At 40.9% G+C, this 72,089-nt stretch overlaps 1 protein-coding gene across 2 annotated transcripts; it reads left to right on the top strand.

Moving 5' to 3' along the window:
* The first annotated feature begins 14,000 nt into the window (after positions 1–14,000).
* LOC139447556 (methionine--tRNA ligase, mitochondrial-like) lies at positions 14,001–46,345 on the top strand. 2 transcript variants are annotated; one of them, XM_071228959.1, is made up of 12 exons: positions 14,001–14,339; positions 17,205–17,320; positions 21,855–21,926; positions 23,375–23,461; positions 33,776–33,904; positions 36,165–36,270; positions 38,367–38,494; positions 40,369–40,478; positions 41,471–41,570; positions 42,169–42,280; positions 43,621–43,812; positions 45,365–46,345. In XM_071228959.1, exons 1-12 carry the CDS (start codon positions 14,192–14,194, stop codon positions 45,715–45,717), a joined length of 1,653 nt encoding a protein of 550 aa, XP_071085060.1. In that variant the 5' UTR covers positions 14,001–14,191; the 3' UTR covers positions 45,718–46,345. The 2 variants fall into 2 exon arrangements, with proteins under 2 accessions (XP_071085060.1, XP_071085061.1); XM_071228960.1 differs by lacking the exons at positions 36,165–36,270; positions 38,367–38,494.
* The last annotated feature ends 25,744 nt before the right edge of the window (positions 46,346–72,089 follow it).

Below are 72,089 nucleotides of genomic sequence, written 5' to 3'. Positions count from 1 at the left end.
GATCAATATAGTAAGATGACGATGTTGTTTGAGATCAACATAGTGAGATGACGATGTTGTTTGAGATCAACATAGGGAGATGACGATGTTGTTTGAGATCAACACAGGTAGATGTCGATGTTGTTTGAGATCAACATAGTGAGATTACGATGTTGTTTGAGATCAACATAGTGAGGTGACGATGTTGTTTGAGATCAACATAGGGAGATGACGATGTTGTTTGAGATCAATATAGCTATAGTGAGATGACGACGTTGTTTGATATCAACATAGCTATAGTGAGATGACGATGTTGTTTGAGATCAACATAGTGAAATGACGATGTTGGGTTAGATCAACATAGGTAGATAACGATGCTGTTTGAAAACCTCGGAGTGAGATGACGATGTTGTTTGAGAACCTCGGAGTGAGGTCACAATGTTGTTTGAGAACCTCGGAGTGAGATGACGATTTTGTTTGAGATCAACAGAGGTAGATGACGATGTTGTTTGAAAACATCGGAGAGGGGTCACGATGTTGTTTAATGACCGAAGAATGATTGCGGTCATGAAGACAGAACATGATGGTTGTTCAAGTGCCATATATAGTCATATCATAACGCTGATGTAGAGTCGTACAAAGACAGAACACGGTGTTACTTGACAGCAATGATTGGAGAACAAAATGACTACCTTGGTTCATGAGTATGCGAAGCCTTCACGCCCAAATGAACTCTATCGCAAAAAAACAGCATAAAGTGCATCTATCATGAAAAAAAATAATAATGTTTTCTTAATCATTATGTAGCCAGTATAATGTACTTCATAACAGTGTGAAAATGCGAACTGTGCGCTGTTGCTCGTAACTGAAAGTAATCAAAAGTATTTTGAGGTCTGTTGTTGTGGAGAAAAAATAATAAAAACAAAACAAACATTGTTTCGGTTCATGTAACATGATCATTTAGCATAAACGCCACATCAGATCGTGGCATTCGTTTCACGTGCAGAAAATGAATGGTGACACGTTGCTATCGTCAGTGCAGGATTTTCGTTCGTTGGAGCAAGACACACTTTACGGTCGTTGACCAATATTCATGGTCTTAATAGGAACTAGTTGTCGTTGGACCAATATTCGTGGCCTTGGTATAAACTAGATGGGACAATATTCGTGGCCTTGGTATAAACTAGATGGGACAATATTCGTGGTCTTGGTATAAACTAGATTGGACAATATCCGTGGCCTTGGTATAAACTAGATGGGACAATATTCGTAGCCTTGGTATAAACTAGATGGGACAATATTCGTGGCCTTGGTATAAACTAGATGGGACAATATTCGTGGCCTTGGTATAAACTAGATGGGACAATATTCATGGCCTTGGTATAAACTAGATGGGACAATATTCGTGGCCTTGGTATAAACTAGATGGAACAATATTCGTGGCCTTGGTATAAACTAGATGGGACAATATTCGTAGCCTTGGTATAAACTAGATGGGACAATATTCGTGGCCTTGGTATAAACTAAATGGGACAATATTCGTGGCCTTGGTATAAACTAGATGGGACAATACGCGTGGTCTTGGTATAAACTAGATGGGACAATATTCGTAGCCTTGGTATAAACTAGATGGGACAATATTCGTGGCCTTGGTATAAACTAGATGGAACAATATTCGTGGCCTTGGTATAAACTAGATGGGACAATATTCGTAGCCTTGGTATAAACTAGATGGGACAATATTCGTGGCCTTGGTATAAACTAGATGGGACAATACGCGTGGTCTTGGTATAAACTAGATGGGACAATATTCGTAGCCTTGGTATAAACTAGATGGGACAATATTCGTGGCCTTGGTATAAACTAGATGGGACAATATTCGTGGCCTTGGTATAAACTAGATGGGACAATATTCGTGGCCTTGGTATAAACTAGATGGGACAATATTCGTGGCCTTGGTATAAACTAGATGGGACAATATTCGTGGCCTTGGTATAAACTAGATGGGACAATATTCGTGGCCTTGGTATAAACTAGATGGGACAATATACGTGGCCATGGTATAAACTAGATGGAACAATATACGTGGCCCTTAGAAACGTAAAGTGTGTACTTGCTCCTATAATCAATTATTCATTCCTGCATTCGTGGTCATGGACCTTGCATAGTTTCTTTATTTTTTCATTATGTCATAAAAAGAGAATCACGTTTAGTTCCCTACATGTCATATAAAGAGAATCACGTTTAGTTCCCCATTATGTCATAGGAAGAGAATCATGTTTAGTTCCCCATTATGTCATAGGAAGAGAATCATGTTTAGTTCCCCATTATGTCATAGGAAGAGAATCACGTTTAGTTCCCCATTATGTCATAGGAAGAGAATCATGTTTAGTTCCCCATTATGTCATAGGAGAGAAACATGTTTAGTTCCCCATTATGTCATAGGAAGAGAATCACGTTTAGTTCCCCATTATGTCATAGGAAGAGAATCATGTTTAGTTCCCCACGTGTCATATAAAGAGAATCATGTTTAGTTCCCCACGTGTCATATAAAGAGAATCATGTTTAGTTCCCCATTAATCGTATAATTACCAGTGGAGTAGAAAAGACGAAAGGTAGACACGTGAACGTCGCCGCCTTCCACTGCGCAACATCTGTGTTTGTAACAACCTACACGAATCATAAAAGCGCTAACGAGGACGCGTGGGTTTATTCCATGCCTGCAAACTGATTGGGTATTACGACCAGCCGAGCACAGAAGGTACGCGATTTCATTACTTGTGTGTTGTATAGATGTAACCGGCATGTATTTAATGTTTGTCAAGAGTATTGCTAGTGGAGCGTGTCAAGTAATCTTGATTTAAAATAAATTATTTAAGTTTAACATCGTAAAATATTTTCTTTTTCAATTTTAGGGTATTGTGATTTGGAGAAAATAAAATAAACAAACTAACCAATCTATATTTGTAATCACGCGTGATCCATGCATCCAAGATGAGGATCATCCTGTACATTTTCCCCACTATTGTCGGTCACAGGGTCAGTGAGTATGGTTTTGCGACGCTTTTAGCAATATTCCAGCAATATCACGGCGTTGGGGGTTTCACTTGGAATTCTTTCTCAGAAATCACCAATTCATCTCATGAGACACCGTCACTTTCCATGATGTCAGTTTTGTTCGTCTGTTTGTTGTTTACCGCCGCACTGAGCAATATTCAAGCTATAAATTATCTAGTCGGGACCAGACCATCCAGTGATTGACATCAGAGCATCGACCCACGCAATTGGGATACGATGACATGCATCAAACCAAGTCAGCGAGCCTGACCACCCGATCCCGTTAGTCGCCTCTTACAACAAGCATAGTAACCTTTTACGGCAAGCATGGGTTGCTGAAGACCTATCCTACCCCGGATCTTCACGGGTCCATGATGTCAGGGTCAGAGCTGGACCACAAACAGGAACGAAGAAAGTACGATAACAACAAAATAAATGAAAGTACCGAAACACGAATAGACACAATTGAAGAAATAGCATGTTTCGCACAGTGTTTTCTCACCGAACGGTGAACACAATTTGTGATATAAATGGCCGTTGTCACATTTCCACTGTTGAAAGTAAGATGAGTATATTTTAATCCTTTAACCCAGTCATACGAAGGAAAGCGAGTGCAGTGTATATATGGTCGTATTCAATTGTGGATAGGGAAATGTCTAGTGGTTAAAAAAGTGACGAAAAGGCTTGCTTTTCCGAAAATGTATACAACAGGACATGTCTGTGAACGGAAGTTTGCTTGCAAGGATGTGAACGGGGGTGAGGGCTTGTGCAATCAAGCTTATAAATGTTCGACAAGACCATATATGGAGCCTCTATATATAAAGGCTCCGCCTCCGCTGTATTATCGTTTAAGCCTATTAAATCGGTAGACAGGACCAACGTGCAAATAAACCTTATTTACGCGCCGCTTTCGGTGTTTTGAAAACGATTTTTGCATTATCGATGTTAGGAGCTATCCAGTTATGCACAGTTATATATAAATCCATGAGACTTGTACTTAAAGGAAAGAAGTAAAGCCTGATGTATGTTGCTTTGTGCCAGACTCTGCAGTATTCCAACTTTGACAGTGGTCTGTAAATAATCGAATCTTGACCTGGCAATCTAGTGATTGACATCATGAGCATCGATCTACGAAATTTGGATACAATGTAAATTTGGTTGATGCATATCATCGTATCCCAATTGGGTGGATCGATGCTCATGCCAATTACTGGATTGTCTGGTCCAGACTCGATTATTTACAGACCGCCGTCATATAGCTGGAATATTCTTGAGTGCGGCGTTAAACAACAAACAAACAAATTCTTATGTTAAATATGGTTTGTTGCTGAAAAACAATTCTAACCAGGGTCTTCATGATGGAGGAAAGCCTGAAGTGACGCAGTACGTAACCAATGAGCCGACAGAACACGACTCTTCACTGGAGCGAATCCTTGCATAGCTAAGGGGTGTAACTCTGCACAGCGAATTGTCAGCATAAATTCACCACTGGGCTTCGAGGTTATTTACTTATATTTTTTAGAAAAAGAAAAAAATAACTGAAACACAATCTTTTCAAAATATACACTTAACATGCTTAAGGCACAAAAATAGTTGAGCTGCAAGATAAACCATTATACAGTTAAGAGCTGAAGGAAAAACAAATAGAAATCATGCTAACACTTAACACCGCAACTTCACGCCAATATAGACACTTCGACTACACCCCACAATATGACACCTCGACTAAACCCCACGATATGACACCTCGACTACACCCCACCATATATGACACCTCGACTATACGTCAAGTTAGACACCTCGACTACACCCCACAATATGACACCTCGACTACACCCCCAATATGACACCTCGACGACACCCACAATATGACACCTCGACTACAACCCCAATATGACACCTCGATTACATCACACGATATGACACCTCGACTACACCCCACGATATGACACCTCGGCTTCACGCCAAGATATGACACCTCGACTACACTCGCAATATGACACCTCGACTACACCCCACGATATGACACCTCGGCTTCACGCCAAGATATGACACCTCGACTACACGCTAAGATATGACACCTCGACTACACCCCAATAAATGACACCTCGACTACACCCCAATAAATGACACCTCGACTACACCCCAGAATAAAACGATCGATATTTAGGGTCGAATATATATATATATATATATATATATATATATATATATATATATATATATATATATATATACATATATATATATATATTGCTTTTATTCAAACCTTTATTCACAATTATACTTAATGAAAGCAATGATATAAACGAGTAGATATCACTTCTTTATTTTTTTAAATAGTATCGAAAGCAACTGAGGTACTCGTGGCTAGCAGCATCAAAAAGAACACCTTCAGAATGGAAAATTCTTCAAAATGCGGAATCCCAGCCTACAATTTCTCTGCCCCATTACTGTTCAGCGGTTTCCCCCACTTGGCTGATTACCGAATAAGAACATAACCCTGCTTCCACGTACAACAATGGAGCCAAAATAATGTTCAATAACCCCCCATCAATACAAAGACATAAAACCAGATTGTTGTTTGAACCATGTTTGGCGTTTCCATAAAAACCTGAACAATGCCCTAAACCCCCACCCCCCCCCCCCCCCCCCCCCCCCTGTGTTCTATTGGGTCATGGCGCGCGATCTGTGTTGTGACAAGCGTTGCAAAACAAAAGAAAAAGGAGTAAAAATTGTATCTGGTATGCATGAGCGCACAGCGGAATGATGAGTTAAATCGACCTGACTTTCACGCTTGAGTGGCCAGCTATACAGTTCGATGTCTGGGTTTGAGGGGAGCGCTCAACTTCTCATTTACCTCCTCGTGGTTTTCCAGGTCACGGCTTTGAACGCAAGCTTCCTAAATTAAAGATAAACACTCTGTTCACGATGAATTTCATCCACTTTGGAGAAATCATTTCTCACAATAACTATACTGTATTCAACACGTTTTTGCATCTTTGCAGGTTGGGCTATTGATTTTCCATTGATCTTATGAAACATGTCTGTAATTCTGAAAATGTGTCATTAACCAATTTATAAGGTAGCAAAGAAAAATGAAGAACGAGGCGTGGTTTAATCATTGTTCTATCGTGACGTGATTTCTTCAAATACGAAAATACGCTCGCAACCTGATGACATCATAAATTGGAGGTGACTATTTTTTACAGGGTAGTGTTTTCCCCCTTAGATGTATCGGGACAACGCAAAAAAACACAATGGCCAAACAATCGCATCCAAAGATGGGGGAGATAAGGCCATCTGTAATGGGTACAAAGATACAGATGATGACAGTCAATTGTTTTGATGCTTGTTAGAAATATTCAGCTAATACCAAACTTGACCCCTGTTCATAAACTGGACCTGTCCGACATTGCCGAGAACGGGCTGTATTAAGAGAATCGTCGTTATTTAAATACGGGTAAATACTTTTAAAACTTGAAATCTTATTAACATCCTTCAAAGGCTATAAATACACACTCATAAATACGGGTAAATATTTATGAGAATATGCGATAAGCCCATGTTTATGTGAATCTTGGTTACAAAACTTGCTCCAGCGGGAGATATCGCTTTAGTGAGCTCCTTTAAGATGCATCTTTAATGAAATTACATCACAATGCTTGTAGACCATGTGACGTCATCGGTTACCATGACATCACAAGCAGATGCCATCACTTATCTCTCTGACAGTATAGTTTATTTCTCCGAAAATGTATATACACCATACAATATTTATTTATAAAAGATCAAGATGGCAACTTACCTAAGTGATTTAGACACTTTTGCGCAATAATATATTCAAATGTAGAATGAATCTGAGATTTTGGGAAATTGATGGAACATTTTCAAATGTTGGCAATTCTTTAAAGTGTTGTTAATAGAAACCTTTTTAACTTGATAAAATATTTTCCCGCCACTATTGAACAAATTGATTTATAAGAACTTTTACTCGTTACTTCGAGTTTTTTTCTCGTTGCTTAGATTATTTCCCCGTTATTTCAAATACTTTTTTTTACGTTATAAAAAGTTTATCTATCGAAGTAACGATTAATAAACTTAAAATATCAACAAAATTATCGAAACTACGAGAAAATAATAGAAGTAAAGAGAACATATTTGAAATTACGAAAATATAATCGAAATAACGAGAATTTCGACTGAAAATATAAATGTACTACCAAAGTGGCACTATTAGGCTTTCATATGAAAAAAAAATTTTGCTACAGATTGCCGAAAAAATGTATTGTCTTCCACAAAAAGTACATTGTTTCAACGTGTTTTTTTTGTAAAACACATTCAGGCTAATAGTTTTCATTTTTAAAAACTGGTTTTGCAGATCTAGCTCAAAACAATATCTAGTCTTCGAATAAAATCCCAGGTTCACACCTGGTTTATTGCATATAGCGACGTTTCGATATAGATTCTTACACCGTTATAAACCTTGAGTGTTATGCAATAAACAAAGTGTTGTTATCCATAAAGTTGTACGTTTTTTGACTAATTTGCCAACTTCGAGAATGCCAATTAAACAGTTAACATTTGTAGCTATTGAAATATGCTGTGCTCAACTAATGTTTTGGTTGGCTAGTGACAATTAAATGCGATCACAGTCGCCACCCGCATTTGCAAAGTGGTGTACAAATCGTATGCTAATTGGTGGATCGATGCTCATGATATCAATCACTGGATTGTCTGGTCCGGATTTACAGACCGCCGTCAAATAGCTGGAATATTGCTGAGTGCGGCGTTAAAAACACAACAACAAAAACAACAACAAAATCGACTGTGCCATTTACACCTTACACCCATCTCAGATTTAAACTGCATCTCAGAAACGCTTGGCATGACTTCAAAGAGCTCCATACGACTCTTGCTCAAAGGTTGTTTCATCAAAGTCACAACATTCAAGGCCTCAGTAAATCTTTCAAAAGGTTTTATGGTAGACACGTGGAGGACATATCCAAATTTGACGCATCAGTGACAAACATGATGCCCGATGCAATTCACCGTTTTGACTTGAACCATATGTTCCCGTGTTTCTTTCAGGTGAACAATTGACTTGCCTTTGCGTGTGTGTTTTTTGTCAGGTGCCACCAGTGGGACAGGATACGATCCCCTTTTCTCAAACACCTGGTATCATCACTATTTGATAGTGATTCATAAAGGCGGATTTAGTCGGAATTGGAAATCGACAATCTCGGCAGACGTTTCCTATAAATAAGGAAAGCGTTTTGTCACTTTTATTTAGAAGCTTGTGGTAGTGTATTCCACAATGTTTCATAGCCATTTGCTACTGATCTTACCCATCCCTTGGCCACGCCAGAAACCTATGATTGTGGGATCGAATCCCGGTTCGCCCCGATTATGTTTCTAGGTTTGTCAGCACCATACCCGTGCTTCACTGGGTTTCACTGAAGTGATAAACGTCTGAGACCTGTATCACTTCGGGCGGGCTTTCCTCCCACATTAAGCTGACACGCCGTGATATAACTGTCATACTGTTAAAAGCGGCGTTAAACCCAACTCACTCACTCATATTTAGAATGATTTGCTTCAAAATCCTCCTTGGGGTGTGGATGTTCTTGCTAAAGTTTGTTGATAAGTTGGGCGTGAGACTGAATCTTTAAATGACTTGATGACTTTCTCCGTTTTAGCTTCATAGTCTCTCAATTCATCAAACCCAGAGCTCGCATAGTTTGAGTCTTCGTCTTGGCTGTTTACTTCTTCTTTCAATTGATCAATTTCCAGCACTTCAGAGCCACAAGCTCTGGTCCAAAGACTTCTTCAGTTCACGCCGAGACGATGTAGAAGCGTTTTGGAGGTACACGAAGGACACATTAGGTACGAAGAACAACTCCCACTTATGAACTGACGTCATCACCAATTGAATTTTTATTGACTTTTTATAATAACTAACATTCCGAGTTTCTTATTGTATAATTTGGCTGCACGTGACATTGTATTAAATTGGTTATCCTACTTGATCACAGTAGCTTAATGATGCAACAATGCACCTATTCGTTACTTTAAGGGAGAGTACACATCGACACTCATCGATAGAAATTCCCTTTCCCTCACTCCGAAGGTACCCTGGTAAAAACATCCGCTTGTTAAATGACGCCATGATTTTGAACATTGCCTAATGATACTCCAAAGTCTTTGGATAATTAAATACAGAAAACTACGGTTATAACGAACTCAACGGGACTATTTTTTAGTTCGTTATAACCCTAGTTCGTTATAAGCATATATACAGCATAATTACAGCAAATAGTCGGGACTAAAGAGTAAGTTCGTTATATCCGTATGTTCGATATAAGCGTGTTCGTTACAACCGTAGTTTACTGTAGTGTCATTTGTCCTTTTTCCCTCTCGATAATGCCGTTATTTTGAGTCAACGTTTGGAAGAAAAAATCACATCACCAATTAAAGATGAATTGGGTGTATTTCTGGAGCCAGTTAATCAAGAACGAGATTGGCACCATAAAATACCACTGTTATCTCCTCCATCAAATGTCACCAGGTTCCTGTTCGTGTCGCTCATCAGTCGGGTAGAGTGCCCATGGAATCATTTGTATCGAATTAACACAGTTCGTGACGGGAAAGTGCGCTCTTTAGATAACACGCGTTTGTGTTTGGAAACAAATGACACGTTTCCTTCTCCAAACGATTAATCCCAACATTTCGAACTTCTGCACCATGCAACTCGTTTTGCTTCGTTTCCGAAACGATATGAGGGACGTGACATTTTACAGGAAGTTCAACTTCGCAAATGTATGGAAGCGTATTAGTGCCACATTCTATATAAAAAAATCTATGTAGATGATGCTATCAGCTACGTAGAAGATAATGTACTGTTTAAAGTCTCTTAAATCTCCTTGACAACTTATACTTCAACTAAAAGTCATATAAAGATGCAGTTCGATTTTATTTACAATTGGATTGTCAAATTTAGAAATTTTGATGTGCCTAGTAAATCTTAATGGAATCGTAATCAGTCTACGGACCCTCAAAAGGGTACATAAAAGATGCAACTTCTTTCGCCGATCAAGACATAGCAATATACTTGACGCTGCTTTATTTTCTGTGGCTTTAATACGCTTCCATACAATAGCGAATCGACATCGACAACATTCTTCTGATTCGCTGGTTTTGCGGGTTTTGCCCGTCGAGAACTGAGTTTTCTATTACTGAAAATAGTGAGTGAGTGAGTTAAATTTTAGCTTCGCATCGGCATTACTTCAGCCATATAAGGACATGACTGAAAATAGCCTGTTAAAAATACGTTTAATTTTGAAATATATATTGTGTGTTCACTGTTTTACATATGACGCAGTTGGATATATTGTTTGACTTTTGATATATGCTATTATTATTAAAACATGACATGTAGAACAGTAGACTGGTCTTTTCTTTATATATTTTAAATTTTAAATATACTTTTCTCACATTTTTATTGGGTAGCATTGGGTTGTCTTTTTTATTTTTTTGCATCATTTTTTGCAGTTGCCTTTGGCTATGTATTATTCTTTACAAATAACTTCAGAAAGATCCATGTTGACTGATAATATACAGTGTTACATATATTACATGCCGGAGGCCTACATTCTTCATAAATATAGATCTATCTATTTACAAATAGTTTCAGTACCTGTGAGCGAAATGACAGTGCTTTAGACCGCAATCTCATTAAAATCAGATCTTAGTTCTCGCTACCGCTAAACAAAGATCTGAGGACATCCCATTACGGGTCACGTCAGACTGACCTTGCGCGAACTTTGACGGACCAATGGAATGACCAATCAGAAGGCAGCTTTCTCTTGTTTTACGGCACTAATTTCAAATTGACGACTTCGATTCGAAACATATTTTGACAAATTCTCGATTACAAATTTGAAACCTGAACAAAAGAATATTCTGGGATGGCTAATAGATGGTCTAGATTGTATGGATTCAGTCGTTAAACCCGTAACTATCGTTCGGAGTTAAAGTTTTCGAGGTTGCATGATTAGACATCACATCCCGACTGTCACTTTCACAATCTGGTAAGCGATGCTCTGATTGGTCGGATGAAAGGTCGTTCTGACATGACCCCTATTGGGATGTCCTCAGATCTTTGTTTAGCGGTAGCGAGAACTGAGGTCTGATTTTAATGAGATTGTTTAGACCGAGGACTGCATGGCGTGAACTGGCTACACAATATTATTTTTCGTAGTCTAGTGTGTATTCTCTATTTCATGTTGGTATCGGGGGCACGGGTGGCCCAGTCGTCTAAGGCGCCTCGATTCGCTGTGCACAGTTGCGTCCCTTGGGCACGCCAGAAACCTATGATTGTGGGTTCGAATTCCGGTTCGCCCCGATTATGTTTCTAGGTTTGTCAGCACCATACCCGTGCTCGTGGGTTTCACCGACGTGGTAAACGTCTGAGACCTGCATCACTTCGGGCTTTCCTCCCACATTAAGCTGACACGCCGTGATATGACTGGAATACTGTTAAAAGCGGCGTTAAACCCAACACACTTACTCACTCACTCATGTTGGTATCGCTCTTGGGTCTCACCTATTTCATACGCTTCCCACTTCCACTGAAACTTAAAGTGGGGCATTCGAATCTAAGGGTCCTGAGGGGGCACGGGAGGCCCAGTCGTCTAAGGCCGTCCGATTCGCTGTGCAGAGTTGCGTCCTTTTGGCACGCCAGAAACCTGTGTTTGTGGGTTCGAATCCTGTCTCGTCCAGACTATGTTACTAGGCTTGTCAGCACCATACCCTTGCTTGTTGGTTTGACCGAAGTGGTAAACGTCTGAGACCTGTATCACTTCGGCCTTTCCTCCCACATGAAGCTAACTCGCCGTGATAGAACTGGAATGATGCCCAAAGCTGCGTTAAACCCAACTCACTCACTCAATGATAGTCCTGATGGGGTGTATACTGTTTAGCGCACAGCAACTTAAAAAACTTATAGCTAAAACGGCACCTCAGCAAAAAATAACATGCCGTATTATGTGACGAATGCTGGACGATGTGTTGAAATATGGTGGAAATAGAGTGACAAAAATATATTTAAAAAATGAACATATTTTTATATTTTGACTGAAAATTGTGATCGGTAAACAAGCCAACGTTTATTTTACTACCTCTGCCATTGTACAAATCGACGTGTACATTATAATTACGCAAGATAATCCCTTGGTGGTCACCGATTTTGATAGAATGATTGGATCATACGTTATGTTAGTTTTTACATAATATGCACAAGATACGTGTATTGTATATATGTGAGTGTTTAGAGTATTAGTTAAGCTAAAATATACCAGAATGTGTGTTTAAGTATGGACAGATAAAAGAATGTCTTGATTAATTCAGATGATAGGCCTTCACATCCGCAGAGTACAGTATTAATATCATATTCCTTTATGTAATATAATAAATTGCTTCTAATTTGATCATAATTGAAACAAACAAAGAAGTAGTGTTTCGGGTCTTTATAGTAGTGACCAAAGGGATAACTCAGGCTATCAGTTATAAATCTGTCGAATTTAATCCGATTAGGTCATTACATCCGGGTCTGAGGCGGCGGTGGGTAATTTGACAGAATCAGGTTGCAAATTAAAGTTTGTGCAAATTTTTTGTAATTGTAATTGTATGATGATACATTTCTAAATTGTGAATATGAGCCAGTTGATTTAATAGATAGAGTATTCCATAATTTTGTAGAATTAGGGATGAAGGAATTCATAAAGGCCCTAGGTAGAAAAGAGAATTACCGTATTCGACGTAATAAGCGCCCCGCTCTAATAAGCGCCGACGGTGATATTTGCTAATATATTGGCAAGTGAACAATCGAAATGAGACACCCCTTCTGATTGATCAATGTACACAAGACTTATTTATTCGTGTATAAAACGCACTCGTGTGTTATTTGTACCCTTAATTATGGGCAATTAAATTCTGGAAAACATATCTGTCGTATATAAACAGTTTAGGCCGTCAGTATTAACCACGAAATTTATCTTTCAACTCTGTTTGTTCCACCAAAATAAATATTCTAATAAGAGTCTCCCATTTCTAATTTTGAGAACGCCCTGAGCGCTTATTACATCGAATACGGTGTCATATGATAATGATATTTATAGTGTTATGTGCAAGAATGGTCATAAAAGTAGAATTAATGTTACTCCTGAAAAAAGCATAAATACCTCAACGTGAATCGCAATAAACCTAAAATAAACATAAGGTGCCGTTTTCGCTTGACATTCAGTAGCCGTTTTCGTAAGATAAAATCGGTGACGTTTTGCTGCATAAGATGATGTTTTAGCCTGCACTAAAACGTCACATTGTGTCGTAAAAGATCAACGTAAAATGTTCATAAAAACTGCTGAGCCTTAGTTAAACCATGATTGTTTATCGTAATCACGCTAAAATCTTGTATAAGTCGTATACCACTAAAAAATCCCTGTTTCACGAGCATCAGCATATAATTATATGTATAATTCATGCCTTGTTTGATATTCATTATTTAGAAGTTGACGGATGACAAGGTCGACACAATTTTATGGATAACAACTTCTGTAAAACTGTAAAAAGCTTTATAGTGGATAACAACTTCTTTAAGCTTTTTACAGTATAAAGAAGTTGTTATCCATAAAACAGTCTACCTTGTAATTCTTTCCTCTTTGCAATATGTTTTGCATTTATATTGATTGCTTTACTGTTTAATATATATGACGCAGTTGGCTATATTGGTATTCAATGTACAATATTATTACGAAAAAGTCGTATTAAATATATTTTATAGTTCACATTTTGAGGAGAGTGGATCATGTGGATCTGTAGGGTCCGATCCGTACGCTGACAGTAATCGTTAACCGAGCGAATCTTTTAGAGTTATCTTCCCAAAATGGCCGCGCCCATGGCGATGCATGAAAACAGAGAGGGGTCATGTGTTTGAAGCACTGCCTTCAATTTACTCGTTTATAATTTATTTTGATGCACTGAATGTGTTCTACGATATCGATTGCATCAAGGATATGTACATGTTGTTGACTGGCCTATAGACTGTCATTCTTAATTTCATCGATAATAAGGGCCATGCTCCCGTGAACAGCTGATCATGAGTACGACTTTAGTGAACATACTGGTCCGGCGTCGACCGGGGAAGTCGCTGACAAGGCTGTGTTTGCCATGTTTTCGGAAGCTCGTCAGCTATAAACATACTACTCCCTGCTTCGTGACGACACCTATCTTTTATGTAAATGCAGGTAATTATCTTTCAGTAATCTTATTAAATATAATAATCGATCAATTGAATAATGCTTGAAGCATAAATTGAGTTAAAGTACAAAACCTTTTTATCGGGCGCAAGTTACAGTTAGTGGACATAAGAAATTGTCAATTTACAAAATGTTCAGCAAAGGGTACACCGAAAACAATGTTGTCAATGTCCTTGAATGGCTGGTACCGTCTCCAGATCTCTATATCATAGTGAACATTTAGTTAAAAATCAAAAGAGGTCTTCTATCACAGGCCGAAACTATCAGTCACCCTTTATGATCCTTAGGGTTAGTTGTTAGGTAGGATTTTGGTTAGCTGTCTCTTTAATTCAATGTAATTTGAGGATGCTCCATAGTTAGATTACTTATTAGCCTAGCTTATAGGGCTGGGACGAGTCCAAATTTACTACCCGGGTACCTCGGTTCCCGGACAATTTTCATTCAAAACGAAATAATTACTATATAAATTTACCCATATACGGAAATTCAGTTTTCGGAACCGGATGGTCATTTTCATACACAAAACACTGAAATGCACACAAAATTGTCTCACATACCCAGGCAATACACTTCCGCTGGTGGTAATCCTTCCGCTGGTGGTAATCCTTTGATTCGTGAGAAGTCAATTAACCAAGTGGCACTGAGTTACTTTTGAGACAAGCTTGTTTATTGTACATGTAATCCCATTCGATAAAAAGGCGTCTGTGGTCAAAGTTGTGACTTCAAACTGAGTATGGCCTGTCAACCAGCGAAACGTAAGCGACACGCAGTTACAGCACGCGAAAAAAGGAACATTTGTCTGTTTAAGGAAAAACACACGTCAGCAAGTTTAGAAACCACCAGTAAGCATTATGTCACTGAATTTGGACATACCATAGGAAAATCAACAATTGGTGACGTTTTAGAAGACAAACAGAAGTGGAATTATTGTTTAAAATTCAAACCTCAAAATGTGGTAAAGTTCAAACTTCCATGACAGATTTTTTGAAACGTGTATGACTTGAATAAAGATTGAGTTGATGTATCTGTTTGCTCTGTCATCTGTCATGAGTTGCATAACTGAAGGGAAGTAACTCTTCCAGTAAGAAGCTGGATTCAGTTATACGGAAATTCGTTTATACGGACGAATTGTGAAATGACGCAAGTGTCCGTATAAACGAGGCACGACTGTACCTGACCCCCTATTACCCGACCCTACCCGGGTACCCACTGTAGGCCTCAAGAGATAGGTACAAAATGTCCGATTGTGATTTTTTTTACCATGGCCCTGGCAAATCATATTTAGACACATGTATTAAACAATCTGGTCACGCATACACTGATGTTTACTTAAGTAATATCTTTATTCAACTATATGAAAAGGTCAGAAGGAATGGGTGCATAATTTTTGTCATTAAACAATATATATCACGTAACTTACCACAGGTCAGGGTAGTCCTGTGGGTACCCGGGTCCTACTCAGTACCCACCCTACCCGGATACCCAAGTTACCGTCCCAGTCCTACTAGCTTAGCTTCAAGCCGTTAATGAGAGTCCGATCCTCCAAGCCGTGCTTATTGAATCCGAAAACATGCAAACAAAAGTGCAATACTCCCGATCCCTTACCATGGTTACCCGGAAGAATTGCATGTCATAAATGAAAAAAAGATGGTTTAAAATTCACACAGTATGTAGTAGCTGTGCCAACAACGAACCTAACAAATCATTGAGGATAGGGATGTATACACCAAGTTTACAATGTTTGAAAATCCTTGTTTTAGAAAGTGCTGATCGGGCAAATAAAATCATGATTGCAGTTAAAATATCTTCCCAGTGCCTTAAACATGAAAATAGCGCTTTTAGCAATTACTTTCTTTAAAAATACCACAATTTTTGTGAATGTTTGTCATATGAAGTCATTTATGATTGTACTTTCGCTCACTAAAACTAGACAACATGGGAAAAGTAATGAAAATTTGAACATGCCTACATGCTAGTTGAACACCATTTTAAATAACATTCTTTTCCTTTTGATTTGTTTGTTTGTTGTTTAACACCGCACTCAGCAATATTCCAGCTATGTGACCGCAGCCTGTAAATAATCGAGTCTGGACCAGACAATCCAGTAATTGCTAATGTGGGCAACAATCCGTGCATCAGGGTACGATGACTAGCAACCAACCAATTCACAATGTCGACCGCCTGATCGATTTTGTCCCCTCTTACAACCAGCATAGTTTGCTGGGGATTGACTAATTCTAACCCGGAATCATCAAGTTTTTATCCAATTTTGTAAAAGTTGTCTTCTTACACACTAAAAGTCTCTATGAGTGTCCTGTCGCCAGCTTGAAAAATACAGCATTTCTACATGGTTTGAGCACCAGTGAAGATCGGGAAGAGAATAGGTCTTCAGCAACCCATGCCGTAAAAGGAGACTATGCTTGTCGTAAGAGGCAACTAACAGGATCGGGTGGTCAGGCTCGCTGACTTGGTTGATGTATGTCATCGTGCCCCAATTGCGTAGATCGATGCTGATGATGTCAATCACTGGATGGTCTGGTCTAGACTCTATTTTTTACATACCACCGCATATGACTGGAAATTGCTGAGTACAGTGGTAACAGGGATGGGAATCTTCCACAGATCCTCATATTTCTGCGAATTTTAGTGACCAAATTTGTTAAAATCTCCTTGTGTCCCCTAAACACCCCGAAATTATGCACCACGCTCCATTGCACAGATGTTTCAGCTGAAAAGGAAAATATCCATTCTCATCCCTATGTTAAACAACAAACAAACAACAAACAACGTAATTTGAGTAAATTAGGATGTGACTTCTTTCTATCTGTGTATGTGTGATGCACCGTGTTTCAGGCCCCCACATCGGCCACCTGTATACAGTTCTTCTGGCAGATGCTCATGCCAGATGGAACAGACTGAGTGGTCGAAATGTCCTACTCTCCACGGGTACAGATGAACATGGCCTCAAGGTAAAGCAAGCCTCTTTGGGTTCACCGTGACATTATCAGTATCCACTCATCAACAACATACTTGTCTTATCTTATCATGTCTTATCTATCATATACACCATGCTACCTGTGACGATCCGGGGTAGAATAGGTCTTCAGCAACCCATTCTTGCCATTAAAGGCGACTATGCTTGTCGTAAGAGGCGACCAACAGGATCGCATGGTCAGGCTCTCTGACTTGGTTGATGCGTGTCATTGTATCCCAATTGTGTAGATCGATGCTCATGGTGTCGATCACTGGATTGTCTGGTTTAGACTTGTTTACAGACTGCGGCCATATACAGCATTAGAAACTAAGAGGTTTTTTCCACTAGTCCTTATAATGATAACATATAGCGAAACTCTTAAAAAGGGCAATTTTCTACTAGTCCTTGTGATACCTTTACCATTGGGCAGTTTGGCAAGGACTATAGGACTAGTGCCAATTTCTAACCCTGCATATATGTGGAATATTGTTGAGTGCGGCTTTAACAACAAACAAACAAACTATGCTATGCTATGCTATGCTAAGTGAAAAAAGTAGGACATGTTTTGTTTTGAGGTGAAACTACAGGAAAATACACCAATGTCTGGACATGAAAGTAAGTGTTTGACTCGGCAAGAACGTTTCCGAAGACATCAAGATCCCAAACACAACCTTGTGACAGTCATGAAGCATGTGACCTTTGTCAAGGGTTGCTACGCCACATTTACCATTGTCACTCCGATTCTGCTGTGAGCAGACGCATATTGTTTTCTTGGAACCAAACGCTCAAAGACACTTTATCAGACACATTTAATCATTTATGAAGCAATGGCATTGATCATGTGACTTTTGCAGCTTGCTGAACCTTTAAGTGTGTGTCATAAGCATTTGCAGGTAGGCAAAACGCTGCATGTTTCTCAATCTGTCATCAGCAGATCGTGGGCCTAATACCAAGAAACACCCAAGGGCAACAACTCCAGCCCAGGACTAATTAGTCAGAACGATAGGATTAAAAAAACCGATCGCAAACTGCCACTCTGATGAGGGACCAGATTAAGGCTGTTACGATTCACTCGCATATTCGGTGAATCGAACCGTATCCATTCATGAATTGAATTTGTTATTCGTTGCCACTAGAATCAAATATTTATGAATATGCAATCATGTGCATTTACATTCCCTGTACCTAAAATGTCCATAAAACATATCATATGCATACCTTTCTTTAAAGACAACACTCTTATAATATTTAATTTGACAGGAATTTGGTAGCTGGTTATTGTAGCATTTGAGCAGATACTAAGACTAAGTACCTGGACAATGTACCTGTAAATGTATAATATAGATAATTAATATCAAATAATTTATGTTGTTGTTGCCTCACTGAACATGCTGAATATGACAAATAATACATCAACTGCTGACTTGTTATTGTATTCGTGAATTAATATTCGTATTCATTACTCTATATTCGTGATACGAATCGTATTCGCCTTATAGGTTATTCGTTGCAGCCCAAGACCTGATGCATGAGTACATGCCCAGACGGTGCACAGTCGTCTGCACGGGTGGCATTTGAATGCACAACATCCAGTATCATCCCATCGTCATTAGGCATTTAGAATATAGATTACTTCATAAATAGATCTATATGTTTAAAAAACATAATATTAAGAGATGGTATATCTGCAAGTGGTTTTCTGAACATTATTTACAAAATCGTTTTGTGATGTCTGACGCATGTTTTCACAATGTAAACTTGCAATGTTGTTATTACGTTGTGGAATAACGTTACAATGTAACGTAATACCAACGTTGTTGTAGACAGATGCAATTATTTTGGAAATTTTAGTAATAAGAGAAAATATCCAAATGCTGAATATATAGGAAAGTAATGCATTGCTGCCTTGGTATTATAACGAAACAAAGTTGATTTTTTGAAGCGATTCTATTGTTATATGACTATCAAGAAGCAAATTGAAACGTACTTACAGAACGTTGTGTGATGTGCAATGTACAACGTTTTCCCCATGTAAATATGCAAACATTAAACAGTAACGTTATAATCACGTTGTGAAAACGTTGTGTGTTTGCTAGGTTGACAACACAGACAAGAACTTAAGGGTTTACGGGTTTCAACACCTCCAGGGACTAGGCAACAGACTTTAAGGGTTTACCGGACAAATATGACAAGTCCTTCCTGAACTGAACTCGCCTTGACCTCTCAACCCTGGAGTTTGACGCATCACTTCCAAAATGACTGATGTGCCTTTGCATTAAGATTGTTTAAATTACAGGACAAATTGCACAAAGCGGTCTTAGCGCTAAGACTGTTGAAGGCCTATGTTAAAGTATGGGAGTTACAATCATCTAAGCGCTAAGACTATTGTAAGCCTATGTTAAAGTATGGGAGTTACAATCATCTTAGCGCGAAGACTGTTGTAAGCCTATGTTAAAGTATGGGAGTTACAATCATCTTAGTGCTAAGACTATTGTAAGCCTATGTTAAAGTATCTGAGTTACAATCATCTTAAGCTAAGATTGCTTTGTGCAAGTGGGCCCTGGTCAGTAGGGCTGTGTGTAGCCTTGTGGTCATTTTGAAAGACATAAAAAATGGTACTTGTTGTTACCCTGCCTTGGGCATGGCATTAAGGGGCTAAAACAAGGACTGTTTGGCTCGAAGTCAGTATACTGTGTTTGAGTGGGGTATCCATGATACACTGTTACATGGTATGGTATCTCATCGGGCTATCACTTTCAACTGGCATTAGTTCGGACACACACACTGATTTTGGACAACGCAGCACTGAACAAAACAGTAGGCTGCGCATCTGAGAAGCTAGAATCAAACATCTGTCCTGACACCAAGTGAGACGAGTCTTATGATGTCATTCTTTTATCAATTGGCACCAATGACGTCATATTGCAAGGGGCATAAGCCATGGTGTGTTTATTATGGAAATAGAACTCTCAGTGAAACAGTTCAAATAAAGTCTTATGACGTCATTCCTTTATCAATTGGCACCAATGACGTCATATTGCAAGGGGCATAAGCCATGGTGTGTTTATTATGGAAATAGAACTCTCGGTGAAACAGGTGATGTCATATTGCAAGGGTCATAAGCCATGGTGTGTTTATCATGGAAATAGAACTCTTGAATAATATGAATCAATTTAATGAATAAAATAAATTAGTTACTTTATATTTGTTTTGGCTATGAAACTACTAGGTAAATACTTTTCATGTTGAAAGTGTACAAGAAAAATAGGTTCAGTTTCGTGTGAACTTTCCCTTCAATGATGATAAACCACATTCCACCTCGCCTCACATGAAGGAAAAAGCATGTCTTAAAATATTAATATGTTTATGGTATTTATCCTTGCCTTCCTTTGTTTCATGGCTTCGTTAGTGTTCATTCAGGTGTGAATGTCATTGGAATTGATGGAGGGGAAGATGGATGGGATGGGGTCACTCTTGCAGAAACCTTTCTTCATTCCAAACACTGTAAAATTTATGAAGCCTTTTACTTGTGTGTGTCCCTGCTGTTGTCCTGGCCTTCTCACACTATCACTCCATCCAACCACACAGATTTACCTGCTTATCTAGTCACGAGTCCCGACGACTCTCGATTATAATTCTTGGTGAAGGCATAAACATTGGTTCCCAGAGTGACGACATGTAGCACGACCTGTGAAGATTTTGGCTGACCACATGTAGCACGACCTGTGAAGATCCTGGCTGAAGACATGTAGCACAACACGTGAAGATCCTGGTTGACGACATGTAGCACGACCCGTGAAGATCCTAGCTTACCACACTTAGCCTGTCCAATTTGACCATCTTTCCGACACAAGGGATGTAACTGACTATTAAAGTCCAGTTTCCACCCTTGCCAAACTAGGCTGGATTTTCCATGGCTCAATCATAGCGCCACCAGTGGCTATTATGAGTTATGTCCCTTGCATGTCCCTTTTACTGACCAATCAGATTCCACCTCTCTTATCACTTGCATTTGCTTCAAACAAAATGGCGGCACTCAGTCATGACGATCTGATCAATAATCAAGATGTATGTTTTAATAAAACGGGTCTTAACGCTGATGTTTGAACAACAAAATATATATATATATAAGGTTCTTTTTTTGCCGGTCTACAGGGACTGACAGTCACATGAATTACCGGTCCAAGCCTAATTTTACCAATGAAAAATATTGTAATTACCGGTAAACAAGAACACTTGTCACCTCACCTCACCTTACCTCACCTCACCTCACCTCACCTCACCTCACAAAGCAACAATTCATCATCTCTGTTATTGTCATGTGACTGGCAGTTTATCAATTTATATGATTTTGGTTGTTGGTGTGGTTCTTGTTATTTATATTTTATATTATTTGTATTGTTATTATTTACATAGAAATTGTTATTATTATTGTTGTTGCTGTTGTTGTGATGATGATGATGATGATGATGATGATGATGATGATGATGACGACGATGAAGATGTACTATGTTGTACTATATTTTCAGATTCAGCAAGCAGCATCCCGAAGTGAGCGCTCACCACCAGACTACTGTGATGAAGTGTCCCAGCAGTTTAAGGTAGAGTTGATGATTAGGATAGTTATGGATGTTGTAATAATTTCCAGCTGCTGTGGAGATTCCGAGTTTGAATTGGGTCCCAGCAGCCTATGCTTTTCATCCATGAGGTGACTTCATGGATCTGGTGGTCAGGCTCTGTCACATGGCTTGTGGAGTGTCATTGTGCCTGACGGCACAGACCATGGCTCATAATGTCAAGCACTGTCAAGCACTGTCAAGCACTTAATTATTATCAAGCCGCAGTCATATGGTCTGAATATAGCTGAGTTCAGCATTATACAAGAAACAAAACAATCTAAATACCAACAACTTTCAGAGTTCCAACTCCTTACAGTCCTTGATAGAGCGTCTGCCCAGAGAGCTGAAGGTCGGTTTTTTTACGACCCCCGTCCAAGTCCTACCCAAAGACGTTAAAAGTTGGTACTTGTTGTTACTCTGCCTGGCACTCAGTAAGGCATTAAAGGCATTAAGTAAGGACTGATTTGCTCATTCAATAGGCAACTATGCTTGTCGTAAGAGGCGACTAACGGAATAGGGTGTCAGACTCACTGACTTGGTTGATGCATGTCATCGATCACAATTGCGTGGGTCGATGCTCATGATGTCAATCACTGGATTGTATGGTCAAGACTCGATTATTTACAGACCGCCGTCACATATCTGGAATACTGCTTAGTACAGTGTTAAACAACAAACAAACAAGCTGTGTCTGAGTGGGGTGTCTATGTTAAACTGTGGCATGGTATCTCAGTGGGCTAGCATTATAAAACCAGCATTAGTCTGGACTAGTACAAGCATCCACACAGATACACACCCAGGGGGATTCTGGGCTAGAATTGCTTCCCAGTAACCTAATGTCATAAGGTCAATCTCAGTGACTTGGTTGACGGCCAATTAGGATTTAAACCAACAAAGGTTTTCAGCATTGATAAGTTTGATTACCAGATTTGTTGATGTTCTTGACTATATTTCACAACAAGTTGTTGATTGGTAATATTGTACAGTGATTCCAATCCTCCTGTCTATTAGGGGGGGCAGGTGGCCCAGTTGTCTAAGGCGCCCATATTCACTGTGCAGAGTTGCCTCCCTGGGACACGCCAGAAATCTGTGATTGTGGGTTTGAATCCCGGTTCGCCCAGATTATGCTTCTAGGTTTGTCAGCACCTTACCCATGCTTGTGGGTTTCACCGAAGTGGTAAATGTCTGAGACCTGCATTACTTCTGGCTTTCCTCCCACATTAAGCTGGAATATAACTGGAATACTGTTAAAAGCAGCATTAAACCCAACTCACTCGCTCACTCCTGTCTATTATTACTCATGTTAACTGTTTATGCAATATCTATATACCTAGCTACATATCCAATCCTGAGATCCTAGATGTTGTTTAAAGGATGACCATGTTGGTTTGATGCCGCTGCACGACACTTAGCTCACCTGACCATTGCAGGTTTTGTTTCAATCAGCCAACATCCAATACGACGACTTCATCAGAACTACCCAAGATAGACACCGGAGGGCAGTGCAGAGGTTCTGGGTAAGAGAAAAACTCACTATTAGGATAAAAAAAATAATGCTCTTGGTTCTCCCTTTCATCATAAAGTTTGCAGCATGTTTTGTTTCTATTTCCATTTTGAAAAAAGCAAAAAAAGTCCAACGGTAGTCAAATACTGTATTCCAGTAAAAAAAATTCAGCTTAATGCATTCACTGCTTACCTTACGACAACATAGGACAGTGCACAGCGATGGTCTTGGGTGAAGAAATAAAATTGTTTCAAATTCCACTCCCTTGATTTCATACGGACCATCGCCGCTGTCATGTGACCTTGATAATAAGTCACCTTCCTCACATCACTGCCTGTGGCTCTTCAAATTGGATAATTTTAGACCTTCAGTTTTGGCTATTATTCTAAATTTTACCTGCGATGAGTGATGTATTCTCTTCATATTATTTTCACTAAGTTGTGTATTTTTATGTGGGTTATTGTGGTAGGCGTAAAAAAGATTTGTCTTTTTTCCTGCCATGTGCTTGTTTCTCGCCATTTTGAATTTGTGTTACAATTGTTTACCTGCAAGGGTAGCCAAATTGTTTACAACTCTCAGCTACGTATGTATAACATGTTCATGTATTTTTTAAATACTAGAAGCTTTGTTGTTACATAGAGTTTGCGTGTATCAATATTTGCATACACTTTCAACTCGTAAAAATATCTGCCGATAGAATATTGTTTAATTCTATGGCAATCTTCCAACTCCGTCTCATCAACAGTTCCCTATTATGCATGTGCGTTGTGGAAAAAAATCTACCAAGGATCCTCATCCACATTTGGCATGCATGCAGATTTGCTCACCAAACTTTAAATGTAACTTTTGCGCACCTCTCTCTCCAGCAAGTTTTGCAAATTATAGACCGGTCATTCACAAACGTATTCTGCAGCAGTCCTGTCGAGTGGCGAGGAAGATGTCACAATCGCTAGAGGTTAGCGACAGACATTCTTCTGTCATAACTACGCAGCCGTTATCTTCAGTGGGTAATACGGCTTCCGTCATTGTGATTGCAGATGTTCATCCTCCACCGATATGAACAGTACCTGAGGATATTGTGAGTATCATACCTTCTCCACATTTTCAGGCGCCTCAGACATACAGTACTACTATCCCTGCGATGCCTGTGCGTGAGTTTCAAGATGCCTTGATGGTCGTAGCACAGGCCCAAGCCATGATCCAGTCATCACTGATGAGCATTGCATCTCAAAGGCCTGCAGGCTTGTCGGGTAGCCATGTGGTTTAAGCTTTCTCTCATCACGTCAAAGATCCGGGTTCGATTCTCGACATGGGTTCAATGTGTGAAGCCCATTTCTGGTGTCCCCCGCCATGATATTGCTGGACTATTGCTAAAAGTGGCGTAAGACCATACTCACTCACTCATTCAAAGGCCTGCACCGAGTGCAGCGCCTGCCTACCACCCAAGAGCCTCTACAATTACATCAGCCCCAGGACTTGCAGTGTACCCTGTTACGCAGGCGATGCATGATCAGCTTAGCGCTGTTCCAATGACTTATCCAGCGCAGCAGATGTACACTCAGGCGACAGCATCGTTCCAGAACACAAATTGGATGCAAATCTTTATGCAGTCCATTTGGCAGGTCTATGGCACACATGTATCCTGGGCTTACACCTACACCTATCTAAGAGACGCCTGCGTCAGCTACAACTATGGCACAAGTGTTAGCGCCTACACCAGCGCCTACCTTATATACCAAACGCCTAATGCGTGTTCTGGTACAGTGCATACATCGCTGGGCAGCGCTAGTACGCCAGCGAGTATGTGGACATCGGCACATGACTCCTTATCACCAGGCGATCATCAAAGTCTTCTGATAGAGGAGGGGCTACGTACTGGAGCAGAAGCCGATCCCCGTCTAGGTGAGTGCGTCGACATTGCCCTGACTAGTCGGACTTATCAAATGGTGAGGATGGCAATTCCTCTGTGGAATGGAATACGCATCTCGGCTTAGCGCAAGTACCTGTAACGCGCCATCTCAAGTCAGTGGCACCCTCCCCTGGTAACGGGTGGACCAGAGGGACACCACATGGTCACATCCTAAATTGATTCTGGTGGACAGACATTGTACACTTGCTTCGTCATTTGAGCCATTTTGGAATGATGATTTTCCTATCCATGCATTTGCGGTACCAGACCAAGATCATAGTTTGAATGAGGACATACAAAGGATGACAGGCTCGTCAAGGCCAACCACCCTTAAGGTACAAGATTCCAGATTTGCGTTTGTAGTTCATAAAATTTCCGAGTCCTGTGATGGGATTCGAACCACGGACCTTCTGATCTTAGGTCGGACGCCTTGTCCACATGACCAAAGAGGTTAACCACGTCAGCAAGCTGACAAGGGAAGGATGTCATCTGTGGGACGACTCCACGCCCTGCCACACGTTCAAAGAAATGGAAGACAGGCATGTACTGAAACCTTTCTCAGCACTAGCGTCGTCAACTCGAGTGGTGGATCAGGATCTATCAGAGGATAACCCTAACTGATTAGATCATTTCCAAACTATGGTGGCTTTCCAACAGCGTCAGATTGACCACATGTGGAACCCTCTGAGGGCCACTCTGGCAGAGATTACCGTCACACGCAGACTTGGGTATTTAGCGCTTTCCAACCGGGACTCTGAGTTCAAGCACAGACTGCTACGTCAACCTTGGTCATCTACTTCTCTGTTCAATAAACAGATGGTAGACACACATGCCAAAGTTTCAAAGTACGCTAGGGATGAGACCACGCTCAAGGCTCTAGAGCACGTCTCTCACAGTCTTTCCCAGCGGGCTGGGATCAGGCAATTATAAGCCTAGACGCGCTTCTCTCAAGGAAGGCCAAGACCAGGATTCCTTTCATGGAAAAGGGGATGGCAGAGAGAAACCTCAAGGTTCTTATCAGTCCGATCGTGGTAAATACCAAGGCAGGGGAGGTGATAAGAGGGGACAGTCACGTCTCGGAACTCCCGCCCCCAGTCGTCCCAATTGTCGATTACCCTGTAGGCAGGAGACTGAATCTGTTTTGGAATAACTGGACCTTTCTCAAGGACGATTAGATACTCAACATACTACGTTAGATGTAGAGGTAACCCCATCGTTGACCATAGCTCCTCCACCTTGGAAATATTCAAGGAAGCAACATCTGCTTTTAAAATACTTTTCTATTAAAATTCAACATAGACATAACGTTGGCGAAAAGAGCTGTAGATATTGTACACACCCCAAAGTTAACGCCGGGGTTTTATTCTCGCATCTTCCTGGTAAACAAGAAGGACTCAGACCAGATGAGAATGATCCACAATCTCTCCGTGTTCAACGAACGTTATCTGAAGCATCCACCTTATTTGAGACTGCGCAGAACCAGCATCAATGCGTTAGATTGCTTGATCAGTCTAGACTTGCAGGATGCCTACCTGCATATACCTATCCATCCCTCCAACCGCAATTTCATCGGGTTCAAGTTCAATGGAGTTCACTACCAATGCTCCCATTTGGCATTTCAGTGGCCCCGTGGCTATTTAGTATTAACATGAATAATGAAGCCAATAACTGCGTTTCTACACCTGAAGAACCTTTGGTTCGAGTCGTATATAGATGACTGTCTCCTGTGTCATCAACACATACCGATGTTAGTATGCCATCGGGAATTTACCAGATAGCTACTATATCAACTGGGATGGATAATCAACGAGGTGAAGTCGGAGTTTACTCCATCTTATCGGCTCCAGTTCATAGGAGTCCTGTTCCAGACAGACCAGGATCTCTTATCAGTACCGAGGGACAGATGGCACAAGATTCTTCGCCTCCTGAATTACACTTACCATGTATGCTCCACCAATGGCAAGTGTTGCTACGGTTACTCTCTTCAGCACAGGACTTAACCAGCAGAGACTGGTTACAACTGCACCCAATTCAACCATTCTTATTCAGGATCCACTCAAGGCCATCACTCTAAGGCCTTACCTCAATTGGTGGACGGTAGAGTCGAATGTCTTAGGATGAATCTCTATATATGGTTTATCCCCAAAACTACACCTGTTTGTAGACGCCTCCCTTCAGGGGTGGGGTGCTCACCTGCAAGGCCAGACAGCCTCAGGGCTATGGTCAGGCGCTCATCGAAATTGGCACAGAAACAATTTGGTGTTGGAAGTGTTAATTCTGGCCATCTCTCAATGGCAGAATCAGCTACAGTCCGCCCAACTCGCAATATCCACAGACAACAGCTATGTGGTGTGGTGCCTGCGCAATAAGGGAACAACACCCTCCCAATCCCTTCTTCAACAGACATTCAGGTTCTTCCATCTGGTAGATCGTCTGGAACTACAATTCATAGTTCAGCACGTCCCCGGATGTCAGAACATACTGACCGATGCATTATCACGCCCAGACAGGATGGCTCCCACCAAGTTGAAACTTCACACAGAAGCATTTCAGGTACTGATTCAGAGGTTCGGGCAACCAAACATCGACCTGTCTGCTACGTGCCAAAACCACCAACTTATGATGTATGTCTCCCCGTTACCAAATCAGCAGCCTATGGCAGTTGATGCATTCAGTATCCCTTGGGAAGGGCTCAAACGTATAGCAATACGGATTGCTGAAGATTTGCACCACAATATACCGGTGTACCGGTAATACTGAGCACCCTTTACAATTATTTACACTTTAGGGGTGGAACAAGTCAAAATTTACTACCTGGGTACCCACACCCCTATTGCCTGACCCAAGCCAGTTACCTGCTGTAGGTCTCTAGAGATAGGTACAAAATGTCCAGTTGGGAAACGTTTGACCATACTCCTGTCCAAATGTTTTTAGATACAGGTATAAACCGATCTGGTCATGCATACATAGACTTTAACTGAAGTTTTATCTTTATGCAAACATATAAAGTCAGAAGGAATGTGTGCTTAGTCAGAAAGGCATTTGTCACTTATAGTGTAACCTTAGAGTTCTAGGTTATTTTTGCCAGTAAACAATATTATCACGTGACTAACCACGGGTCAGGGTAGTCCTGTGGATACCAGGTCCTACTCAGTACCCACCCTACCCAAGTACCCCGCCCCTACCCAATTACATATTCTACACAGCTGTTTCTGTGAAAAAAAACAATCTGTAATAAACACAGGAAATTATGGATTGTCATTTAAAAAAAATTAAATTACAAATGGAGGGAGCGCTTATACAGATTAGGCCTTATATATTTATTTTGTTTGTGTTCAAGAATGACAAACATAAAAAAAACCCATGAAAATAGCAAAAAAATAAAATTATTTTGTAGGGTCTTAATACAGCAAATATTGTAATGTTTACCTCATTAGTCCTCGTTCCTACAAAACCTCATCTGAAGGAATGAATCAGAAGCTGATTATTTGTCCACACTGTTTCAATAGACAAACTGTTCAGCATAGTGACTCTGTCTTTCAAGTTTCCCCAATGCAAATCACAGTGGTACTGAAATAGCTTTTTATAAATAAGGCTTAAGAAAATAAAAGAATTGGTTCTAAGGAAATGACTTTTGAAAATATAGTGTGGGCGGACGGTGTTATTATTAATTTTTTTACCTTGTTCAAACTAGTATGTAACCAAATAAACAGATGTACCATCGACCTGGTGAAGGGCCTTATAACAGATGTACCATCGACCTGGTAAAGGGCCTAAAAACAGATGTACCATCGACCTGGTAAAGGGCCTAAAAACAGATGTACCATCGACCTGGTAAAGGGCCTAAAACAGATGTACCATCGACCTGGTAAACGGACTAAAAACAGATGTACCATCGACCTGGTAAAGGGCCTAAAAACAGATGTACCATCGACCTGGTAAAGGGACTAAAAACAGATGTACCATCGACCTGGTAAAGGGCCTTATAACAGATGTACCATCGACCTGGTAAAGGGCCTAAAAACAGATGTACCATCGACCTGGTAAAGGGCCTAAAAACAGATGTACCATCGACCTGGTAAAGGGCCTAAAACAGATGTACCATCGACCTGGTAAACGGACTAAAAACAGATGTACCATCAACCTGGTAAAGGGCCTAAAAACAGATGTACAATCGACCTGGTAAAGGGACTAAAAACAGATGTACCATCGACCTGGTAAAGGGCCTAAAAACAGATGTACAATCGACCTGGTAAAGGGCCTAAAAACAGATGTACCATCGACCTGGTAAAGGGCCTAAAAACAGATGTACCATTGACCTGGGAAAGGGCCTCCCTACATAAACAAGCATACAAACTCCTATTGCCGCCAGGACCATACCACGAGATGCGCAGTAAGGCAGTGTGCATGTAAAGGGAAGTAACTGTGTGCTACATTGGATTGCATTGTTTTTAAGTATTAGAATTTTTTAAATTTCTTTTTAAAATGGAAAATATGATGAAAGAGACGACAGTCTTGATGATGATGCGAGTGGTGCCTGATAACCAAGACTAATTGATTTTAGCCTAAACTTTATCCTAATATTTTCACAATCGAATCTCTTATACTTTCTGTTCAAGAATCTAAAATGGTAACAGAAAATGTTCACATTGTCGGCGCCAGAGTCTTGGATATTGTGGTTTAAAGTAACACAGTGTGTAGTAAGGAGATTCCACTGTACCTCTATATGCTTAGCGTTACACAGTTACGACCTAAGACTGCGAATATAACCACACAATGCCAATCAATACAGGCAGTTTACGCAAATATTTTCTGATAATCTAAAAATATTTGCTCACCTTTTGAAACACTGATATAAAAATGTCCTGACAATTTGTCATGTTTAAACAACCCTAATGCTCCTAATTAAGTTGCATATTCAACCATCCTCTGTATCTTGTGACTCCTCATAAATGTTTGCTGCACGTTTGGGGCATGCTTCTAACTGTTTAATGTGTGGGTAGCCTTTAATTTGTGGTTAGGCAAATAGCATGTGACTGTTGACCCGCTTGTTTTCCAAACTGACAGCAGTCACCTAAGATGATAATTAAAGTCTGTTTACATTAGACAACATATGTTGTAATAATATGGCTATTTTACAATACAACACATGCTTTTTTTCATCAAAACATTGAACCTCATCAGAAATATGGAAGATATATTGATAATTGGTGGCCATATTTGATTATGCAAATTAGACATATTTCCCAAACTGGGATTGCTTGGGACTTTAAGTATGTTGTTTTCGGGACCTTGTAGAAATGCATTGTGGTGAAATGAATTCTGTTGCAATTTTTTCCAAGTTTTTGCCTGGACTATTAAGGTGTTCTGACAAATTTGGTTGGTTGGTTGGTTGGTTGGTTGGTTTGTTGTTGAACGCCGCACTCAGCAATATTCCAGCTATATGACGGCGGTCAGTACATAATCGAGTCTGGACCAGGCAATCCATTGATTAATATCATGAGCATCGATCCATGCAATTGGGATCGAAGACATGCATCAACCAAGTCAGCGAGTCTGACCACCCGATCCCGTTTGTCGCCTTTTACGACAAGCATAGTCACCCATTACGGCAAGATTGGATTGCTGAAGACCTATTCTACACTGGAATCTTCACGAGTTCTGACAAATTAGGATAGATACAGAAACGCTTTATGTGTTGCAGGGTTTTGCTTACCTATGAGTTTTGTTTAGAGAGTTAAAATAAATGCCAAGGGTCTGGTAATTTATTATTGGGTATTTTTATATGGGGGAGGGATATTCTCTCCTTTTACTTTGTCAGACAACTAATTCCTTGCTGATAAGGTTGATGGGGACATGGGTCATCTCCATTAGTCATGCCAGGATCTGCTGCTAATGAGTGTGAATCCATGATTCACCCGGAATAAAATGCTTGGTCTGTCGGTACCATATCGTGTGTCATCACATTTTGTATATGTACACTCTGGGTCACTTTGGGCTTTCTGCCAGCTTGAGTGAGTGAGTGAGTTGGATTTAACGCTGGTTTGAACATTATTCCAGTTATATCACTTCGTGTCAGCTTGATGTGGGAGGAAAGCCCGAAGTAATGCAGGTCTTAGACATTTACCACTTCGGTGAAACCCACGAGCACGGGAATGGTGCTGACAAACCTAGAAACATAATTGGAGCAAACCAGGATTCGAACCCACAATCATAGATTTCTGGAGTGCCCAAGGGACGCAACTCTGCACAGAGAATTGCAGCACCTTAGATGACTGGGCCACCCGTGCCCCCCTGCCAGCTTGATCCTGAGGTGCTGAGTTAGTCTTCTCTCAGACCCAAGAGAATATATTAGAAAAGGAGTACAACTCAAGTCCAGAATGATTTTGCAAGTCAGCTCTGAAATTAAACATTGTTCAGGACTCCATTTGATTTTATTCTTTTTATTTTGAAGATATACATTTTTAGATGAGATAATTTTATTCTTGTGACTAATTGTGAGTCAACCGGCAGTGGTTAAAAGCCCCTTGAAGATCCTGATTGAGTTGGTCTTCAGCAGCCCATGCTTTCTGTAAGAGTTGACTATGCTTGTCCTATGAGACAACTGATGGGATCGGGTAGTCAGGCTCGCTGACTTGTTTGATGCATGTCATCGATCCCAATTGAGTAGATCGATGCTCATGACATCAATCACTGGATTGTCTGGTCCTCACGTGATTATTTACAGGCCTTCTAGCATAGGTTGCTGAAGACTTATTCTAATCCTGATCTTAACGAGTTTGTAGGAAATACTACTGTCAGTATAGTTAATAGGTACCAATATGAGTGCAGCCTGGTTTAGTCTGGTGCAACAAGGTTTTGATGTCCATACTAGGTGCAAGCTATATCTAGTTCCCTACATCAAGCCCTGATAGAGAGGAAGGGTCAGAGTTGTGCACTTCGTAATGTTCCATAGATCTAGTATTCCAAAATATTATTCAACTTTTGTTTCTCCTTTGTTGCTAAGAAATGGTGTTAAATTAGGCCACTCATATTATTTTATGGATCAGCAGATATATTTTGGAAAAATCAACCTGTTTTTTTTTTCTTATCACCGTCATCAATTGAAAATGAAGAACAAAGCATGGTTTATTTCACAATAAATCATTGTTCTTTCTGGAGATTTGAATAAACGCTTGCAACTTGATGTCATTTTTGGATGACATTATTTTTGATAGGGAAGTGTCTAGTAAGTTGTTCCCCATGGATGTAGCTGAGCTATGCAGGTAAACGCAGTGGCTGTACGATCACATCCAAAAGTGGGAAAGATATGGCAGTCGGTATTAGGAGGAAAGGTACAGCTAATTAATGTGAGGATTGTACGTGAGAATATGCACGGAATATTAAACTAACCCACCTGGACTTGTCTGACATTTCCAAGGTCGGATTCTATTCAGGGAGTCATCATTAATAAAATCTGGGTATATATTTTTAAAACTTGTTCATTTTATCAACATCCTTAAAGAGGCAGTACATAATGTTCAAAACTCATATAAGAAATAAACGACTCATGGTCGTTGTTTGTTGTACCAGAAAACACTGCAGGGGGAATAAACCACTTTGGGCTGCACGCCTCATGGTTTATTCTTCCTGCTGTGTTTTTTTTTGTATGATAAATAACTCACACTCGTCGTTTATTTCTAAAGTACAGGGGATTAGGGGATCCAAGACATATGCATATGAATCCTAAACTAGCTCTATGGCACACTTCATTTCATTTCCTAGAATTTTGGGGGTGCAGGTGCCCCAGTCGTGTAAGGCGCTGCGATTCGCTGTGCAGGGTTGCATCCCTTGGGCACACCAGAAACATATGATGGTGGGTTCGAATCCCGGATCGCCCAAATTATGTTTCTAGGTTTGTCAGCACTATGCCCGTGCTCGTGGGTTTCACCGAAGTGGTAAACGTCTGAGACCTGCATCACTTCGGGCTTTCCTCCCACATTAAGCTGGCACGCTGTGAAATAACTGGAATACTGTTAAAAGCGGGGTTAAACCCAACTCACTCACTCGTACAAGAAAACACTGTAGGGGGAATAAAACACTTGGCGCTGCCCCTCATGGTTTATTCTTCCTGCAGTGTTTTTTTTTGTATGATAAACAACTCCCACTCGTCATTTGTTTCTTAAGTACAGGAACTCTTTGGGGGATCCAAGACATATGCATATGAATCCCAGACTTACGCTATGGCACACTTCACTTGATTTCCAAAAGTTTTACTGATGTTCCATCCTGGCACAGAAGCTCAGAAGCCTTAAGTCTGCAATAGATGGGGATTTCAATTACAGATTCAAGAAATTCCTGAAATTTGTGAAGTACACACTAAAATTAGTAATTGGTTTAATAGCAAAAGGTTTTATCTGTATGATATTCTGTTTGCAGGAACAACTTGAATCGAACGGCCACATCTACCGCGGTAGTTACGAAGGGTGGTACTCTGTGTCCGATGAAGCATTCCTCACATCAGAGGAAGTGAAGGATTTAACGACACCTGACGGAAGCACTGCCAAGGTAGATAACTCTTACAGGGCTGGTGATCATTATTCTTAAACGCAATCCAACGGGGTGATTTCAAGTGAGTGAGTGTGTATGGTTTAACGCCACTTTTAGCAATATTCCAGCAATATCATGGTGAGCTTCACCCAATGTGCCCAGACCCATGAAGATTCTGGAGTAGAATAGGTCTTCAGCAACCCATGCTTGCTGTAAAAGGTGACTATGCTTGTCGTAAAAGGCGACTACCGGGATCGGGTGGTCAGGCTCGCTGACTTGATTGATGCATACCATCGATCCCAATTGCGTGGATCGATGCTCATGATATCAATCAATGGATTGTCTGGTCCAGACTCGATTATTTTACAGACCGCCGTCATATAGCTGGAATATTGCTGAGTGCGGCGTAAACAACAAACCAACCAACCAACCAACCAACCAACCAACCCAATGTGCCCATGTGGGAAATCAAAACTGGGTCTTCAACGTGACGCTTGATGCTAGGCTACCCCACCGCCCCTGCTTTCAAGGTACCTGCATTTATCGCCTGTATGTATGCATATGAGGGGTGTAAAAAGAAGACCTGCATCGTCAGTAGTTATAGTACAGCAAGTTGGCAGTCGGGTAGCCTTGTGGTTAAAGTGTTCGCTCGTCACACCAATGACCCGGGTTCAATTACCCACATGGGGACAATGTGTGAAGCCCATTTCTGGTGTCCCCCACCGTGATATTGCCTGAGTATTGCTAAAAGCGGCGTAAAATCAAACCCACTCACTCTATGATGCAGAAAGTTTGTATCATGTTTGGTAATGGGGGATGAGGCTGGGGTTCATCACTGGGATCCAAAGACCAAAATTGAATCGATGCAATGAAACATCCAACATCCCCTGCACATAAGAATTCTGAGGGAGTGTTAGTTATAGATGATCCACTGATCCACACAGTTGGGAACAATGACAGGCATCAACCAAGTCAGCGAGCCTGACCACCCGATCCCGTGAGTCGCCTCTTACGACAAGGATAGTCGCCTTTTATGGCAAGAATGGGTTGCTGAAGACCTATTCTACCCCCTATTTTCACGGATGACGTATTGTCACTCTTCCCCTCCGTGCATGTACGTGTTGCACGTGCACGATCAATGGAGTTTGAAAACATTAAACGAGATGAACGCATCAAGTCATCTCTCTTGTCACTTCACTCATCTTGCGGGCAACCTGCGAGGGAGTTTGATCAACTGGTACCGTCTCTATTTGACAGAGATTCATAAACACATGCTCATGGTATAGTCAGAATCGTAATATTTTGAACAGTTAAATCATGCGCCCCTACCTACAAGACCATCCTCGATGTGACTATTATCCCTTAAGACAACGTTGGTCTGCGGCTACAACAACGTAAGACGCCTCACTGAAATTGTGATGCTTGTGTTGTACCAATGTAAGTCTGCAGGTACAACGATGTAAGACGCCTCACTGAGGCTGTGATGCTTGTGTTGTAACAACGTAAGTCTGCAGGTACAACAACGCAAGACGCCTCACTGAAGCTGTGATGCTTGTGCTGTAACAACATAAGTCTGCAGATACAACGATGTAAGACGCCTCACTGAAGCTGTGATGCTTGTGTTGTAACAACATAAGTCTGCAGGTACCACGATGTAAGACACCTCACTGAAGCTGTGATGCTGGTGTTGTAACAACATAAGTCTGCAGATACAACGATGTAAGACGCCTCACTGAAGCTGTGATGCTTGTGTTGTAACAACGTAAGTCTGCAGGTACCATGATGTAAGACACCTCACTGAAGCTGTGATGCTGGTGTTGTAACAACATAAGTCTGCAGATACAACGATGTAAGACGCCTCACTGAAGCTGTGATGCTTGTGTTGTAACAACGTAAGTCTGCAGATACAACGATGTAAGACGCCTCACTGAAGCTGTGATGCTTGTGTTGTAACAACATAAGTCTGCAGGTACAATGATGTAAGACGCCTGACTGAGGCTGTGATGCTTGTGTTGTACCGACTAAAGTCTGCAGGTACAACGATGTAAGACGCCTCACTGAAGCTGTGATGCTTGTGTTGTAACAACATAAGTCTGCAGGTACCATGATGTAAGACACCTCACTGAAGCTGTGATGCTGGTGTTGTAACAACGTAAGTCTGCAGGTACAATGATGTAAGACGCCTGACTGAGGCTGTGATGCTTGTGTTGTACCGACTAAAGTCTGCAGGTACCACGATGTAAGACGCCTCACTGAAGCTGTGATGCTGGTGTTGTAGGTGAGTGTGGAGAGCGAGCAGCCCGTCACCTGGATGAAGGAGGACAACTACATGTTCCGCCTCTCCACCTTCTCCCCCAGACTGGAGCAGTGGCTTGACACTGGAGGTAACGTGGGGTACTGGAGGTAACGTCGGGGTAACATGGGGTGCTGGAGGTAACGTCGGGGTATCATGGGGTGCCTGAGGTAACATGGGGTACTGGAGGTAACGTGGGGGTAATTTGTGATAACGTGGGGTACTGGAGGTAACATGGGGTACTGGAGGTAACGTGGGGTACTGGAGGTAACGTGGGGGTAATTTGTGATAACGTGGGGTACTGGAGGTAACATGGGGTACTGGAGGTAACGTGGGGTACTGGAGGTAACGTGGGGGTAACTTGTGATAACGTGGGGTACTGGAGGTAACGTGGGGTACTTGAGGTAATGTGGGGTACTGGAGGTAACGTGGGGTGCTGGAGGTAACGTGGAGTACTGGAGGTAACATGGGGGTAATTTGTGATAACGTGGGGTACTGGAGGTAATGTGGGGGTAACTTGTGATAACGTGGGGGAACTTGTGATAACGTGGGGTACTTGAGGTAATGTGGGGTAATTTGTGATAACGTGGGGTACTGGAGGTAACATGGGGTACTGGAGGTAACGTGGGGTACTGGAGGTAACGTGGGGGTAACTTGTGATAACGTGGGGTACTGGAGGTAACATGGGGTACTGGAGGTAACGTGGGGTGCTGGAGATAACGTGGGATACTGGAGGTAACGTGGGGGTAATTTGTGATAACGTGGGGTACTGGAGGTAACGTGGGGTACTTGAGGTAACATGGGGGTACTGGAGGTAACGTGTGGTACTGGAGGTAACGTGGGGTACTGGAGGTAACGTGGGGTACTGGAGGTAACTTGGGGTACTGGAGGTAACGTGGGGTGCTTGAGGTAACATGGGGTACTGGAGGTAACGTGGGGGTACTGGAGGTAACGTGGGGTACTGGAGGTAACATGGGGTACTGGAGGTAACATGGGGTGCTTGAGGTAACGTGGGGTACTGGAGGTAACGTGGGGGTACTGGGGGTAACGTGGGGTACTAGAGGTAACGTGGGGTACTGGAGGTAACTTAGGGTACTGGATTTAACGTGGGGTACAGGAGGTAACGTGGGGTACTGGAGGTAACGTGGGGTACTTGAGGGAACGTGGGGTACTGGAGGTAACGTGGGGTACTGGAGGTAACTTGTGGTACTGGAGGTAACATGGGGTACTTGAGGTAACGTGGGGTACTTGAGGTAACATGGGGTACTGGAGGTAACGTGGGGTACTGGAGGTAACATGGGGTACTGGAGGTAACATTGGGTGCTGGGGGTAACTTGTGGTACTGGAGGTAACGTGGGGTGCTTGATGTAACGTGGGGTACTGGAGGTAACGTGGGGGTAACATGGGGTACTGGAGGTAACGTGGGGTGCTTAATGTAAAGTGGGGTACAGGAGGTAACGTGGGGTACTTAAGGTAACATCGGGGTAACATGGTGCACTGGAGGTAACATGGGGTACTGAGGGTAACATGGGGTGCTGGAGGTAACGTGGGGTACTGGAGGTAACGTGGGATGCTGGAGGTAACGTGGGGTACAGGAGGTAACGTGGGGGTACTGGAGGTAACGTGGGGTACTTGAGGTAACGTGGGGTGCTGGAGGTAACGTGGGGTACTGGAGGTAACATGGGGGTACTGGAGGTAATGTGGGGTACTGGAGGTAACGTGGGGGTACTGGAAATAACTTGGGGTACTTGAGGTAACGTGGGGTACTTAAGGTAACGTGTGGGTAACATTGGGTGCTGGAGGTAAAGTGGGGTACAGGAGGTAACGTGGGGTACTGGAGGTAACGAGGGGTACTGGAGGTAACGTGGGGTCCTGGAGGTAACATGGGGTGCTGGAGGTAATGGGGGTGCTGGAGATAACGTGGGGTGCTGGAGGTAATGTGGGGTACTGAAGGTAACGTGGGGTGCTGGAGGTAACGTGGGGTGCTTGAGGTAACATAGGGATACTGGAGGTACTAGAAGTGACATCATTGTGCTGTTTTTTTGGAAGACTTGGCATACATCAGTAAAATGTGTTTTTTAGGTAATTGCTTTTTAATTTTCTAAGCTTGAGAGCATTATGTTCCTGTTTCAGACAACAAATCTTATGTGGAAACTAATCCAAAGTTTATAATTTGTTTGATTACAGCTGTGAAACCATCCAAGTTTGAGACTGTGATTAGACAGTACCTGCGGGACCTCCCGGACCTGTCAGTATCCAGGCAACGGGAGAGGTTGCCCTGGGGGGTGCCAGTTCCAGGAGATGAGGCTCAAACAGTAAGATCAGGGTTAGAATAAGTCTTGGCAACCCATGCTTGCTGTAAGAGGTGACTATGCTTGTCGTAAGAGGCAACTAACTTGATCGGGTGGTAAGGCTTGCTTGACTTGTTTGATGCATGTCATTGTATCCCAATTGTGTAGATCGATGTCAGAACAGGTCACCAGTACCTTACACTGGTTTTGTTTCTTTGTTCTTTGATGCCTCACTCTGCAACATTCCAGCTATATGAAAACAGGGGGCGGTTGGGAAGCCTAGTGGTTAAAGCGTTAGCTCGTCAAGCCGAAGACCCGGGTTCGATTCCCCATATGAGTACAATGTGTGAAGCACATTTTCTGGTGTCCCCCGCCGTGATATTGCTGAAATATTGCTAAAAGTGGCGTAAAACCATACTCACTCACTCACTATATGAAGACAGTCGGGACCAGACAATCAGGATACAATGACACGCCATCAATCAAATCACCAGACGTAATCCATCAAGTTGCACAACCAACATACATTGTTTGGGACATATCATTATCTCACACTTTCATTAGAGCTGAATAAACGTCATCAGATGGTCAGATTCTGACTCTGTCCTGACCATGTGACTCTGACATCTGAGTATATGACCATTTGACTCTCATCTGACCATCTAACTCTCATCTGACCATCTAACTCTCATCTGACCATCTAACTCTCATCTGACCATCTTACTCTCATCTGACCATCTAACTCTCATCTGACCATCTAACTCTCATCTGATCATCTAACTCTCATCTGACCATCTAACTCTCATCTGACCATCTAACTCTCATCTGACCATCTAACTCTCATCTGACCATCCAACTCTCATCTGACCATCTAACTCTCATCTGACCATCTAACTCTCATCTGATCATCTAACTCTCATCTGACCATCTAACTCTCATCTGACCATCTAACTCTCATCTAACCATCTAACTCTCATCTGATCATCTAACTCAGATCTGAACATCTGACTCTCATCTGATATCTGATCATGTGACTCTGATCTGACCAAGTGACTGATCTGACCATCTGACTCTAATCTGACCATCTGACTGATCTGACCATGTGACTGACCATCTGACTTACCATCTGACTGATCTGACCATCTGACTCTAATCTGACCATCTGACTCTGATTATCTGACTGACCATCTGACTGATCTGACATCTTACACCGATCTGACCATCTGAATGATCCGACATCTTACTCTGATCTGACATCTTACTCTCATCTGACCATGTGACTCTGACCATCTGACTGACCATCTGACTGATCTGACCATGTGACTCTAATCTGACATCTGACTTTGATATGACATCTGACCATCTAACACTGATCCGACCTGGCTAATTGCGTGTCACTGTCTGCGAGGATGTGAGACATTTCTCCTGCTGTCAATCTCTAGCTCACCTAGCTAAGGCTTCTGACCAAGTGACTGATCTGACCATCTGACTCTAATCAGACCATCTGACTATGATTATCTGACTGACCATCTGACTGATCTGACATCTTACACTGATCTGACCATCTGATTGATCCGACATCTTACTCTCATCTGACATCTTACTCTCATCTGACCATGTGACTCTGACCATCTGACTGACCATCTGACTGATCTGACCATGTGACTCTAATCTGACATCTGACTTTGATATGACATCTGACCATCTAACACTGATCCGACCTGGCTGAATGCGTGTCATTGTCTGCGAGGATGTGAGACATTTCTCCTGCTGTCAATCTCTAGCTCACCTGGCCAAGGCTTGATTGTATACAGGCTGCCATTAAATGTCTGGAATATTGTGCTGCAGCAGGTCAATGAATACACAACTCTGCAACTATCATGTCTGTCTGCTTGTAGATCTATGTCTGGTTGGACGCCCTCATCAACTATCTGACCGTGGCTGGTTACCCTGACAACCTAACAACATGGCCACCTACGTCTCAGATCATTGGCAAGGATATTTTAAAGTAAGTGAGACTTACATCCCATCACTGACCCAAATCATTGGTACGGATATTCTAATGTAAATAATTATGATTAGGTATCCATGGTAACAAGCTACTTCAAAATGATTGGAACTGGTTGGAAAGATAACATGACAGTTGTATAATGCAACAGTTGTCTGTGACAAGTTGCCTCCTTCGGCTGTATAAGGATCCACTGGTCTCGCTTTAAATCACATTTCTTTCCAATAAATATCCCTTGACAGTAAAAGCTTCACTGAAGTGGTTGGTGTCTACACATGAGCCTGACATGTGAAGATCTGGGGTAGAATAGGTCTTCAGCAACCCATGCTTGCTATAAATGGCGACTATGCTTGTCGTAAGAGGCGACTATCGGGATCGGGTGGTCAGCCTCGCTAACTTGGACGCTGCATGTCATCGTATCCCAATTGCGTGTATCGATGCTCATGATGGCAATCACTTGATTGTCTGATCCAGACAAACAAAACACATGTGCCAAATTTGAATATTTGGCATTACCTGCTACTTTTAACTGACACACCAAGAACTAACTGAATTACACTTCAAATCACCCCGTGAAGATTTGGGTTAGAATTGGTCTTCAGAAACCCATGCTTGTCATATGAGGTGACTAATACGATTGGGTGGTCAGCCTCGCTGACTTGGATGAAGCATGTCATCGTATCCCAATTGCATGGATCGATGCTCATGATGTCAGTCAATGGGTTGCTTGTTTTCTGACTGCTTGTATTTCACCGTATGCGACAGCTGACACACATCAGGCAGCACATGAATAGAAGAATTATATTTTATATATTACCTGGTTTAAAAAATACTCGAAGACTGGGTGGAAGGGAAAATATATGTATTTCATATCCAAAGAAAACTCTCCAATATTAGGTGTATTGATAGCATCTGAATAAACAAACAGTGGTTTTAAAAATCATCTGGAGTGCTCAATCTTGGCTGTGCATGTGTACATCTTTCTCCGGTAGGTTCCATGCAGTGTACTGGCCTGCGTTCCTGATGGCCTCTGACCTCTCCCCTCCGACACGCCTGCTGTGTCACTCCCATTGGTTGGTAGATGGTAGAAAGGTAGGTACATGGTCAACCACAACTACCCTTGTCCATCACAAGGATCCTCCACTGTCCTCCCTCCTAGAGATCCCCCTGTCCTCCCTCCTAGAGATCCCACTATCCTCCCTCCCACAGATCCCACTGTCCTCCCTCCCAGAAATCCCACTGTCCTCCCTCCTAGAGATCCCCCTGTCCTCCCTCCTAGAGATCCCACTGTCCTCCCTCCTAAAGATCCAACCATCCTCCCTCCTAGAGATCCCATCGTCCTCACTCCTAAAGCTCTTGGTTAAAATCAATATAAAGAGGTATCTACTCTACAGTGGGACTACATCAAATTTTAAAACACAGTAGGTTTACCTCCTAATTACACACTGGGATATTAGCTGGCGTGTGGCATCACAGAACACACAAACAGAACATAAAATGATCGAGACTCCTTTGCCTCCCATTCTCAACTTTTATGCACTGTGTATGCAATATTTTTCAGTTTACAATATATTTGCTCCCATTAACAAATACTTGTATAAAGGAGTGCAGTACGTCATGGCACGGCAGGACAGGGGGGCTGACCTTGTAGTGCTGGTCAGTGTTGACCGTGTGGGTTTGTGTTTCACAGATGTCCAAGAGCCTGGGGAATGTGGTGGACCCCAGTGACCGCATGGAGCGATACAGTGTGGATGGCCTGAGATACTTCCTGTTGAAGGAGGGGACACCACACTCAGATGGAAGTATGTCCTGCTTCGTACACGATGATGGTGATGGATGATGATGTTGAATGATTATGATGGATGATGATGATGGATGATGATGATGATGGATGATGATGATGGATGATGATGATGATGGATGATGATGATGGATGATAATGGATGATTATGATGGATCATGATGATATATGATGGATGATGATGATGGATGATGATGATGGATGATTATGATGGATCATGATGCTATATGATGATGATGGATGATGATGGATGATGATGGTGGATGATGATGATGATGATGGATCATGATGATATATGATGATGATGGATCATGATGATGATGATGGATGATGATGATGGATGATGATGATGATAGATGATGATGATGGATGATGATGATGAAGGATGATGATAGATGATGATGATAGATGATGATGATGGATCATGATGCTATATGATGATGATGGATGATGATGATGATGGTGGATGATGATGATGATGGATCATGATGATATATGATGATGATGGATCATGATGATTATGATGATGATGATGGATGATGATGATGGATGATAATGGATGATTATGATGGATCATGATGCTATATGATGATGGATGATGATGATGATGGATGATGATGGTGGATGATGATGATGATGATGGATCATGATGATATATGATGATGATGGATCATGATGATTATGATGATGGATGATGATGATGGATGATGATGATGGATGATGGATGATGATGATGGATGATGATGATGGATGATGATGATAGATGATGATGATGGATGATTGATGATGATATATGATGATGGTGGATGATGATGATGATGGATGATGATGATGATGATGATGGATGATCATGATGATGGATAATGATGGATAATGATGATGGATCATGATGATATATGATAATGATGGATGATGATTATATATGATGATTATATATGATGATGATGGAGGAGGATGATGATGATGATGATGATGATGATGATGATGATGATGATGATGATGGATGAAGGGTGATGATGATGATGGCTCGGGTGCCAGCCTGGGGCATGGCCTAATAACAGTTTACCAGGACAAGGCTGGATTATTATCATTATTAGGCTAAAAGAAATAATAGTCTTGGTGCTCAGGCACTGCCCACATCATCATAAAGGTCATTGCACATTTCGTTTTTGTTTCCATTTTCTTTTTTTTATTGTGCATTGTATTAAAGTATTAGCTAGCTTTGTGGAACAGTCCTGCATAATAAAGCTCAAATATTGTTGACCGTGGCATAAAACAACATTGATTCACTCAGTCACCGATCTGGAATTACGTTTTTCTCATTCACAAATTACTCCCCAGATTACACTGACCGGAAAGTGACGGAAACAATCAACAGCGGCCTTGTCAACACCCTGGGCAACCTACTCCACCGGTGTACATCGACCAGCATCAACCACGCCCAGGTGTTCCCTCCCCTAGATCCCCAGGCCATGGACACCCACTTCTCTGCCGAGGAAATACACATGTACAGCACACTGAAGACCCTGCCTGGTAGGTCGGACATGTTCACTGCAGAGATCTGTGTCGTTGCTGGTCAAGTTTTACATAAGCTCTCATGTTATTTGTTTCTTGGAATTTGTTATTTAGAATGTGGCAGTCATTCGAAAAAATAATAGACTTTTGAAAAAATATGTCAAGTGATCTCTTTAATTTATCATATAATGGGTAGGTTTCTCTGCAGGATAAAGCCAACGGATAAAAAACGGGTCATATGCGGATAGAGATGCAAATATCAAAGGTCAAGTAGGGACTTTCAGTGATTACAAACAAACACGGCGACACCCTTGTCATTCAGTGATCGAGTCAAAATTAACCATCGGGAATCTGGAGAGACTACTGGGATAATTGCTATCATTATCAAAAAATAGTCTAATATACTGAAACTCAGTGTCTAACTGTGACGTAGCTTAGGCATTTTAAGGAATTACCTTGTTTCGTTTTGTCACTGTATGTACATCTGACGGCACTTCGTAACGTTAAGACAGGACAGACAGACTCTAAGCAAACGTGACGTCTCAAGGATAGGGTTATAGTAGCTTCTCTTTGATAAAGGGCAATTAGCCTAGTGCTAAGGCTTGCTAAATACAATGTTTCTTCCAAATACAGGATATATACCATCCCCAAACTTACTCGTTTGATAACTTCTATTTATCATATAATGGGTAGGTTTCTCGGCAGGATAAAGCCAACGGATAAAAACGATATCCGTTGGGGTCATATGCGGATAGAGATGCAAATATCAAAGGTCAAGTAGGGACTACTTTCACTGTTTATAAACAAACATGGCGTCGCCCTCGTCATTTGGCGATCGAGTCAGAATTAACCATCGGGAATCTGGATAAACTACAGGGATAATTGCTATCATTATCAAAAGAACAGTCTAATACACTGAAAAGCAGTGTCTAACTGTGAAGTAGATAAGGCATTTTAGAAGTTTTTGGAGATATAAATTTCGAAACAATTTTGCGAGGGCACGAGGCCTAGCCAAGCGGGATCAGTAGCCATATCTGTGCTTGTAGACCTCTGCGGCTTGAAACCTTCTCCACACTCGCGTGATAACCTCTATGTATTATCAATGAGGGGGAACAAAAAAAAAGAAAAATATCAAGACAAGGGTTTCTTTAAATAGAGGTTCCCCTATGCATTGGCCCCTTTTAAATATTGTTATTACTGAAACTGGTTGTTTTTTGTGTAGATAGACGCGGGTTAGAATAGGTCCTCAGCAACCCATGCTTGCCGTAAAAGGCGACTATGCTTGTCGTAAAAGGCGACTTACTGAATCGGGTGGTCTGGCTCGCTGACTTGGTTGAAGCATGTCATCAATCCCAAATGTGTGGATCGATGCTCATGATATCAATCACCAGATTGTCTGGTCTAGACTTGATTATTTACAGACCGCCCTCATATAGCTGGAATATTGCCGAGTTCGGCGTTTAACAACAAAGAATCAAACCACCATGGCCTGTGATTGAACTTCATGTCAATATCTGCTGTGGAGGTCAGTTTTGGATGATGAATAAATATTTTTGTGTCTTGTTTTCAGATTCGGTGGACGAACACTACCAGACTCTGACAATATACAAAGCTCTTGACCAGCTGATATCTGTGCTGCATCAGGCCAATGCAATGTTTGACCACCACAAGCCATGGCAACTGGCCAAACAGATGGACCAATCCGAACATCTGAACACTGTTTTACATGTTGCTATGGAAACACTGAGGACTTGTGGGATACTTATGCAACCTGTGATACCAAATATGGCCGACCAGCTTTTGACTAAACTTGGTATAGGTACTGATAGAAGGACAATTGATAGTATTTATGAGGACTTTGTGAAAGACAAAGCAGTGAAACTTGGAACAGATACGTCTGTGTTGCTAAAAAGAGTAAAGTAATTTAGGAATTAGTGTTTTTTGTATCAGGGCCCACTTGCACAAAGCAAACTTAGCACCACGATTATCATAAGGGACCAACTATTTGATATTCTGAGTGGGTGTGGGGGAACAAGGATTTTGTATTGAGACCACATATTTTCTCAGCTACAGCTTCAGATATTTTTTAAAAATTAAAAATCTGAGCCCAAATATTTATTTTTTCTGAAAAACACATTGCAATAATGTAATTTTTGTGGCTGACAATTTCTTTTTCTTTTCTTTTTCAAACAATATGAATAATAATATAAAAAATTCAAAGTGTTTTTGTGACAATATATTTTTGTCCATAAAATCCAAGCCCCACTTCCCAGAATTATCAAATGGTCAGCCCCTAAGCCAATGTTAAATTATCGTGTTTAGATCATTGTAGCTCCATGATCACTTTGTGCAGGCGGACCTAGGACTGGTTTTATACAGACTGTGGGGGCGGTCGGGTAGCCTAGTGGTTAAAGCGTTCGCTCGTCACGCCGAACACCCGGGTTCAATTCCCGACATGGGTACAATGTGTGAAGCCCATTTCTGGTGTCCCCTGCCGTGATATTGCTTGAATATTGCTAAAAGTGGCATAAAACCATACTCACTCACTTATACAGACTGTGAAGTGTCATTTGAAATAAAATGTTTGTCTGTCCGACTGTCCACCCGACCATCTCTCCAGAGGGATATGTCATCTCCTGATGATGATTGTTGTCATTCCCCTGGCATATAATGTTGATATAGTGTTGATGCCTCATCTGTCCATCATCCAAACAATTCACACACTCACTCAACTATATACTCATCCACTCACTCACTCAACTATATACTCAACCATACCCTCACTCAACCACCCACTCACCCACTCACATAACCATACACTCACCCACTCACTCAACCACACATCCACCCACTCAATCAACCATACATTCAACCACTCACTCATTCATACACTCACCCACTCACTCAACCACACACTCACTCAACCACACACTCACCAACTCACTCAACCACACACTCACCCACTCACATAATCATACACTCACCAACTCACTCAACCACACACTCACTCAACCACACACTCACCAACTCACTCAACCACACACTCACCCACTCACATGATCACACACTCACCCACTCACTCATCCATACACCCGCTCACTCAACCATACACTCACCCACTCACTCAACCATACACTCACTCAACCATCCATTCACCCACTCACATAATCATACACTCACCAACTCACTCAACCACACACTCACTCAACCACACACTCACCAACTCACTCAACCACACACTCACCCACTCACATAATCACACACTCACCCACTCACTCATCCATACACCCGCTCACTCAGCCATACACTAACCTACTCACTCAACCATACACTCACCCACTCACTCATCCATACACTCACCCACTCACATAACCATACTCTCACCCACTTACTCAACCATACTCACCTACACCTAATCTATTATATGGTCTCTGGTGAAACGGGCTGTGCCAATTAAAAATCCAAAGGAGGGGGTTGTTCAGATATTTTTCTGCCGCTTCAGTCAGTTTGTCAGTCAGTAATATCATGAAAACAAATGCCACGGAGCAGCACCATTTTCCCAGCGGCTAACAAAACCTTCCAACAAAAACCAAGCACCAGTCAAATACCAGCTACAGCATGTGGCATGTAGATAATACATGCAGTCCAGGGCAGGCAAACAAGTGGGCGATAGCATGAGCAAGAATCCCTGACAGCAGTGTGTTTTGTTTGTTTGTTTAAGGCCGCACTCCGCAATATTCCAGCTGCATGAAGGCGGTCTATAAATATTCGAGTCCGGACCAGACAATCCAGTGACTGATATCATGAGCATCGATCCACGCAATTGGGATCGATGATATGCATCAGCCAAGTCAGCGAGCCTGACCACCCGATCCCGTTAGTCGCCGCTTACGACAAGCATAGTCGCCATTTAGGTCATATAGCTGGAATATTGCTGAATGCGGTATTTAACAAAAAACAAGCAAACAACTTAGTATACGATAATACCGTTATATAACGATACTGATATTTAGGTCCGTGTAGTGGCCGACCAGAGGGAAGGTGATGAAAAAACATTGTCCCAAGTTTTAGGTTCTACCAACAACAATTGTTCTTTGGACAACAAACCAACAAAACCTCGTGAACGTCCCTCTGACGTCAGGTAAATGCTGGATATTGTATGTTTGGAAGCCGTGTCCCGGGGCGACCTGGCGGTGTCCCCAGAATCGACGTGAAGTCAGTATGTTCACGGGGGCAAGGCTGGCCCAGTTGTCTAAGGCGCCGCGATTCCCTGTGTAGAATTGCGTCCCTTGTGCACGCCAGAAACCTATGAGTGTGGGTTCGAATCCCGGTTCGCTGCGATTATGTTTCTAGGTTTGTCAGCACCATACCCGTACTCGTGTGTTTCATCTGAAACCTGATTTACTTGGGCTTTCCTCCCACATTAAGCTGACACCCTGTGATATAACTGTAATACTGTTAAAAGCGGCGTTAAACCCAACTCATCCACGGTATGTTTACGCATCAGTGTGCACTCGTTTGCCGTTCACTGACGCCATCCAGGGCGTGTAGGCTGGTACACAGTTGACAGCTAATTCCTCTCGTCAAGCGGTCGGGGAAGAGGGGACCATTCACTGAGCCAGCTGAGTAATTCCCCCCGTCACATGGCGGGGAAGAGGGGCACCATCGCTGAGCCAGCTAGTTAATTCCCCTCGTCACATGGCCGGGGAAGAGGGACACATTCACAGAGCCAGCTAGTTAATTCCCCTCGTCACGCGGTCGGGGAAGAGGGGCACATTCACTGAGCCAGCTACTTAATTCCCCTTGTCACATAGCAGGGGAAGAGGGGCACATTCACTGAGCCAGCTAGTTAATTCCCCTTGTCACATAGCAGGGGAAGAGGGGCACATTCACTGAGCCAGCTAGTTCATTCCCCTTGTCACATAGCAGGGGAAGAGGGGCACATTCACTGAGCCAGCTAGTTAATTCCCCTTGTCAATTAGCAGGGGAAGAGGGGCACATTCACTGAGGCAGCTAGTTAATTTCCCTTGTCACATAGCAGGGGACGAGGGGCACATTCACTGAGCCAGCTAGTTAATTCCCCTTGTCACATAGCAGGGGAAGAGGGGCACATTCACTGAGCCAGCTAGTTAATTCCCCTTGTCAATTAGCAGGGGAAGAGGGGCACATTCAAGGAGCAAGCTAGTTAATTCCCCTCGTCATATGGTGTCTGTATTTATTTGTGGAATATGACTAGTCTGTGGTAACGAAGGAAATAATCACTGAACATCTGAATAAATAATATACATTAATAAATCAGAGATAACCATATTCCATTCATATTCTGTCATGCCATATTTATTAAACATATCTGCTTTGTAAATATTTCATCAAACGTGACAAGTAACATCACATCTGTTGCGGTCTTTTTAACATCCCAATGACATTATTCTTTATATCATCCAACCCAACAATGCAATTCGTGCATATCAAAATGCCTTCACCCACCTGTATGTATAATGATACGTAAATAGATTGTGGTCATTGTGGTTAAAACACCTGATACCCTTGTAAATATTTAATAAAATATGATGTATTACAAAACACGGGATACGTCTTTTTGAACATTGTACTGGCATTGTTTTGTATATAATACCAATCCAGTGTTTTATGAACCCAAACCGACAATGCAATCTTGAATATTGAATAAATTTGGACTTTATTTGTATATATACAACTCAAAATAGCTGTTTCACTACATCGGATACAGTTGCTACCCAGCCAAGGTACGAGTATGTTTTACGTCTACACATTTTGTTATTCATTTACGGTATTTTCAGTCTTTGCATGAACCATCTTTATGAACCCCTCGACAGCCACAGGGCAAGGGTAAAATATATTTCAAGGCCAGGGACAAGTCAGGGAATTTTAGGTAAAGCTGATATTCAGAAGAAAAATGTCAGGCAAAATTGCCCTTCGTCAGGAAAAACTGGATTTTGCAGGTCGAGTGTGTTTTGGTCTTTGCCAAAAAGAAGTTTGTTGTTTTCTTCTGACTGTTCACATCGGCAAACAAATTCTTATGTTTAATGGGAGATTTAATGTGGAATGAGAGGATGGAGGCCGTTTATCACTGAATGCATTCAATTTGTGTTTTTGTATTAAGGTTGATCAGTGAAAATCTGTCAGGGAAATGTCAAGGAATTTTTAACTCATGTCGCAGGGGCTACCCTGACTACAAATCGAATCTTATCAACTGTCCTAAAGTGCATTTGATCATGAGCATTGTCCAACGACAAATCTGATCCTCATCCTGAACTAGAATTGTGAACAGAGTGAGTGAGTGAGTGAGTGAGTATGGTTTTACGCCGCTTTTAGCAATATTCCAGCAATATCACGGCGGGGGACACCAGAAATGGGCTTCACACATTGGGTTCGAATCCCTGTTCGCCTCGATTATGTTTCTAGGTTTGTCAGCACCATACCCGTGCTCGTGGGTTTCACCTAAGTGGTAAACGTCTGAGACCTGCATCACTTCGGGCTCTCCTCCCACATTAAGCTGACACCCTGTGATATAACTGGGATACTGTTAAAAGCGGCGTTAAAACCAACTCACCCACGGTATGTTTACGCACCAGTGTGCATTCGTTTGCCGCTCAGTGACGCTACCCAGGGCGTGTAGGCTGGTATTGACAGAAAGCCCAGTGTCTCAGCTTTCATGGCACACGAGAGATCGTCTTTCTTCCTCCACGTCTGCCATTGTCTTGTCAGACCAGCAGTTCTCCATCCAATTATATTTGCATATTTTCCCTTTTTGCTGTATTGCGACGGTCTGTGAATTATGGACCTCCGACCACACAGGCCAGCGGTGGATACAAATATGAGAAACGCCCCGCGACGTGGGTATATGCCACGGCATTTCCGTGCATAAGACCCGTTGGGTCGCACGGCCGGGGATGACAGGCACATTCACTGAGCTATCTGGCCAGTTCCCCTCCTTACGCGGCCGGGGAAGAGAGGCACATTCACAGAGCCAGCTAGTTCATTCCCCTTGTCACACGGTCAGGGAAGAGGGGCACATTCACAGAGCCAGCTAGGTAATTCCGCTTGTTACACGGTCAGGGAAGAGGGGCACATTCACAGAGCCAGCTAGTTAATTCCCCTTGTCACATGTCGGGGAAGAGGGGCACATTCACAGAGCCAGCTAGTTAATTCCCCTTGTCACACGGTCAGGGAAGAGGGGCACATTCACAGAGCCAGCTAGTTAATTCCCCTTGTCACACGGTCAGGGAAGAGGGGCACATTCACAGAGCCAGCTAGTTAATTCCCCTTGTCACACCGTCAGGGAAGAGGGGCACATTCACAGAGCCAGCTACTTAATTCCCCTTGTCACACGGTCGGGGAAGAGGGGCACATTCACAGAGCCAGCTAGTTAATTCCCTTTGTCACACGGTCGGGGAAGAGGGGCACATTCACAGAGCCAGCTACTTAATTCCCCTTGTCACACGGTCAGGGAAGAGGGGCACATTCACAGAGCCAGCTAGTTAATTCCCCTTGTCACATGTCGGGGAAGAGGGGCACATTCACAGAGCCAGCTAGTTAATTCCCCTTGTCACACGGTCAGGGAAGAGGGGCACATTCACTGAGCCAGCTAGTTAATTCCCCTTGTCACACGGTCAGGGAAGAGGGGCACATTCACAGAGCCAGCTAGTTAATTCCCCTTGTCACACGGTCAGGGAAGAGGGGCACATTCACAGAGCCAGCTAGTTAATTCCCCTTGTCACATGTCGGGGAAGAGGGGCACATTCACAGAGCCAGCTAGTTAATTCCCCTTGTCACACGGTCGGGGAAGAGGGGCACATTCACTGAGCCAGCTAGGTAATTCGAAATCCCCTCGTCACACGAATAATCAGTCTCGATTGTCTGCAGAAGCAGATTCCATTAGGCGCAAAAGCCAAGTGAAACCTTTGCTTGAAATCTAACTCACTAGTTTTAATATGTATAAAATTTGTATTATTCTTTATGTACATGATACTTGTATTGATCTTAGTAGTAAAGTATTTATCACTGCCACTATCTAAATGCCTTCGAGCAACTGCATTATCTATTTGTGGAATATGACTAGTCTATGATAACAAAGGAAATAATCACTGAACATCTGAATAAATAATATACATTAATAAATCAGAGATAACCGTATTCCATTCATATACTGTCATGCCATATTTATTACACATATCTGCTTTGTAGATATTTCATCAAACGTGACAGGTAACATCACATCTGTTGCGGTCTTTTTAACATCCCAATGACATTATTCTTTATATCATCCAACCCAACAATGCAATTCGTGCATATCTAAATGCCTTCACCCACCTGTATGTATAATGATACGTAAATAGATTGTGATCATTGTGGTTAAAACACATGATACCCTTGTAAATATTTAATAAAATATGATGTATTACAAAACACGGGATACGTCTTTTTGAACATTGTACTGGCATTGTTTTGTATATAATACCAATCCAGTGTTTTATGAACCCAAACCGACAATGCAATCTTGAATATTAAATAAATTTGGACTTTATTTGTATATATACAACTCAAAATAGCTGTTTCACTACATCGGATACAGTTGCTACCCAGCCAAGGTACGAGTATGTTTTACGTCTACACATTTTGTTATTCATTTACGGTATTTTCAGTCTTTGCATGAACCATCTTTATGAACCCCTCGACAGCCACAGGGCAAGGGTAAAATATATTTCAAGGCCAGGGACAAGTCAGGGAATTTTAGGTAAAGCTGATATTCAGAAGAATAATGTCAGGCAAAATTGCCCTTCGTCAGGAAAAACTGGATTTTGCAGGTCGAGTGTGTTTTTATCTTTGCCAAAAAGAAGTTTGTTGTTTTCTTCTGACTGTTCACATCGGCAAACAAATTCTTATGTTTAATGGGAGATTTAATGTGGAATGAGAGGATGGAGGCCGTTTATCACTGAATGCATTCAATTTGTGTTTTTGTATTAAGGTTGATCAGTGAAAATCTGTCAGGGAAATGTCAAGGAATTTTTAACTCATGTCGCAGGGGCTACCCTGACTACAAATCGAATCTTATCAACTGTCCTAAAGTGCATTTGATCATGAGCATTGTCCAACGACAAATCTGATCCTCATCCTGCTCTAGAATTGTGAGAGAGTGAGTGAGTGAGTGAGTATGGGTTTACGCCGCTTTTAGCAATATTCCAGCAATATCACACATTGTACCCATATCGGGAATCGAACCCGGGTCTTCGGCGTGACGAGCGAACGATTTAACCACAAGGCTACCCGACTGCCCCATTGTGAACAGAACAATGCCGATCAAATCAAAGGCGCGTTTGACTTCAAACATTATTGCAGGAGGGAGTTTACTTTTACAATGATGAGAAAGTGAGTGAGTTGGGTTTAACGCGGCTTTTAACAATATTCCAGTTATATAACGCGTGTTAGCTTAATGTGATAAGAAACCCTCAGTGATGCAAGTCTTGGACGTTTACCGCTTTGGTGAAACCCACGAGCATGGGCAAGGTGCAGACAAACCTACAAACATATTCAGAACCGGGACTCTAACAAAAAAACATATGTTTCTGGCGTTTCTAGAACCCATATCTGCACAGCGACTTGCGGCGCCTATGAGGACTGGGCCACCCGTACCCCTTTACAATTATGAATATTAATTGATGTAGCACTCCATTATCCCCATCGAGCAGTATTTGTTGAAGCGTTAATTCGAATCACAAAGTTGAACAAAATGTAATCTATGGCACTGTTTGAAAGTCAAGTAGGTAACTAGTATTTATTTGTCTTGCACGCCATTTTATTAAGTCTCAGTAGTTAAGATTGGTCCGTTTCAAAGTTTCAAATGTTGCTTACAATGATCCGCGCTAAATTTAACATCTGAAACCTCACGCTGCGCATTCGGTTCCAAATTCTATTTAGCACGGTTAAATCTACAGGTAACCTAGCTCTACAATGAAAACACAATATGTTTATCTCCTAATTGATGTTATGTGGTTATTACCTGATTACACACGTTACATTTCGAAGTTGGTCCTTGAGTTTCAGCTTGAGAATCAACAGGTATACAGTATGGTACGGTAAGGTTGCAACAAGTCGTGTTGTCGCATGTGATTGGCTCACATTGAAAGTCAAGGTCAGTTTATTCATTAAGGCTGCCCCAGCCACATTCCAACTATTTGACAGCTATCTGTACATAATTAATTCAGTGACCACTCTTCCAAACAAACAAAACAAGCAATAGTACCTGATACATGACATGGCTCGGGCTCCTGAACTGAAGCAAGTTATCCAGCTAGAAGATTCCGTTGAATGCAGTTGTTACTTTAATGGCCTTTGGGTTTTAGATATTATCAAAACAGGTTTTGAAATTCTAGGCATGGTTGTCTTTGATTTCGGGTAAAACCACGCTCTATATTGCCAGGTAGCATATAGAGTGAAAACACAGTCGAATCCCAGCAACAAATTTTGTCTTCAGACGCTCCATTTATACTTGCAACGACTATCTTTTGCCATCTACCCGAGGCAAGAGAGTTAACTGACTATGAAAGTCCAGTTTCCACCCTTGCCGAACTAGGCTGGGATTATGGAGTTACATTTTGGCCGGGCTAACGAGTCTATGCATAGTCCAATCAAAATCGCGCACCGAAATCGAAATCCGGTTTCTAAACTGTCATGCAGTGTTCGGTCGATTGCAGCATTTGCAAAGCATGTGCATCGCCAACTCGTTGTCAACAGATATTTTCCAAATCTTTTCATGTTCTTAATCAAGGTGCTCACGTGATTTGATGTACTTCGCGAAGTAAGAACCATTTTATAACAAAACTGATCTTGATGTCGATCAGATCGTCTTGACTGGGCGCCACCATTTTGTTTGAAGCAAATGCATGTGATACGAGAGGTGGAATGTGATTGGTCCATATGGGAGAGGCATATATTGGACATAACAGGTAATACGATCGAGCCCAGGAATTCCAGCCTAGTTCGGCAAGGGTGGAAACTGGACTTGTAAAGTCTGTTAACGCTCTTGCCTCGGGAAGATGACCTTTTGCCTAAGGGAACAATCCGTTTGATTTGTAAAGCAGTTTGGGGAGCTTTTGTTCAGACATATGCCCAAAATGAATACATTTTTCGGCAGTGGTAAAAAATAATGGTTGCTGGTGAAAATTTATAGACAGTTCACGACCACCACCAACAACAACCCCACCCACGACCCCCCACCCCCACACCCACACAGACGAACACATGAATGATTGTCTGTTGTTTGACGTCGCACTCTACAATAGCCTACAAAAATGATATAGATGCTCCATACACCACGAGTTGTTGATAATTCTGTCGTCGTTCTGTACAATTTAGTAATATGATCGCCATCCTCGCCCTCGTCGTCCTCGCCCTCGTCAGTGCCATGGATGTAATGGCACAGGATGATGAAGTGTCTCGCGGCGGCTTTGACGTGCGTCATGACTCTAACAACCATAGAGGAATTATGAGACGGTCAGCTGAGTCAAAGGTGGTGTTTTGGGTTTGTTTTCCTTATAATCTGGGGCGGTCGGGTAGCCTAGTGGGTAAAGCGCTTGCTCGTCACGCCGAAGACCCGGGTTCGATTCCCGACATGGGTACAATGTGTGAAGCCCATTTCTGGTGTCCCCCGCCGTGATATTGCTCGAATATTGCTTAAAAACGGCGTAAAAGCATACTCACTCATTCACTCCTTATAGTCTAAGAAGCATTCGGGATAACGGAGACAGCGTTGACTTATGGATGACAACTTCTGTTATTCCGTCAATGTCACATTTCGATACAGATGGTAGAACTTTTTATCTTGCAAGCAACCTAGTGAGAACGTATCTTTCTGTTAAATGAGTATAGGGTAAAGTAAAATTGCGAGGAATAAACAGTCTAGGATGCTAGGACGTTTTTATCCTAAATCAAACGTAATTCAATCATGTTTGCTCACCATTGCATTGCAATAGCAAATGTGCCGATTCGCGGAAAATATTATAGGTTGATCTTCTTGGTCGGTGGAAGAAACCAATAGTAAAAGCGTTTAGTGGTCACGTGTGGGACGAACGGGGCCTGATTCCCAAATTAATGTCACGACAGGATGCTAGGATGATGGCGGGTCTGACGCGGCTGCCTGGCGTGTTGAGCGCAGATACATGCATCCATTATCAAGCTTAGTTGTGTGAGGGTTTGGTATGTGTTTGAGAAAAACATTATTAATTGGTTTGTTGTTTAACGCCGCACTCAGCATTATTCCAGCTATATGACGGGGGTCTGTAAATAATCGACCAGAAATCCGCTGATTGACGTCATGAGCATTTATCTACGCAATTGGGATACGATGACATGCATCAACCAAGACTACCCCGATCCTGTTAGTCGCCTCTTATGACAAGAACACTCACAAAACAGTTGCTGATTCTAACCCGGATCTTCACGGGTAGAGAGGACATTAGTTGTCAGTATTCTTAACCATATGTAGGGCGGTCGGGTAGCCGAATGGTTAAAGCGTTCGCTCGTCACGCCAAAGACCCGCGTTCGATTCCCGACATGGGTACAACGTGTGAAGCCCATTTCTGGTATCCCCCACCGTGATATCGCTGGAATATTGCTAAAAGCGGCATAAAACCATACTCACTCACTCACTTAACCATATGTTTTGTTTTATTATAGAAGGAACCTATGATATGTTTCAGAACATATAGAACGTCCTGCGAATAGGTTTCAAGTTTGTTGTTTAACGCAGCACTCAGCAACATTAAAGCTATATGACGGGGGTCTGTAAATAATCGGGTCTGATCCAGACAATCCAGTGATTGATATCATGAGCATCGATCTACACAATTGGGATACGATGACATACATCGACCAATTCAGCGAGCCTGAACACCCGATCCCGTTAGTCGCCTCTTACGACAAGCATGGCAAGCACATGTTGCTGAATACCTATTCTACCCCGGATCTTCACGGGTCGCAATGCCGTTGGTATTAACAGTGTTTCACAGAATATAATATTACAAGTTCGTATCTTTATGGTTTCCTGTATTTCAGCCGACATCATACAACATTGGACGGCAATCGATGGGTTTCGATAAAATATCTCATCAATCCTAGACAGACAAGTAGTCACATCGTTGACCTATTTCCGTTCAACAATAAAGAGCACATTGAAATACACTAAAACCTTAACTTTGTTTTGTTTGCTGTTTCAAGTCACGGATATGAACACTAAAAGACGTTGGCCTGTTAATAATCGAATGTGGAGCACACAGATCAGTGATTGATATACTGAGCATCGATCCACGTCATCTGAGTTCTATAACAACGAAGAGCGGTCGGGTAGCCCAGTGGTTAAAGCGTTCGACCGTCACACACATGATACTATATATTGTTAAACGCCGCACTCAGCAATATTCCAGCTATAGGACGGCGGTCTGTAGATAATCCAGTGTGTACCAGACAATCCAGTGAATGACATCATGAGCATCGATCCACCGCAATTAGTCGCCTTATACGACAAGCATAGTCGCCTGTATGGCAAAAAGGGGTTGCTGAAGACACACATGCTCCCTCCTTGACTCCCCGGAACCAGCCGGCAGAAAGGTCGGTGTATTATGATGGGCATTAGGTTGCAAGTCATAAAGTAGAAGGATTCGAGTCGCTCTTGTGTCGCTCTTAGATAGGTACAGCCATCCTTCCAGAAAACTTTATCTCGCAAAGCTTCTGAGAATGTCCCGAACTGGAATCAAATTGGATAATGAACAAAGACATAAAACAGGTGGGTATTGGCGTATATGCAGATCTATGGCAGATTCCACATATGGGGCAGGTGCTGGCGTATATTCAGATCTATGGCAGATTCGACATATGGGGCAGGTATTGGCGTATATTCAGATCTATGGCAGATTCGACATATGGGGCAGGTATTGGCGTTGATAGAGTTGATAAAATCCTGAATATTTTCACGATTCTTCACTTCGGATTCAGAGCCTTTACTCGAGAAACTTCTTACATTTTTTGAAAAATCATTAAAAAAATCGGCATTATGGTCTACCGATATTGGTTTCTTCCTCCGCCAATATGAATCCCTAATAAGAAAACCTTCATTTTCTTTTGGGGGGCGGTCGGGTAGCCTAGTGGTTAAAGCGTTCGCTCGTCACGCCAAGACCCGGGTTCGATTCCCGACATGGGTACAGTGTGTGAAGCCCATTTCTGGTGTCCCCCGCCGTGATATTGCTGGAATATTGCTAAAAGCGGCGTAAAAGCATACTCACTCACTCATTTTCCTGCTTCATCGTTTTCGGCTGATCACTGTATCTATCGGTAACGGACGGACGTTGGAGTGAGTGAGTGAGTTAAAACTTAACTTCACATCTGCAATATCTCATCCATATCGTGACGAGAACTTAAGACATACATAATAAATTAAAATATAATTCGATTGAATAAAAACCTGTGAGCGATGGACCGCTTAATAACTAGAGTATCACACTTTCGATTTTAAAATTAGTTGAGAACATTTAAAAGAAAAAATTATTATTCAACAGCACAATATAAAAATGGAAAATAGATCGCCAGCAACGAAAGTGAGGTTATATTGCTAGGGACAGCGGGCATTTACGATACTTCTGCCATCTTTAGCCATCAAAGTTAAATGACAAATATACTACTTTTATAATTCTGACATGCATAAAAATACTTTGAATGACGTGGAACTAACATACCCTCTTAAAGGGGACAATACTTTTACGCTACATTAACCCCCCTCGATGGTAAAGTCACTAACAGTCTAAGTTACTGATTAGCACTACTTATATATAAAGAAAATACTCTTTGTAAATAAAAATTTATTGAGTAATTCTATTTCTTTTAAAAACCACACTAATACATAAGAATTGACATGACTAAAAAAATCCTTGACTGTTTTAACACTGAAATATTTATCGCTTGTGATGGACAAATCAATACAATCAAGCAGGGCATGCTTGACAGTGATTCCTTCATCACAAGGGATGCCAAACGGAGGATCCCCACCTTTCAATAAATATTCATGAGTATATCTGCAGTGGCTCATACGACATCGTCGTAAAATGACCTCTCCAAATCTGGACTGACATCCCAAGTAGGTGTAACCGATATTTGGTTTAATTTCATGTTATTTATAATCACCTAAATGGGTATCCCACTTTTTTAGCATCAGATCTCGGATGTAACATCTAACTACAGGTTTATAATCACTGTATGGGATAAGAAGTGGTGTCACAGATTTGTTGAGTGCTGCTTTAGCAGCAGCATCGGCCATTGTGCTACCACTGATGCCAACATGAATGAGTAACCAGCAAAAGACGATATCACATTTGCCAGTAGCAAGATCATTAAATAATTCAGGAATTTCGATTAAAAGAGGATGTTTACATGACATATTTTAATAGCCTGAAATAGGCACGAAAGAGAATCTGAAAAAAACAATGAATTGTTTATGTTTAGATTGGTTATTGATATAGTTTAGTGCTGTTAAATTGGCGTTTGCTTCTGCTTTGAATATGGAGCTGTTATCTGGTAATCGCGAAGGTACTGTTCTGGATCCAATGACAGTGGCACTAGCAACTGCGCCACCATCCTTAGATCCATTTATAAATATAAATTTGTAAGTGTCATAAGTGTTAAGTAATTGATTGTATTCTTGTTTATAAATTTGTGGGTTTGTGTCTGATTTCTTAAGTTTAGTTAATGTCAGGTCTACCTCTGGCTTTACCATTTGCCAAGGAGGCGATGAAAATAGTTGAGTGGGAGCTATATATTGTAGTTTAATATTAGAAGCAGAAATAGCAGATTTGATTCTGATTCCGAGTGGTGGAACAAGAAATGATTTCTTATTGTAAATATTGAAATATAGGATTAATTACGCAAAAAAAAGCTGGATGTGACTGATTAGATTATAATCTGGCAATGTATTGTAAGGATAATTTCAGACACCGTTGTTTAAGGGAGGGCTGATCTGTCTCCACACACAGACTGTGAATAGGAGAAGTCCGAAAGGCTCCAAGACAAAGCCTCAAGGCATGGTGATGGATAGTATCTAGTTTTGGTAAATTACTTTTACATGCTCCACAATAGACGATGGAGCCGTAATCAAGTTTTGAACGGATCAGTGACCTATATAAGTGTATGAGGGTTGTCTATTCTCCTCCACACTTTGAAGGAGATACAACTTTCAACAAATCGAAAGCCTTAGACATTTAGCTTTCAATGATTTAATATGTGGTAAGAAAGATAAATGGCTATCAAAGATGAGTCCCAAGACTTTGGCCCCCTTTTCAACCTTGATAGGTGTGCCATTCAAAAATAATTCAGGGTCTTTATGTGGCCTTTTCTGCTGAAGTGTGTACAGTTAGTTTTGTATTTAGACAATTTAGACCCGTTTTCAAGAGACCACTTATGAATTTTGTTTAGACAGATTTGTAACTGCCTCTCTATTGTAGACATATTTCTACCACGACAAAAAATATTAAAATCATCCGGGAAAAGTGATACATCTGCTGAATCATTTAAAACCTTGGACAGACTATTCATTTTAATACCAAATACAGTGACAGAGAAAATACTGCCTTTCGGAACACTGTGATCGTGATTATAATGGTCAGACAGGGTTGTACCCACTCGGACTTGAAATTGCAGGTCTGTTAAAACTGTGATATGAAATGAGGTAACCGACCTCTCAAGCCAGAATCATGTAAAGCCTTTAAAATACCGTACTTCTAGGTAGTATCGTATGATTTCTTAAGATCAAAGAAAAATGACACTACGTGTTGATTATTTACCATAGCATTTTTAACATTAACAGTCTCGAAACCACATTGAATATTTGTGAGAAGATTATTGGTTCCCAAATACCAGACTAATCTATTAGTCAGCATTCGTTCAAAGGTTTTGCAACTGGTTAAGGATGTGGAGCGGTAATTTGTGGGACCTTTATTATCCCGGCTAGGTTTTGCTATGGGGACTATAATGGCATAATGCCACGAAAGAGGAAAATTCCCTGAAGTCCATATTATACAATGCTACTTGCATTTCGCGGCAATCCATCGGTCTGTCCGCTAGAGTAACTGCCCTTTGTCAAAGGGAAGCTACTCTAACCCTAGTCTATGAGACGTCACGGCCATGTTCAGACGCTGTTGACAGTCGGCCTTTCCTGTCATAACGTTAAAAAGTGCAATCAGATGTACACACAGCGACAAAACGAAACAAGGTAACAATTCAAACATTTTTCGGCCAACCCAACTATTTTAATTTGTGTAAAAGGTTTCAAGCCGCAGAGGCCTACAAGCACAGTTATGGCTACTGATCCTGCTTGGCTAGGCCTAGTGCCCTCGCAAAATTGTTTCGAAATTTATATCTCCAAAGTTGCCAAAACGTATAAAAAGCCTATGCTACGGTACAGTTTGACACAGATTTTCAGTATATTAGACTGTTCTTTTAATAATGGTAGCAACTATCTCATTCTCTGTGGTTTCTCCACTTTCCCGATGGTTAATTCTGACTCGATTGCCGAATGACAAGGGCGACGCCATGTTTGTTTATAAACACTGAATGTAGTCCCTACTTGACCTTTGATATTTGCATCTCTATCCGCATATGACCCCAACGGATATCGTTTTTATCCGTTGGCTTTATCCTGCCGAGAAACCTACCCATTATATGATAACGTTCCATATCAATCTGCAGTTTCAGGACAGTGTCAATGGTTTGATATCATTCAATAACCATTAAATAGCCAATTTCCTTCCACTGATTTATCCATCTGAACAAGAATATATAGGAGACCAGCGAGACGGCCTCGTCTGTTTCATATGTAGATCTATGAATAAAGATTCAGAGTGACAAAAAACTCTCCACACGACTGTATGTCAAGAGGGTTGATTTCAACTTTTCAATCGTTTACTTTACCGTTACGTCGAACTATAGCCCAGCATATCAACCCCGGGGTGTAGACCTACATGTCACAACTTTTGAAGTACAATCGAGCATGCCCTTTTTACCAAGATATTAAAGAGTGTCATTCGATGCTTGTTTAAACATTTTATGACCAAGGTTACTTACATTCAATGTCTCAGTTAAACTATCAAACAGTTTATGGTAGATATGTGGAGAACATTTCCAAATTTGACGCAGCAATGACAAAAATGATGTCCGATGCAATTCCCTATTTCGAATTGTACGATATGTTCCTGTGATCTTCTGGTGAATAATTGATTTGCCTTTGCAAGTGTTTGTGATCACAGTGTATACGTATAAGAGCAGTAAGAGGTGGGCAGTATAAGCTCACCCTTTGGCGAACACCTGTTGTCATCCAAGTTTAAAAGTGATATCCGAAATGGTAGATAACTGTCTGAGGAAGTTTTTCTGACTCAAATGTTATACCCTTGTAAAGTTACAAACTAAGTTGAACTTTTCCTATGACAATCAAAATAAATGCATTTTGAAATTCGCTATGATGAAATATTTACAGGGATATCAAGTTTGGAAGTCAGGCTTTGAAATTTACCGTATCGAACAGATACTGCCGGTGAGATGTTAAGTATTAACTCGTTCACTCATTCCTCTTATACATTTATGACTAATCTTGAAAACTGTGCAATAAATGAATAGGAAATTGAAATAACATAAGCCAAATAACACATTATCTTGAAACATTAATATATATTCATAAATATCTATAAAACATGTCCTTATGAAAAGTCAAAAGTATTAAGACAGCTATTTTGAATCAAAAACCAATCAAAATATTGTATTTCCACCTCCTTATTTATATTAATTTTTATACTTTTATAAAATAAATTAGGACAAATGCGTTGTAGCTGTCCTCAACCTAAACCTAATGGTTTGAACAAAGTATGGTTTCCTCATAAGGAGAAGCATACATATCAAAATTCAGCCCCCTCAGGCAGGCAATATCATAAGAATGTGTTTATGAATCACTGTCAAGTAGTCACATCAGGGACCCGTGAAGATTCGGGATAGAATAGGTCTTCAGCAACCCGTGCTTGCCGTAAAAACCGACTTTGCTTGTCGTAAAAGGCGACTAACGGGATCGGGTGGTCAGGCTGGCTGAATTGGTGAGTGCATGTCATCGATAACAACTGCGTGGATCAATGTTCATGATGTCAGTCACTGGACTTCTGGTCCAGACTCGATTATTTACATACGGCCGTCATTCAGCTGGAATATTGCTGAATGCGGCGTAAAACAACAAACCAGCCACCCAATCAACCAAGTGATATCAGGTGTTCACTAAAAGGAATGCGTATCCCGTCAACGGGTGGCCCCCACTAAAACACATGCAAAGACAAGACAATTATTCACATGAAACAAACAAAATGTGGAATTGAACACAATCTTCAACACGTCTACTATAAAATATTTTAAGAGCTTTAGTGAGGTCATGGATGTTGCAACCCTGATCGAACAACTTTTGAGCAGGAGTCGTATGCCGCTCTTTGAAATCTTCGTAGAAAGAACATGCACCTTAAAATTTTTGAAATAAAGACAACAAAGTCTGGAGCTGCTGGATTAGTGCCTGACAGATAGATATAGTTGAGAGAAACAAGGTGACCCCAATTTTCCCTTTGAAATAAAACATTTATTATCAAACCGTAAACATCACACCTGCACTGCTGACCATTGGGCAGTTGAAGTCATCCCTTGTCATACAGTCTTGTGGCCAGATTTCTTGTATATATATATATATATATATATATATATATATATATATATACGCCTTAGGAGATGACATCAGTCCTGCTGGGGAACTGTGCACGTAGTTGACTGTCGATTCTAGTGGTCACTAGTATGGCTGCCTAACTGTGGTTGCTGGTGATCTATAGCCCATTTCCATATTGTGTCATCAGACCTGCTGGTGAACTGTGCACGTAGTTGACTGTCAATTCCAGTGCTCCCTGGTATGGTGGCCTTACTGTGGTTGCTGGTGATCTATAGCCCATTTCTATATTGTGTCATCAGTCCTGCTGGGGAACTGTGTACGTAGTTGACTGTCAATTCCAGTGGCCCCTACTTTGGCCTAACTGTGGTTATGCTGGTGATCTATAGCACATTTCTCTATTGTGTCATCAGACTTTCTGGTGAACTGTGCACGTAGTAGACTGTCAATTCCAGTGGTCCCTAGTTGGGAGGCCTAACTGTGGTTGCTGCTGATATATAGCCCATTTCTATATTGTGTCGTCATGTTATATCCATATCACAGGGGAAGGCGCAGAATGAAAAAGTGGTGGACTTTTGAGAACTACAGTAAACTACGGTTATAACGAACTCAAAGGGACAACTAATAGTTCGTTATAACCGTAGTTCATTGTAAGCATACATAGAGTATAACTACAGCAAATAGTGGGGACCAAAAAAGTTTGATAATGTTCAGCGCCTGAAATTAAACCAGTCTCGATTATGCAATAAACAGATTCCATTGGGCATAAAAAGCAAAATAGCAGTGAAATTATATGACAATCAGCAATGACAGAAGATGTAACAAATGTTATATTTTGTGGTAGATGGTGAATATCACTGACTACCCTGCTCGTGCTGATAGCAGTCGGTTCATGAATTTACAATGAAATATTGAAATAGGTATGTCTAGTACCTCGTTATCCCTATATGAATGTGTGAGTGAGTGAGGATGTTTTACGCCGCTTTTAGCAATATTCCAGCAATATTACGGCGGGGCACACCCGAAATGCGCTTCACACATTGTACCGATGATGGGAATCGAACCCGGGTCTTCGACGTGATGAGCGAATGCTTTAACCACCAGGCTACCCGACCACCCCATGTGAATGTGTATCTGTAGTTATACTCAGCGTCATTATTAAGGGGTCACACAGATAATAAGAGACATAAGTATTTAAGAAACGTCGCATTTTCAAAATTTATCTTCCAAGAGTTCAGGGGAGGCCGGGTAGCCTAGTAGTTAAAACGTTCGCTTGTCAAGCCAAAGACCCGGGTTCGAATCCCGACATGGGTACCATATGTGAGTCCAATTTCTGGTATTACCCGTCGTGATGTTGCTGGAATATTGCTAAAAGCGGCGTAAAACCAAACTCACTCACTCTCTCCAAGTGTTCAGTTCAGTTGCATCTCGAACGAACCATTTCACTCCCACATTGTCTGTTACTTGTCATGTGTTGCATGTGCAAGGGTAAAACCACCCGTTTCGCTCAGGTGTGTGTATTTGATCGCCCCTTTCGTTATTTTTATTAGACTTTTTTCTAGTTTCAGAAAAGCACCCAATCAGTGTGGCATAGCCATAAAAAAACATGTTCTTCAACTGTTACCTCTCTGTTCCCCAGTTTTTTCCGACACCGATCGGCAAACTCCGACAGGCGTCATTGTACAGGGTGAGATCATATTGTGTTAGAAAATAAATGGTCTGACTTTTCCTTTCTCTTGTGATCTAATGACACTCTCAAACCATGTCATGACTGGATGTATGTTATCTCTTATATGTTGGCTACCATTTTCTTGTATTGAAAATGTTTTTGTTTTTAAGAATTGCAAACATTATCTTATGTTCAGCGCTTCATTTTGATACTTACTTCTTCAGTGTATATACTGCTATAGTTGTTAGTTTGCTATTGGTGTTTTCACGGTGTTTAGAAACACACGTCAGATAGGCGCCCCCGTAAGTTGTATTTCCCAGCGGTTCAGTAGAGGATAGCACATCCGACGACCGCGCACAGTGTATATATATAAACTCCAGACTTTGTTATTCACGATTGTCTCGCTACTGGAGTGGTTATGGTCGAAACTCAGGTTTCGTCAGAAAGTGGGTTCGAGGCTTTGTCGATCTAGATTCTGAATTAGTTTTGTTATACTGAACTAAACTTAGTTACTAGAGTTTATAATACCTCATTTTGATTTGTTTAATTATAGATTACTATATTCCACGTAACTTGGAATTTACACGCCACATCAGTATTACAAACTAAAAGACCCTCAGGAAATTTCGCCTCCGAATGTTTCAGTACCGGTGGCTTTGGTAGTTAAACACTAATGACATTTCACCCTATCCCTATGTTGATCGTTTGCTTCTGACTCAAGTAGATGGTCATGGACGCGTGAAGATGCGGGCTAGAATAGGTCTTCAGCAACCCATGCTTGTCATGAAAGGCGACTCTGCTTGTCGTAAGAGGCGTCTAACGAGATTGGGTGGTCACAGCTCGCTGACTTGGTTGATGCATGTCATCATATATATATATATATATATATATATATATATATATATATGTGTGTGTGTGTGTGTGTGTGTGTGTGTGTGTGTGTGTGTGTGTGTCATCGATACAAGGGAAAACATAACATATATCAGTACTTCTGAAAGCGTTGATTGAACCATGGGCCGAACCATGCAAGCCAGATAAGTGAGTCAGTTAAAATTTAACGTCGGAGCAACACAAGCCTGATAGGAAAATCCTGTTCAATATTTATGTAGCTATCGGTTTTATGAAAATACGAAAGTACCGATAACTAGAAAATACAAACACCAAGATTAGTTATATCAGGTGAAATTGGAATTTTGAAAAGATTATACAATCTCTTCCTTATAATACAAATGTTTAACAATCCAGGTTACTGTAAGTGGACGACCTTTTGCCTGAATTTGACCGGCGTCACTGATGTGGCATTTCGTTTTGAAACCCCACTGGACTTTCATTTTACTCCCTAGGCACGTCATATCAAGTATACCACCTTTAGGGACCTTGGGAATTTTGTTGACACTCTAAGGTGTCAATTTCCACTGTCATCCTCGGGGGCATAACCTGTGGAAATGGTCGTTTAAACGATTTTAACTCAAGAAGCATTTGCCATGTGTCAATGATACTTTGCGACCTAAAATGTGAGCAGCCTGTTGGTCGAGATCACAGTGAAGGTCATCAGTAAATATTGTTTGCCATTGTCTGCAGTAGTATGACAATCTTTTCATATCGGGAGTAGGTCACAGTGACATATTTTCAAAGAGTAGTACAAGCAATATCAATTTTGAAACCACATGCCGCTTGGAAAATTCAGGGATATGATATTACATATGTATCCTTATAACCGAGGGAAATCCTTTTGGCACATGTCGTGTCAAAGTCTTCCTGCATATCATAGCTTACGTAAAACAGATTTGCTGTTCACCCAAGGGCGGGGCCCAGATCAGAAACACTTGCGAGTGACCTGTAGGTAAAGTCAAGGTGGCATTGAAGGTCATTCGTAATTAATCACTAATTCATGTATCGATGTATGTTGTGGTTCTCGTATATTAATGTACCGATGTCATAAGTAATGACGATCTAATTGTATTTACTCTACTTTACTTTATTTTCAGTACTTGTAGGCCACGGGGCATTTTGTACAGACGAAATACAATTAAGGTGCAAACAGTATAAGATTTAATACACATTTCTTTGTTTTTTAACAAAAGCAGTTTTAACATAATTGCACATTATACATGTTGGAGTATTTGTGTTCTTACAACATTGGCATAAAACAAGTACTTTGCTGTATCCATATTGATAAAAGGGTCTTGCGATGACAGTAGTGTATTAAACTTCAGAATATTTGGAAAGATGTAAAATTTAGATTTTATGTTGGTTGGTTTGTTTCTGTTTAACGCCGCACTCAGCAATATTCCAGCTATATGACGGCGGTCTGTAAATAATTGAGTCTGGACCAGACATCCCGTGATTGATATCATGCTCATCGATCAACGCAATTGGGATCGATGACATGCATTAACCAAGTCAGGAAGCCTGACCACCCGATCCCGTTAGTCGCATTTTACGACTATCAGAGTCGCCTTTTACGGAAAGCATGGGTTGCTGAAGACCTATTCTATCCCGGAATCTTCACGGGTCAGATTTTATGTACCTTTGCCTAAGATGGCCATTGCGCAACATATTGTAACATTTTTTGGGTAAGCTGGATTCCTGCATATAATAGAGACAGCCAATATTTGACACATTTCAAGACAGCAAGCAACTGGATAGACTGTCTACCACACTCGCCAAACACCCCATTATTTGTAGTTGATAACTTTACATTTAAAAGACCCTTACGGGCATACAATTGAACTTATTCTAGTGGTTCTATTTCACTGAACCCCCAAACTTCGGCCCTGTATAAAAGTATTGGTGTTATCTTTGCATCAAATAATTTGAAGTAAAAGTGAGGCGAGTATGGTTTCAAGGAATTTATACTACTTAAAAGGATCATGAACACCTTTCTTGCCTGAATTTCAATATTACTTAAAGCTTTCGACCACAGTAAAATCTATTGCTAAAATACAAACCAAGATAACTGTATCCAGTAGCTACTTCAGCCGCATTTCCGTCATAATATCATTTTTCATAACGTGATAAACCTCCCCCATTCTAAAAACAACTATTTTTGTTTTCGATAAATTCACTGACATTGATAGGATAGGAATATACGTAAATATAAAGACAAATTAAATAAGACTTTTCGCCAAAATCTTCACCATTCGCCTAAAGAATTTTGGCAGATCCTAACAGGATGTAAGAAAGAAACAAATCCGAAAGCTCCTGATATAAATTCCTTCTATAATTTTTATAAAAACTTAAATGAAAACAAAATTGATGACTCTGAATTAGAAAGATGTGCAACTGCAACACTGGAATATGACTGTAAAATCTTAAACGATGATATAACGACTGAAGAAATAATAAAGGCTGCAAAGAAACTTAAAAGAAACAAGGCTTCTGGGCTAGATTTTGTCGAGAATGATCATATAATAGATAGCATTGGAGTACTTGCCCCACTATATTCGGAATTTTTCAATCTTGTACTCTCATGCAGTGTAATCCCTGAAACGTGGCTCTCGGGAATTATAAAACCTTTTTCAAAAATAAAGGCGACCCATCTGATCCAAACTCGTATAGACCAATTACGATATTAAGCTGTTTCGGAAAACTATTCACCAGTATTCTCAACGAACGACTGACAAAATTTCTAGATGCCAATAATATCCTAACTCCGGCACAGTCGGGATTTAGGAAACAATTTCAAACTGCTGATAATATATTCGTTATCCATTCGTTGATGCATATGTTGGTACTGTCCAAAAAAAAACTTTTTGTGCGTGCATAGATTTTACAAAAGCATTTGATACTGTCTGGAGAGTAGGATTGTGGTCTAAAATGCAAAACAGTGGAATTGAGGGCCGATTCCAAACTTTAGTTAAAAATATGTACAGTAATATTAAATCAATGGTACAATCAAATAATGCAGAATCAGAGTACTTCCCTTGTCAATCAGGTGTTAGACAGGGCGAAAATCTATCACCACTACTGTTTTCAATATTTTTAAATGATCTTGAATCGTATCTTACAAAACAAGGATGCCACGGGATCTCATTTGATTGTATATCAGGAAAAGACATCACAGTTTGGTTACATATTTTAGTATTACTCTACGCAGACGATACAGTCATATTTAGCGATACCCAATCTGGATTGCAAAAATCGTTAGATTCCTTTAACCAATATTGCTTACAATGGAAGCTAAACGTAAATATCTCAAAAACTAAAATAATAATCTTTGGAGGGGGTCCAGCCAAATCAACCAAATCAATATTTCATTTGGGGGGAAAGATACTGGAGATTGTTGATAATTATACATATTTAGGTATAAATCTTTACAGAAATAGACAACTTGTGTTTTGTATGAAATCACTAAGAGCAAACGCGACAAAAGCAATGTACTGCCTAATAAAAAGAGCACAAAATGTTAACCTACCATTAGATTGTTTATTGAAGGCGTTTGACGTGATGGTAGTGCCAATCTTTCTCTACTGCTCCGAAATATGGGGTTATGAAAATTTAGAAATTATAGAGAAAATGCAATTGAAATTTTTAAAAATAGTAACTGGTCTGAGGAATTCAACATCCAATTTTATGGTTTATGGGGAACTTGGCAGGGAACCCCTCAAAATTAAAGTATTTAAACGGATGATTTCCTGGCATAAACTAACGAATTATAACGGACCCACTATTTGATAAAAGACTATTAGGCCAGTAGAAAAATCCCTAAAATTAATTCAACCCGGACATTTTAAGGAACAACCAAATTTCTATCACAAATCATAAATTAGGTATAGGAGATGTTATATAAAAAACCCAGACAAAATCAGACTTGAGGAAAATCTACAATGCCATGTCAAAGTTTGCTCCAAATCACTCCCCATTCAGTTTCCCAGTGTTTATAGTTGTAAGGAAAGTACTACCTGTTGCTACCATAAACAAGATGTCAGCCTCAATGTCGTCTGCTTTAAAGTGGAATAATATTCATTTTCTACTTTGTTGCTGTCATGACTGAGAGTGAAAATCATCTAAATGGTGAGTAAAAGTTACATTCTGTGTACAACATTTGTTACAAATGAATTACTATGTTGATCATTTTACTATTTGTGATTCAAATGCACTCTAATGTTAGGCTAGTCAATGATCAATTAGGCAACTTTTATATTTGATGTATGCTAGATATTTCATCAAATATTAGTATCATGTTCCAATTGATTTCTATGTAAACAAACATTGTTTAGGAATAATGAAATATATGCGTTTCATAGACAACTCAGTCCTTAATCAAGGTTAAATTTATACTCTATATATCAGGTGTTGGTTGCAGTGATACTATTTTCCAACATACTAATTTTCAATCTTGGAACGTCAACTGAACCCAATTTTTAATTATTGGTTTTTAACTATTTACTGTAGAAAATCTACATGAAACCCCCTGAATGTAATCTTCAATTCCATACCTTGCAAATTAGCTGTTAGTTGAAGTAATACTATTTTCCATCAGACTTCTTTTCTCTGAGAACATCTTACCAAACCTGATTTGTTTTTTGTAATGTAATGTGTATGAGAAAAGATATGCAGCAAATAACCTGAATATAATCTTTACATGGATCTGTTGAATTTTCAAGAATATGTTTGAATCAATTACTCATTTTAACAAAGAAAACATAAGTGTAATTAATAAGTTATTTTTCTGTTCATTCTAAAGGATACAGAGTGAGATTCTTATTAGATCACTAATTTCATTGTTCATCTAATATGATTATGCCACAAATAGCCACAACCTATATCAAAAAGAAACTTATTGTTCTTTTACTTAAAATGTTTTGAAGAAATTAGATGATTAGAACAAAATAGAAAGAGACATATATTTGTTTACCTTTATTCATGGGAGTCAATTAATTGTCCAAAGCATAATAACTCAAGAAATAAAGTTACTTTTTGAGACAATGAATTCAATTATTCAATAATGTTAATTTCTTATAAATCATACTAAAACTAAAATATATTGAAATATATGTTTGATTTGAAGTCTTACTATTTTCAGGTGAGAATGATGGTCACTGCATCATTTGTGATCAAGCAGGATGGGATGCTAACTTATCAACAAAGGGCTTCCTATCAATTATTTCTTCGTCTAAGAAAAGACAAGATGGAAAACATGAACAACTGCTGCCTCTTATATCTAATAAACAAGCATTTGTTGTGCATGAACAATGCAGGAAGTCATATACTTCATCAAAAAACATACATTATTTCTTGAAGAAAAGAAATTATGAACTTGATACTTTACCGCCAAGAAATCTTCGCACATTACAAATCAATTTTGATTTCAAGACCCACTGTCTTATTTGTGCAGAATGTATTAACTTTCCTAATGTTGAAAAGAATCCAAAAAGACAAAGCATAGGTTCAGTTGAAATTGTTGACAAATTGGATAAATGTAGCACTTTGCAGAATACATTATTGGAACTATGCTCCAAGCGTTCAGATAAGCAGGCTCTGGATGTCAAGTCAAGAATCATATGTGCTGGAGACATAAGAGCAGCAGAGGCAATCTACCATCGCCAATGTTTGCAAACTTTTTTACGCTGTAAACAAGACTGTGATACGAATGAAAGAAATCTAAATTCGACAAATTCTGAAGGTTTCAGTAATTTGTGCACCTGGTTGTCATCACAAACTGGGAGTCAGTTTACTATATCAGATCTACAGGTAAAACTGTCTTCATTTCTTCCTGAGGATGTTGAACCTTACAGTGTTAAACATTTGAAACGCAAATTGCAAGATCATTTTGGCAATAAACTGAGTATAACTGAACTAGGAGGAAAGAAAAATGTATTCCAATTTAGAAATACAGCTTCAGAGATTTTACACCAAGCTTTT

This window comes from Haliotis cracherodii, unplaced genomic scaffold (genome assembly GCF_022045235.1).
Source record: "Haliotis cracherodii isolate W230 unplaced genomic scaffold, xgHalCrac1.p SCAF_7, whole genome shotgun sequence".
In the NCBI taxonomy this organism is placed as follows: domain Eukaryota; kingdom Metazoa; phylum Mollusca; class Gastropoda; order Lepetellida; family Haliotidae; genus Haliotis; species Haliotis cracherodii.
The sequence above is the reverse complement of the archived record's forward strand: the minus strand, read 5'-3'. Positions and strand labels throughout refer to the sequence as shown.

Bases quoted from the DNA above. Each gene is read 5' to 3' on its own strand.
- LOC139447556 (XM_071228959.1), top strand. From the start codon at position 14,192: ATGAGTACGACTTTAGTGAACATACTGGTCCGGCGTCGACCGGGGAAG. The intron at 17,321-21,854 runs GTAAAGCAAGCC...CTATATTTTCAG, and splicing joins CAGATGAACATGGCCTCAAG to ATTCAGCAAGCAGCATCCCG. The intron at 38,495-40,368 runs GTAAGATCAGGG...GTCTGCTTGTAG, and splicing joins CAGGAGATGAGGCTCAAACA to ATCTATGTCTGGTTGGACGC.